We start from the raw sequence: 72,089 nt of genomic DNA on the forward strand, positions 1-72,089 counted from the left end.
ACTCCCTCCCACCAGGGCCGAACAGAGTGTTACCTTCCCACCTATCCCTTCCCTCCCTTCTATCCTTCACTCCCTCCCTTCTATCCTTCACTCCCTCCCACCAGGGCCGAACAGTGTTACCTTCCCACCTATCCCTTCCCTCCCTTCTATCCTTCACTCCCTCCCTTCTATCCTTCACTCCCTCCCACCAGGGCCGAACAGAGTGTTACCTTCCCACCTATCCCTTCCCTCTCTTCTATCCTTCACTCCCTCCCTTCTATCCTTCACTCCCTCCCTTCTATCCTTCACTCCCTCCCACCAGGGCCGAACAGTGTTACCTTCCCACCTATCCCTTCCCTCCCTTCTATCCTACACTCCCTCCCTTCTATCCTACACTCCCTCCCTTCTATCCTACACTCCCTCCCTTCTATCCTACACTCCCTCCCTTCTATCCTTCACTCCCTCCCACCAGGGCCAGAACATAGTGTTACCTTCCCACCTATCCCTTCCCTCCCTTCTATCCTTCACTCCCTCCCTTCTATCCTTCACTCCCTCCCTTCTATCCTTCACTCCCTCCCTTCTATCCTTCACTCCCTCCCACCAGGGCTGGAACAGAGTGTTACCTTCCCACCTATCCCTTCCCTCCCTTCCATCCTTCACTCCCTCCCTTCTATCCTTCACTCCCTCCCTTCTATCCTTCACTCCCTCCCTTCCATCCTTCACTCCCTCCCTTCTATCCTTCACTCCCTCCCACCAGGGCCGGAACAGGGTGTTACCTTCCCACCTATCCCTTCCCTCCCTTCCATCCTTCACTCCCTCCCTTCTATCCTTCACTCCCTCCCTTCTATCCTTCACTCCCTCCCTTCTATCCTTCACTCCCTCCCACCAGGGCCGAACAGAGTGTTACCTTCCCACCTATCCCTTCCCTCCCTTCTATCCTTCACTCCCTCCCTTCTATCCTTCACTCCCTCCCTTCTATCCTTCACTCCCTCCCAGCAGGGCCGAACAGAGTGTTACCTTCCCACCTATCCCTTCCCTCCGTTCTATCCTTCACTCCCTCCCTTCTATCCTTCACTCCCTCCCTTCTATCCTTCACTCCCTCCCACCAGGGCCGAACAGTGTTACCTTCCCACCTATCCCTTCCCTCCCTTCTATCCTTCACTCCCTCCCTTCTATCCTTAACTCCCTCCCACCAGGGCCGAACAGAGTGTTACCTTCCCACCTATCCCTTCCCTCCCTTCTATCCTTCACTCCCTCCCTTCTATCCTTCACTCCCTCCCACCAGGGCTGAACAGAGTGTTACCTTCCCACCTATCCCTCCCTTCTATCCTTCACTCCCTCCCTTCTATCCTTCACTCCCTCCCACCAGGGCCGAACAGTGTTACCTTCCCACCTATCCCTTCCCTCCCTTCTATCCTTCACTCCCTCCCTTCTATCCTTCACTCCCTCCCACCAGGGCCGAACAGTGTTACCTTCCTACCTATCCCTTCCCTCCCTTCTATCCTTCACTCCCTCCCTTCTATCCTTCACTCCCTCCCTTCTATCCTTCACTCCCTCCCTTCTATCCTTCACTCCCTCCCTTCTATCCTTCACTCCCTCCCACCAGGGCCGAACAGAGTGTTACCTTCCCACCTATCCCTTCCCTCCCTTCTATCCTTCACTCCCTCGCACCAGGGCCAGAACAGAGTGTTGCCTTCCCACCTATCCCTTCTATCCTTCACTCCCTTCCTTCCATTCTTCACTCCCTCCCTTCTATCCTTCACTCCCTCCCTTCTATTATTCACTCCCTCCCACCAGGGCCGGAACAGGGTGTTACCTTCCCACCTATCCCTTCCCTCCCTTCCATCCTTCACTCCATCCCTTCCATCCTTCACTCCCTCCCTTCCATCCTTCACTCCCTCCCTTCTATCCTTCACTCCCTCCCACCAGGGCCGGAACAGGGTGTTACCTTCCCACCTATCCCTTCCCTCCCTTCCATCCTTCACTCCCTCCCTTCTATCCTTCACTCCCTCCCTTCTATCCTTCACTCCCTCCCTTCTATCCTTCACTCCCTCCCACCAGGGCCGGAACAGGGTGTTACCTTCCCACCTATCCCTTCCCTCCCTTCCATCCTACACTCCCTCCCTTCCATCCTACACTCCCTCCCTTCCATCCTTCACTCCCTCCCTTCTATCCTTCACTCCCTCCCTTCTATCCTTCACTCCCTCCTATCCTTCACTCCCTCCCACCAGGGCCGGAACAGGGTGTTACCTTCCCACCTATCCCTTCCCTCACTTCCATCCTTCACTCCCTCCCTTCTATCCTTCACTCCCTCCCTTCTATCCTTCACTCCCTCCCTTCTATCCTTCACTCCCTCCCTTCCATCCTTCACTCCCTCCCCTCTATCCTTCACTCCCTCCCACCAGGGCCGGAACAGGGTGTTACCTTCCCACCTATCCCTTCCCTCCCTTCCATCCTTCACTCCCTCCCTTCTATCCTTCACTCCCTCCCACCAGGGCTGGAACAGAGTGTTACCTTCCCACCTATCCCTTCCCTCCCTTCCATCCTTCACTCCCTCCCTTCTATCCTTTACTCCCTCCCTTCTATCCTTCACTCCCTCCCACCAGGGCCGGAACAGAGTGTTACCTTCCCACCTATCCCTTCCCTCCCTTCCATCCTTCACTCCCTCCCTTCTATCCTTCACTCCCTCCCTTCTATCCTTCACTCCCTCCCACCAGGGCCGGAACAGGGTGTTACCTTCCCACCTATCCGTCCCTCCCTTCCATCCTTCACTCCCTCCCTTCGATCCTTCACTCCCTCCCTTCTATCCTTCACTCCCTCCCTTCTATCCTTCACTCCCTCCCTTCCATCCTTCACTCCCTCCCTTCTATCCTTCACTCCCTCCCTTCTATCCTTCACTCCCTCCCACCAGGGCCGGAACAGAGTGTTACCTTCCCACCTATCCCTTCCCTCCCTTCCATCCTTCACTCCCTCCCTTCTGTCCTTCACTCCCTCCCTTCTATCCTTCACTCCCTCCCACCAGGGCCGGAACAGGGTGTGAACTTCCCACCTATCCCTTCCCTCCCTTCCATCCTTCACTCACTCCCTCCCTTCTATCCTTCACTCCCTCCCACCAGGGCCGAACAGAGTGTTACCTTCCCACCTATCCCTTCCCTCCTTCTATCCTTCACTCCCTCCCTTCTATCCTTCACTCCCTCCCTTCTATCCTTCACTCCCTCCCTTCTATCCTTCACTCCCTCCCACCAGGGCCGAACAGAGTGTTACCTTCCCACCTATCCCTTCCCTCCCTTCTATCCTTCACTCCCTCCCTTCTATCCTTCACTCCCTCCCTTCTATCCTTCACTCCCTCCCACCAGGGCCGAACAGAGTGTTACCTTCCCACCTATCCCTTCCCTCCCTTCTATCCTTCACTCCCTCCCACCAGGGCCGAACAGAGTGTTACCTTCCCACCTATCCCTTCCCTCCCTTCTATCCTTCACTCCCTCCCTTCTATCCTTCACTCCCTCCCTTCTATCCTTCACTCCCTCCCTTCCATCCTTCAATCCCTCCCATCTATCCTTCACTCCCTCCCATCTATCCTTCACTCCCTCCCTTCTATCCTTCACTCCCTCCCTTCTATCCTTCACTCCCTCCCACCAGGGCCGGAACAGAGTGTTACCTTCCCACCTATCCCTTCCCTCCCTTCTATCCTTCACTCCCTCCCACCAGGGCCAGAACAGAGTGTTACCTTCCCACCTATCCCTTCCCTCCCTTCTATCCTTCACTCCCTCCCTTCTACCCTTCACTCCCTCCCACCAGGGCCGAACAGAGTGTTACCTTCCCACCTATCCCTTCCCTCCCTTCTATCCTTCACTCCCTCCCTTCTATCCTTCACTCCCTGCCTTCTATTCTTCACTCCCTCCCACCAGGGCCGAACAGTGTTACCTTCCCACCTATCCCTTCCCTCCCTTCTATCCTTCACTCCCTCCCTTCTATCCTTCACTCCCTCCCTTCAATCCTTCACTCCCTCCCTTCTATCCTTCACTCCCTCCCACCAGGGCTGAACAGAGTGTTACCTTCCCACCTATCCCTTCCCTCCCTTCTATCCTTCACTCCCTCCCTTCTATCCTTAACTCCCTCCCACCAGGGCCGGAACAGAGTATTACCTTCCCACCTATCCCTTCCGTCCCTTCTATCCTTCACCTCCTCCCTTCTATCCTTCACTCCCTCCCTTCTATCCTTCACTCCCTCCCACCAGGGCCGAACAGAGTGTTACCTTCCGACCTATCCCTTCCCTCCCTTCTATCCTTCACTCCCTCCCTTCTATCCTTCACTCCCTCCCTTCTATCCTTCACTCCCTCCCTTCTATCCTTCACTCCCTCCCACCAGGGCCAGAACAGGGTGTTACCTTCCCACCTATCCCTTCCCTCCCTTCCATCCTTCACTCCGTCCCTTCCATCCTTCACTCTCTCCCACTAGGGCCAGAACAGAGTGTTACCTTCCCATCTATCCCTTCCCTCCCTTCCATCCTTCACTCCCTCCATTCCATCCTTCACTCCCTCCCTTCTATCCTTCACTCCCTCCCACCAGGGCTGGAACAGAGTGTTACCTTCCCATCTATCCCTTCCCTCCCTTCCATCCTTCACTCCCTCCCTTCTATCCTTCACTCCCTCCCTTCTATCCTTCACTCCCTCCCTTCCATCCTTCAATCCCTCCCATCTATCCTTCACTCCCTCCCTTCTATCCTTCACTCCCTCCCTTCTATCCTTCACTCCCTCCCACCAGGGCCGGAACAGAGTGTTACCTTCCCACCTATCCCTTCCCTCCCTTCTATCCTTCACTCCCTCCCTTCTATCCTTAACTCCCTCCCACCAGGGCCGGAACAGAGTGTTACCTTCCCACCTATCCCTTCCGTCCCTTCTATCCTTCACTCCCTCCCTTCTATCCTTCACTCCCTCCCTTCTATCCTTCACTCCCTCCCTTCTATCCTTCACTCCCTCCCTTCTATCCTTCACTCCCTCCCACCAGGGCCAGAACAGGGTGTTACCTTCCCACCTATCCCTTCCCTCCCTTCCATCCTTCACTCCCTCCCTTCTATCCTTCACTCCCTCCCACCAGGGCCGGAACAGGGTGTTACCTTCCCACCTATCCCTTCCCTCCCTTCCATCCTTCACTCCATCCCTTCCATCCTTCACTCCCTCCCTTCCATCCTTCACTCCCTCCCTTCTATCCTTCACTCCCTCCCACCAGGGCCGGAACAGGGTGTTACCTTCCCACCTATCCCTTCCCTCCCTTCCATCCTTCACTCCCTCCTTTCATTCCCTCCCTTCTATCCTTCACTCCCTCCCTTCTATCCTTCACTCCCTCCCTTCTATCCTTCACTCCCTCCCTTCTATCCTTCACTCCCTCCCTTCTATCCTCCACTCCCTCCCTTCTATCCTCCACTCCCTCCCTTCTATCCTTCACTCCCTCCCACCAGGGTCGAACAGAGTGTTACCTTCCCACCTATCCCTTCCCTCCCTTCTATCCTTCACTCCCTCCCACCAGGGCCGAACAGTGTTACCTTCCCACCTATCCCTTCCATCCCTTCTATCCTTCACTCCCTCCCTTCTATCCTTCACTCCCTCCCTTCTATCCTTCACTCCCTCCCACCAGGGCTGAACAGAGTGTTACCTTCCCACCTATCACTTCCCTCCCTTCTATCCTTCACTCCCTCCCACCAGGGCCGAAACGGAGTGTTACCTTCCCACCTATCCCTTCCCTCCTTCTATCCTTCACTCCCTCCCTTCTATCCTTCAGTCCCTCCCACCAGGGCCGATCAGAGTGTTACCTTCCCACCTATCCCTTCCCTCCCTTCTATCATTCACTCCCTCCCTTCTATCCTTCACTCCCTCCCACCAGGGCTGAACAGAGTGTTACCTTCCCACCTATCCCTTCCCTCCCTTCTATCCTTCACTCCCTCCCTTCTATTCTTCACTTCCTCACTTCTATCCTTCACTCCCTCACTTCTATCCTTCACTCCCTCCCTTCTATCCTTCACTCTCTCCCACCAGGGCCGAACAGGGTGTTACCTTCCCACCTATCCCTTCCCTCCCTTCTATCCTTCACTCCCTCGCACCAGGGCCGGAACAGAGTGTTGCCTTCCCACCTATCCCTTCCCTCCCTTCTATCCTTCACTCCCTCCCTTCTATCCTTCACTCCCTCCCTTCTATCCTTCACTCCCTCCCTTCTATCCTTCACTCCATCCCACCAGGGCCGGAACATAGTGTTACCTTCCCACCTATCCCTTCCCTCCCTTCTATCCTTCACTCCCATCCTTCACTCCCTCCCTTCTATCCTTCACTCCCTCCCACCAGGGCCGGAACAGAGTGTTGCCTTCCCACCTATCCCTTCCCTCCCTTCTATCCTTCACTCCCTCCCTTCTATCCTTCACTCCCTCCCTTCTATCCTTCACTCCCTCCCTTCTGTCTGTCACTCCCTCCCACCAGGCCTGGAACAGAGTGTTACCTACCCACCTATCCCTTCCCTCCCATCTATCCTTCACTCCCTCCCTTCTATCCTTCACTCCCTCCCTTCTATCCTTCACTCCCTCCCTTCTATCCTTCACTCCCTCCCACCAGGGCCGGAAGAGTGTTACCTTCCCCCCTATCCCTACCCTCCCTTCTATCCTTCACTCCCTCCCTTCTATCCTTCACTCCCTCCCTTCTATCCTTCACTCCCTCCCTTCTATCCTTCACTCCCTCCCTTCTATCTGTCACTTCCTCCCACCAGGCCCGGAACAGAGTGTTACCTACCCACCTATCCCTTCCCTCCCTTCTATCCTTCACTCCCTCCCTTCTATCCTTCACTCCCTCCCTTCTATCCTTCACTCCCTCCCTTCTATCTGTCACTTCCTCCCACCAGGCCCGGAACAGAGTGTTACCTACCCACCTATCCCTTCCCTCCCTTCTATCCTTCACTCCCTCCCTTCTATCCTTCACTCCCTCCCTTCTATCCTTCACTCCCTCCCACCAGGGACGGAACAGTGTTACCTTCCCACCTATCCATTCCCTCCCTTCTATCCTTCACTCACTCCCACCAGGGCCGAACAGAGTTACCTTCCCACCTATCCCTTCCCTCCCTTCTATCCTGCACTCCCTCCGACTAGGGCCGGAACAGAGTGTTATTTTCCCACCTATCCCTTCCCTCCCTTCTATCCTTCACTCCCTCCCTTCTATCCTTCACTCCCTCCCTTCTATCCTTCACTCCCTTCTATCCTTCACTCCCACCCACCAGGGCCGAACAGAGTTACCTTCCCACCTATCCCTTCCCTCCCTTCTATCCTTCACTCCCTCCGACTAGGGCCGGAAAAGAGTGTTATTTTCCCACCTATCCCTTCCCTCCCTTCTATCCTTCACTCCCTTGGAGTTCTGGACTTTTTGGTTCCGTCCAGAGGTGTCAGGGTACAACACCCAAAGACCCCGGAGTCCCACCTGCCTTGGTGCACAAATGAACAGAAACACGGGCTTCTCGATGGTGGCGTCAAAGACCAAAGGTTTATTACTGCAGGGACACAGAAGTCACAGAATCTACACACGGGCAGAATCTAGGAGACTGTTCGATTTGTACAAAGTGGGTTGCTCCTTATATACTAAAAATTGTGCTCTAGGCAAATATTTCACATGTCGGTACATTCCCAAACCTTTTGTGTCTCTAAACAATAAATATTTGGCGTTACACAGGAACTGTCGATAATATCTGATACCAAACATCACGAAGAGGGGTTCCCACCAGTCCATCACAATCCCTTGTCAATATTGCATTCAAGACCCGGACCGCCTCATCGTAAAGTTCGTTACCTCCCCCTAATAAAGGCCCAGAAGGAAAAGGAGCAGAGCCAGGTGCAGAAGATAGAAAACGGGATAAGAGATGTTTGTGGGTTGTAAATGGGCAAGGCTACCGGCTTCGGCCGCCTAATCATGATCAGGTACAATGGACAGGAAAACCAGTTCAGGTGGGCTGGCCTCGGGCAGAGGAGGCAGCCTTTGTCGAGTCATGCAGCTTCAGCGTGATCTGGTTTAAGGTGTACGTGTCATGTAAGAGGTGAATCTCCGGCTAAGGCTACGTGTCTTTAATCAAAGTGAAGTGAATGAAATGATCAGAGGCTATTGCATATGTGAGGGCAAGGAACCACAAAATGGCGGCCACGATCTAAGATGGATGCCGTGTGTATATCAGAAATGTGTCAGTGGAAGGAGTGCTCTTGCTCGTAGCGTAGCGAAAACACTAGGATATACTAAATGGATCATTTGCGGTTCGCTGATACTAATTTTATGTATTTCCGACAAACTTGAAAACACGGGTTCAAGTCGTCACGGAACCGTCACGGAACCTCAGACCCTCCTTTTGCCCTTACATAGGCAATTACTCAATCTATGTCTGAATCTAGTTCTATGCTCATCAGGTCAGTGACATGTTGTTGTATCATCATCCTTTCTCGTGTCTTTTCTCCAAATGCAGGTGGTTTCCTAAAACAGGTTGTAGCACAAAGACTACACAGAGCAGGACCACACTGGATAATCAGACAACATGAGAATAGTAATATTAAGATGACACCAATGACCATTAGAACCTTCCATCCCCACGCTGAGATCAGAGTCCAAACCCACTCCATAAAGGACCAGTTTCCCTCATCTACATGTATGGAGTCCGAAATCTTGTGCAACTTAGAGATCGCCTCGTAAACTGTTGGAGCATTATTAGGAATAAAGACACAGCAGCTCGATTGGATCATTCTGCATACCCCACCTCGATCTGCAAGTATAACATCTAGAACCATACGGTTCTGCAATGTCATGAGCCTATCCGCCTGAAGCTCAGCTGTCAGATTGCTAAGGGCACCAGCAGTTTCGGTAATAGTAGATTCAACTACCCGTGTTAGCTGACGTATGTTTCTACTATTGGCCATAGGCCCCCAGAACGGAAGGAAGCCTTTGAAGAAGTCTCCAGCTTCCTGACCAGCGGTATCTTCCTTACTGAAAACACCTCTAGCTACTCTTATTCTGTGGTAATCCGGTGAAGCAGTGTATGTCGGAGGCAACAATCGAGCAATATAACATGAACCTGAAAAGTCAGCAGGCAACCATGTATAAGCTCTGTCTCGACAGATGAAGTAGGTACCCCTGGCAGTAAGGAAGGCAGGGGAAGAGTTAGCCGGAAACACATAAGTCTCTACGCACTCACTCCTCCCTAGCTGAGCTCTCGGATTTCTCCCATTACCTTGCAAACAGACCTGACCTCGGTGAGGTACGACCCAGATTGGAGTTGAGCTTTTACGCTTGCTTTCTCCTAAACTAAGGCGATACTCTGAAGTATTCCAACTTAAATATACTCGCAATTCGTCTCTAGGGTAAGATGGAGTATTATTGACGTCTTTGATCATGTCAATAATTCCCTGGACTAAAGCTTTGTTGGCAGAGTTATATTTAGTGGAGCGTGGTGGACGTGGAGGATAGGTCTCAAGAGCATAAGCAAAGATGGTTTGAAGGGCCTGAAATGATCCATTGTAGCTGAAAGGCAAAACCAGATAGGGAATACCTTTATCCATAGTGTGGGGTATCAAGCCACACACCCAACAGTCTGTCGTGTTAACTACCAGTTGGTGTTGGTGCAAGAGCTGTACAAAAGTGTTGTTGGTGAATTCTGAGCGTCGAGCTTGCTCATGTTCCGGAAACGAGTGAAAAGAGTGTATAGAAGAAACAGTAGAAATGGCAGGATCAAGGGGAGGTACTGTAGATACTGGCACAAAAATCAAATTTATGCTAAAGACAATTCCACCCACCAGTGTTGCTAAAACAATCAAAAATGTAATGGCACATTGCATCAAGAAACATTTGCTATGAAGAATTCTATTTAGTCTGTTTCTGCGAACGTAAATCACATTTTCTCGTTGCAGCGCAGGAAGTTCCATCTTCTACAATCCGCTCGCGACCACTGATGATGTGTACGTAGATGAAAATGCCTCTGTCAGCCCTGGGAGTTCCCAGTACTAACAGAAAGATCGACCTTGTGTCAGACCCCTGCAAATTCAAACTAGGCACACAGCCACGACCCTACGGCTACCCAGACGGCAAGGCAATTTATTAAAAACAATAAACAATAGCAAACTTCCTGGCTGAAAAGCAAAAAAAGTCCAATGTATATAAATATCAAAATCACAATATGCAGTTGCCTGCTTTATTAGTTCGTTTTATGGCTTCTAAGGTTGTATCTTTTCCTTGCTGGTACTGTTTGATCGGAAAATAGTGTATCACTAGCAGCTGTTGCAGAGTTTACGTTCGCAGATGGCAAAGTTTCTTCTGATGCTGGAGACAAATGTTCAATGTTCAAAGTAGTCTTTTCAAGAGGAGAGTCACGTTTCAAAGTGTCAGAAATCAAATCGGCATCGCTGAAAGGGACAAATTTTGGAGTTATTTCAGATTCGGAGGCACCAATTCCCTTCTTCACCCAGTCGTCGTAGGGCAGTGGCAGTGGAACACGCTTTACGTGAGAAGCGTGGATCCAGTTCTTCCGGCCAGCAACACGTACAGCTGTCCTCGTTGCCAGCAGGATTTGGAAGGGGCCGATGTAGCGAGGCTGAAGATTCTTTGTCCTCGCGAAGTTCCGGACCACTATGAAGTCACCCGGTTTCAGTTGATGCCCTGGACTCTCCGGAGGCTTTGGCAAAGCATCAAAAACCTGTTGATGAATAAGACTTAATTTAGCAGTCAAGTCATAAAGATAGTCTATCAACATAGGATATTCAATGGAGCAGAATTGTTTAGGCCTTGGCACACCCCAGACATTTGCCGGGCGGCCAAATACAATCTCATATGGAGAAAGCCCTATTCTAGAATGCACTGTTGCTCTCGTTGATAACAAGGCCAAAGGAAGTGCGTCTGGCCAAGCCAAACCTGTGGATGCTTGAATTTTGGCTATTTTAAGCTTGAGGGTGCCATTGTAACCCTCGACTAAACCAGCAGACTGGGGATGGTTCGCACTATGAAATTTTTGTTTCAATCCTAGACCAGCACACACACTCTGCATAACTTTCCCTATAAACTCACTTCCGTTATCTGACCATACAATCCGTGGCATTCCATACCTAGGGAAAAATTCTTTGAGAAGAATTTTGGCAGTTGATAAAGCAGTGTTGTCCTTTAGTGGGTATGCTTCTATCCACCTGGAAAAAGCACAAACTACCACCAGGACGTATTTTAAATTGTTGCAGCGTTCCATGTGAATGAAGTCTAACTGTATTACTTCAAAGGGACAGGAAGGAGGAGCAAAATGACCAGCTGGAGTTGGAGTTCCCTTGCCAGGATTATGCATCAAGCACACCATACAATTTTTCACCACTCTCTCTGCACACTTACTGATTCCCTCATTCTTCCAAACCGGAGCTAACATCTTACATATCCCTTTAGAACTTATGTGCGCCACTCCATGCGCCATCGTCACTACTGCAAGCACATACGCATCAGGCAACATCCAACGCTGCTGTTCTGTCAAATCGATCCAACATCCATTCGAGTCCAATTTGCCCGTACTTTCTCTCCATACGCGTTTCTCTTCCTCAGTCGCTTCTTTCTGAATCTCTTTCACACTTTCCATTGTGTCCTCACACATTCCAGACTCAGCAATCCATCTTGCAGACGTAGCAACATACATTCTACTCATCATGTCTCTAGCTGTCTGTTTAGCGGTTTCATCAGCAAAGGCATTTCCCCGACCAACATCATCCGTGATTGCTTTATGAGCACTGCACTTCACAATCGCAACTTCAGTCGGTAAGGTTAGAGATTCTAACAAGTCGTTAACTAGCTGACCATGTTGAATCTTAGTCCCATGGGACGTAATGAAACCCCTTTCTCTCCACAACCGGCCAAAACTATGGGCCACGCCAAATGCGTACTGACTATCTGTAAACACATTCACTCTCTTTCCCTCAGCTAAAACACACGCTCTCGTAAGAGCTATTAATTCTGCAGCTTGGGCAGAATTCTGACTCACTCTTGCAGTCTCCACAATCGTCTTCAAAGTCGTTACCGCGTAGGCAGCAGTCACATCACCATTCTCCAATTTAAAACATGACCCGTCCACATACAGCGTACCATCTGAGTCGGATAGAGGAGTATCTCTCAAGTCGATACGACCTTTTGTCTCTTCCTCCGTTTTGAAATAACAGTCATGTGGCTCAGAATCACTCGACTCTTGATCAGTCGGCAACAATGTTGCTGGGTTCAATACATTGCATCTTTTGATCTGAATATGACTCGCTAATAACGTCAGCTCGTAACCAGATAATCTCGCACTAGTAAGGTGTTGTGTCTTCGTTCGGTTCATGAGTGTGTCCACTGCATGAGGAACCATGACCACTAGCATATTGTTCATCACCAAACCAGCAGATTGTCGAATGGAAGCTGCAGCTGCCGCTGTAGCCCTCAAACAACTAGGCAATGCTCTAGCTACCGGATCTAATGTTGATGAGAAATACGCACAAGGGCGTTGTTTATCACCAAACTTCTGTGTCAAGACACTCAACGCGCAACCTTCTCTTTCGTGAACGTAGAGCATGAATGGCTTGCTATAATCAGGTGTACCCAATACAGGAGCTGAACACAGTGCTTTTCGTAACTCAATAAAACTCTCTTGACATTCATCAGACCATGGCACCGGACTCGGAACATTTTTCCCAGTCAAAGCTACCAATGGCTTTGCTAAAAGAGAAAAATTTGGAATCCATTGCCTACAGTAAGAGGTAATACCTAGAAAGGCACGTACTTCCCTCTGTGTGCGTGGAACACTCATCTGCGTAATTGCTTTTATTCTTTCTGGGGTCAACTTCCTTCCCTCCTTTGACAAGAGATGACCTAAGTAGGTTACTTCTTGGCAGCAATATTGCATTTTGGAAGGTGACACCTTATGATTCAAATTAGACAAATGATGCAATAGTGAAATTGTAGCTGCCTTGCAAGTTTCCTTGTCATCGGCAGCCACCAAAAGATCATCTACGTACTGTACTAGGGCAGAACCTGGAGGAAGGACAAAAGAATCTAACTGGCTTTTTAAAGCTTGACTGTAAATAGATGGACTTTCACAGTAGCCTTGTGGAGCGCGTTTAAATCTGAAACTGCGACCTCCTAAACAGAAGCCAAAAATATCTCTGCTTTCCTCGGCTATCGGAATGCTGAAAAAGGCATTCTTCAAGTCGATGACTGAGAACCAATTGGCTGTAGCGGGAATCAATGTTAACAAATCAGTAATGTCTGGCACTACAGGAAACTGCGGAATTACAATCTTATTAACTTCTCTAAGGTCTATGACAAACCTATAGACTGGAGGCTTTGTAGGATCTGTTCGTTTCAAAATCGGCAATACAGGACTATTACAAACATTTCCTCGCGTTTCTTCAACCACACCTTTTTTAATCAAATCTTGCACAATCAATAAGAGTGCACGCTCACCTTCATTCGATATTTTATATTGAGGAATTCTTGGAAATTTCACATTCGCTTTCAAAGTTACTACATACGGTGGAATCTCTAGTAGACCTACATCATTGGGACCAGTCGCCCAAAGAGAATCAGGGAGTGAACGTAGCTCCGGCGGGAGTTTGTCCATTGACAAGTACATCGGAGAGGTGAGTCTTTTACCCAAAGTAAGCTGTACTCCTTCCGGAGAACAGTACAATGTCGCATATAGTCGTTTTAACAAATCTAAACCAAGCAGATTTTCATTACAACCTGTCGTCAAAATTAAGGGTGCTTTCAATTGACACGGTCCAACAGAAATAGACAAAGGACCAGATATCGGGTTGTACACAGGGGCGCCTGAAAAACCTACGGAAACATTTGTTGAGCCAGACAAAGGTGCGCCAGGGAGTTTCGCATGCATGATAGAACTTTTTGCGGCACCAGTATCCAACAGAAACGGTTCGACTACACCTGATGTTGCTACTGCGACATAAGGCCCACTCTGATCCACTGGAACTGATACTACTCCCTCTCTCTGTCCATGGCTGTCCTAGTACCCATTTTGTTGAAATCCCTCTTCAACTTCACAATAATCCTCAACAAGATATTGCTGAGATCTATTCTGTTGAGCTGACTGTACATTTTGTTGATCAAAGTGATTAGAAGGACGATCATTCGTTTGTGGAGGCATAGCACCTCGTCCCCGACCTCTAGAATTCTGTGCAAAACCACCACGACCTCTCTGAGCTGCTGCCGCATTATTTTGCGCTAAAATCTGACAATCATTTTTATAGTGACCCTCTTTCTTACAGTACGCACACTGATTCCACTGGTATTGAGGCCTGGTCGAATTATAATCTGTCTTTTGATACGAATTCTTTTGCATATTAGTCTGATTCGTGCGAGGCGGATACGCCTGCTGTAAAAGAACTTTAGTCTTTAAATCTTTCGTTTTCTTCTCTGATTTCTCCTTTTCCTCTTTATCCCTATTTTCATAGTACTGTGCAGTCGCAAGTATTTGCGCTGTCGTAGATACAGCCCACGCACTTTCTGAGTCTTTCAATTTATTGCATAATTCGGGTAACAAATTATGCACAAATTTATCGACAAACAATCTCTGTCCTCCTTCAGTGCTCATATCCTGACCACTATGGTCTACAAAAGTCTCTTCGAACCTTGTGAAGAAGTCGGAGACACTTTCGTCTTTCTTCTGCTTGCATGCGGATAATTTATCCCAATTAACACGCAATGCTGGCATCAGAGTCTTCATTAAATCAATTATTCTGCCAGGAAGATTAGCAATTAGGGGTTCGGGTTTCGCACCACCTGTTTGTTGAGCATCTGCTGCAGTGATAGCTGCCCAATCACCACCTAAAGCAGCCTGATGATCCTCTCTACGAATTTTAGCCCACACTGGTTGTGGAACTACATTACCAAACAACATATCAATGTCGGCTAAGTTCATTATACAAGCCTCAACTGTCTGTGTCAATTCCTTGTAATATCCGGCTGGATTCTTACGTGGATCTGGCAAGGCCTGTTTCACTGCTAACACTTCTGCTCGCTTCCACGGAATATGTATCCATACTCTTTGGAACTGTGCTGGAGCAGCTGCAATACCCGCATTATCATCACGTTGTACTGCTTCGCGCCAAATTGGAGGAACTTATCTCATAGGATATTGGCGACTTGGCTTCACTTTACCTTTCTCTAAATCTCTCGGGGAACAAAGAGATGGATCAATCCTAAAACTCAAAATGAGTTCCATCGCTTCCTTTATATTATCGCCCACTATCATTCCAGCAGCAAACTCTTTTTGAATTTTAATTAAATCTTCCAAATCTGATTCGACATCGTCTTCTTCTATTTCCTCACGCAACAACGAGCACATCTCGTCGAAGACGTATCGCTGCGTTGGCTCTCCCCATTGCATAAATGTCTCTAACACATCTTTCGTACTATATCTTCTAACTTTTGTAATCCATCTGAGAGCTGTGGAGTCTAAAACTCCCCGTTCCTCAGTACTTGGAAGCTGACTCCGTCTCTGAACAGAGTCAGGAGTAGGAGTCTTAATCAAGGTTTTATATATAGGCGACAGCATATTAGTAACAGAATCAGTGATTCTTCGACGAACAGAAAGTGGAGTTAGTACACTCGCAGACATAGAGAACGCAGTAGAGGTAGGAATAGATGACGAAACAGTAGGAGTATCGAGGAAAATAGTTTGAGGACCAATAGGTACAGTGGTAGGTATAGGAGCGGGCAGTGCGGGAAGAGGAGGAGCTGTAGGAACATTTACATTCACCACAGGAAGTATAGGAACTTGATTCTGAGGAACAAGAACACCAGGTTGTCCAGCAACCGGCAATTGAACATTCGGGATGAGTGGAGCCGTAGCACCTTGTGCGTACGGTGGAGGCGACCGTAACAGATAAGATAGCAGAGGATCGTTTTCGGAATCCTCCAGTATCTTAGCCATTTTCGATGGCAAGGCAGGATAGCACTTGTCAATCGCTAAGTTACGCTCTCTAATGGCTACATCTATGGCTTTCTCACACTCGTCAGCCTGCAACTGCTTAGTCGCTTGCTCTAGAGTTAACTCTTCTAGTTCTTTTTGCTCTTTTTTCAACCTTTTCATTTCTCTCTGTTTGGATTCTTTCCGCCAATAACGAAAAGAGTCAAACATTGCCGGCCGGGCTTTCTTCCTAAACAATTTCGCTTCTAAATTGTCGAGAATCTCTTGTTCAAAACTACCATGCAGTGGCCAACTAAGGACACCATCCTTCTTACAATAACGGACCCATATCTCATTATAAGTTATAGGACCCACACCATACTTACAATATAGGTCATATAGGGGAGTCCCAATCGGAGGAACCAGACAGGAATCCTCTAATTGTGAGTCACTGTTGCAACTAAAACAAGACAACATTTTCCGACTTACCATTCTCAGTCTGGAACACAAAACAAACAAACACGAAACAAATTGTGCACTTGAACCAAGAACTTAGGCCTACCAAAAACGAACTGATGTATCGATACCCAAAACTGAACCAAATAGATTATCGTAACCAGAACAACTAGTGATAATCTTACAAAACCAAACCAAACCAAGAACCGATCAAGGATTTTTAACAATCCTCACAAAAGTAACCAGCTAGCTATCACTAAATACTTAACTGAGGCACTGAAGACGTCACCAAGGAGAAACCCGTCACGTTTCGCTGTACTAAGGACTGCACCACTTCGGGTCCAAGACAGGGCGACGGTCAAGGCAACGGCCCACTGCAGCCGTCCTGAACGGGAACCCTCGTGGAAGAGAACTTCAGGGCCACTTTTGCGATATGCCGGGATCGATGAAGTGGGGCGCCTCCCTCAGGAATCTTCACACGAAGCTTCTCGAACTCTTCAGGCTTTTGGACCGGTACCGAATGACGTCGCCCCACGTTGGGCGCCAATTGGAGTTCTGGACTTTTTGGTTCCGTCCAGAGGTGTCAGGGTACAACACCCAAAGACCCCGGAGTCCCACCTGCCTTGGTGCACAAATGAACAGAAACACGGGCTTCTCGATGGTGGCGTCAAAGACCAAAGGTTTATTACTGCAGGGACACAGAAGTCACAGAATCTACACACGGGCAGAATCTAGGAGACTGTTCGATTTGTACAAAGTGGGTTGCTCCTTATATACTAAAAATTGTGCTCTAGGCAAATATTTCACATGTCGGTACATTCCCAAACCTTTTGTGTCTCTAAACAATAAATATTTGGCGTTACACAGGAACTGTCGATAATATCTGATACCAAACATCACGAAGAGGGGTTCCCACCAGTCCATCACAATCCCTTGTCAATATTGCATTCAAGACCCGGACCGCCTCATCGTAAAGTTCGTTACCTCCCCCTAATAAAGGCCCAGAAGGAAAAGGAGCAGAGCCAGGTGCAGAAGATAGAAAACGGGATAAGAGATGTTTGTGGGTTGTAAATGGGCAAGGCTACCGGCTTCGGCCGCCTAATCATGATCAGGTACAATGGACAGGAAAACCAGTTCAGGTGGGCTGGCCTCGGGCAGAGGAGGCAGCCTTTGTCGAGTCATGCAGCTTCAGCGTGATCTGGTTTAAGGTGTACGTGTCATGTAAGAGGTGAATCTCCGGCTAAGGCTACGTGTCTTTAATCAAAGTGAAGTGAATGAAATGATCAGAGGCTATTGCATATGTGAGGGCAAGGAACCACAAAATGGCGGCCACGATCTAAGATGGATGCCGTGTGTATATCAGAAATGTGTCAGTGGAAGGAGTGCTCTTGCTCGTAGCGTAGCGAAAACACTAGGATATACTAAATGGATCATTTGCGGTTCGCTGATACTAATTTTATGTATTTCCGACAAACTTGAAAACACGGGTTCAAGTCGTCACGGAACCGTCACGGAACCTCACCCTCCCTTCTATCCTTCACTCCCTCCCTTCTATCCTTCACTCCCTCCCTTCTATCCTTCACTCCCTCCCATCCTTCACTCCCGCCCACCAGGGCCGGAACAGAGTGTTACCTTCCCACCTATCCCTTCTATCCTTCACTCCCTCCCTTCTATCCTACACTCCCTCCCTTCTATCCTACACTCCCTCCCTTCTATCCTTCACTCCCTCCCTTCTATCCTTCACTCCCTCCCACCAGGGCCGAACAGAGTGTTACCTTCCCACCTATCCCTTCCCTCCCTTCTATCCTTCACTCCCTCCCTTCTATCCTTCACTCCCTCCCACCAGGGCTGGAACAGAGTGTTACCTTCCCACCTATCCCTTCCCTCCCTTCTATCCTTCACTCCCTCCCTTCTATCCTTCACTCCCTCCCTTCTATCCTTCACTCCCTCCCTTCTATCCTTCACTCCCTCCCACCAGGGCAGAACAGTTTGTTACCTTCCCACCTATCCCTTCCCTCCCTTCTATCCTTCACTCCCTCCCTTATATCCTTCACTCCCTCCCTTCTATCCTTCACTCCCTCCCATCCTTCACTCCCTCCCACCAGGGCCGAACAGTGTTACCTTCCCACCTATCCCTTCCCTCCCTTCTATCATTCACTCCCTCCCACCAGGGCCACAACAGAGTGTTACCTTCCCACCTATCCCTTCCCTCCCTTCTATCCTTCACTCCCTCCCTTCTATCCTTCACTCGATCCCTTCTATCCTTCACTCCCTCCCACCAGGGCCGAACAGAGTGTTACCTTCCCACCTATCCCTTCCCTCCCTTCTATCCTTCACTCCCTCCCTTCTATCCTTCACTCCCTCCCTTCTATCCTTCACTCCCTCGCTTCTATCCTTCACTCCCTCCCACCAGGGCCGAACAGAGAGTTACCTTCCCACCTATTCCTTCCCTCCCTTCTATCCTTCACTCCCTCCCTTCTATCCTTCACTCCCTCCCTTCTATCCTTCACTCCCTCCCTTCTATCCTTCACTCCCTCACTTCTATCCTTCACTCCCTCACTTCTATCCTTCACTCCCCCCCACCAGGGCCGAACAGAGTGTTACCTTCCCACCTATCCCTTCCCTCCCTTCTATCCTTCACCACCTTCCTTCTATCCTTCACTCCCTCCCTTCTATCCTTCACTCCCTCCCACCAGGGCTGAACAGTGTTACCTTCCCACCTATCCCTTCCCTCCCTTCTATCCTTCACTCCCTCCCTTCTATCCTTCACTCCCTCCCTTCTATCCTCCACTCCCTCCCTTCTATCCTTCACTCCCTCCCACCAGGGCCGAACAGAGTGTTACCTTCCCACCTATCCCTTCCCTCCCTTCTATCCTTCACTCCCTCCCACCAGGGTCAAACAGAGTGTTACCTTCCCACCTATCCCTTTCCTCCCTTCTATCCTTCACTCCCTCCCTTCTATCCTTCACTCCCTCCCTTCTATCCTTCACTCCCTCCCACCAGGGCCGAACAGAGTGTTACCTTCCCACATATCCCTTCCCTCCCTTCTATCCTTCACTCCCTCCCTTCTATCCTTCACTCCCTCCCTTCTATCCTTCACTCCCTCCCTTCTATCCTTCACTCCCTCCAACCAGGGCCGAACAGAGTGTTACCTTCCCACCTATCCCTTCCCTCCCTTCTATCCTTCACTCCCTTCCTTCTATCCTTCACTCCCTCCCTTCTATCCTTCACTTCCTCCCACCAGGGCCGAACAGAGTGTTACCTTCCCACCTATCCCTTCCCTCCCTTCTATCCTTCACTCCCTCCCTTCTATCCTTCACTCCCTCCTATCCTTCACTCCCTCCCTTCAATCCTTCACTCCCTCCCTTCTATCCTTCACTCCCTCCCACCAGGGCCGAACAGAGTGTTACCTTCCCACCTATCCCTTCCCTCCCTTCTATCCTTCACTCCCTCCCTTCTATCCTTCACTCCCTCCCTTCTATCCTTCACTCCCTCCCTTCGATCCTTCACTCCCTCCCACCAGGTCCGGAACAGAGTGTTACCTTCCCACCTATCCCTTCCGTCCCTTCTATCCTTCACTCCCTCCCACCAGGGCCGAACAGAGTTACCTTCCCACCTATCCCTTCCCTCCCTTCTATCCTTCACTCCCTCGGACTAGGGCCGGAACAGAGTGTTATTTTCCCACCTATCCCTTCCCTCCCTTCTATCCTTCACTCCCTCCCTTCTATCCTTCACTCCCTCCCACCAGGGCCGGAACAGAGTGTTACCTTCCCACCTATCCCTTCCCTCCCTTCTATCCTTCACTCCCTCCCTTCTATCCTTCACTCCCTCCCTTCTATCCTTCACTCCCTCCCTTCTATCCTTCACTCCCTCTCTTCTATCCTTCACTCCCTCCCACCAGGGCAGAACAGAGTGTTACCTTCCCACCTATCCCTTCCCTCCCTTCTATCCTTCACTCCCTCCCTTATATCCTTCACTCCCTCCCTTCTATCCTTCACTCCCTCCCTTCTATCCTTCACTCCCTCCCACCAGGGCCGAACAGTGTTACCTTCCCACCTATCCCGTCCCTCCCTTCTATCCTTCACTCCCTCCCACCAGGGCCGGAACAGAGTGTTACCTTCCCACCTATCCCTTCCCTCCCTTCTATCCTTCACTCCCTCCCTTCTACCCTTCACTCCCTCCCTTCTATCCTTCACTCCATCCCTTCTATCCTTCACTCCCTCCCACCAGGGCCGAACAAAGTGTTACCTTCCCACCTATCCCTTCCCTCCCTTCTATCCTTCACTCCCTCCCTTCTATCCTTCACTCCCTCCCTTCTATCCTTCACTCCCTCCCTTCTATCCTTCACTCCCTCCCACCAGGGCCGAACAGAGAGTTACCTTCCCACCTATTCCTTCCCTCCCTTCCATCCTTCACTCCCTCCCTTCTATCCTTCACTCCCTCCCTTCTATCCTTCACTCCCTCCCACCAGGGCCGGAACAGACTGTTACCTTCCCACCTATCCCTTCCCTTCCATCCTTCACTCCCTCCCTTCTATCCTTCACTCCCTCCCAGCAGGGCCGGAACAGAGTGTTACCTTCCCACCTATCCCTTCCCTCCCTTCCATCCTTCACTTCCTCCCTTCCATCCTTCACTCACTCCCTCCCTTCTATTCTACACTCCCTCCCACCAGGGCTGAACAGAGTGTTACCTTCCCACCTATCCCTTCCCTCACTTCTATCCTTCACTCCCTCCCACCAGGGCCGAACAGAGTGTTACCTTCCCACCTATCCCTTCCCTCCCTTCTATCCTTCACTCCCTCCCTTCTATCCTTCACTCCCTCCCACCAGGGCTGAACAGAGTGTTACCTTCCCACCTATCCCTTCCCTCACTTCTATCCTTCACTCCCTCCCACCAGGGCTGAACAGAGTGTTACCTTCCCACCTATCCCTTCCCTCCCTTCTATCCTTCACTCCCTCCCTTCTATCCTTAACTCCCTCCCTTCTATCCTTCACTCCCTCCCACCAGGGCCGAACAGAGTGTTACCTTCCCAGCTATCCCTGCCCTCCCTTCTATCCTACACTCCCTCCCTTCTATCCTTCACTCCCTCCCTTCTATCCTTCACTCCCTCCCTTCTATCCTTCACTCCCTCCCACCAGGGCCGAACAGAGTGTTACCTTCCCACCTATCCCTTCCCTCCCTTCTATCCTACACTCCTTCCCTTCTATCCTTCACTCGCTCCCTTCTATCCTTCACTCGCTCCCTTCTATCCTTCACTCCCTCCCTTCTATCCTTCACTCCCTCCCACCAAGGCCGAACAGAGTGTTACCTTCCCACCTATCCCTTCCCCCCCTTCTATCCTTCACTCCCTCCCTTCTATACTTCACTCCCTCCCACCAGGGCTGAACAGAGTGTTACCTTCCCACCTATCCCTTCCCTCCCTTCTATCCTTCACTCCCTCCCTTCTATCCTTCACTCCCTCCCACCAGGGCTGAACAGTGTTACCTTCCCACCTATCCCTTCCCTCCCTTCTATCCTTAACTCCCTCCCTTCTATCCTTCACTCCCTCCCACCAGAGCTGAACAGAGTGTTACCTTCCCACCTATCCCTTCCCTCCCTTTTATCCTTCACTCCCTCCCTTCTATCCTTCACTCCCTCCCACCAGGGCCGAACAGAGTGTTACCTTCCCACCTATCCCTTCCCTCCCTTCTATCCTTCACTCCCTCCCTTCTATCCTTCACTCCCTCCCTTCTATCCTTCACTCCCTCCCTTCAATCCTTCACTCCCTCCCTTCTATCCTTCACTCCCTCCCACCAGGGCAGAACAGTGTTACCTTCCCACCTATCCCTTCCCTCCCTTCTATCCTTCACTCCCTCCCTTCTATCCTTCACTCCCTCCCTTCTATCCTTCACTCCCTCCCACCAGGTCCGGAACAGAGTGTTACCTTCCCACCTATCCCTTCCGTCCCTTCTATCCTTCACTCCGTCCCTTCCATCCTTCACTCCCTCCCTTCTATCCTTCACTCCCTCCCTTCAATCCTTCTCTCCCTCCCTTCTATCCTTCTCTCCCTTCCTTCTATGCTTCACTCCCTCCCACCAGGGCCGGAACAGAGTGTTACCTTCCCACCTATCCCTTCCCTCCCTTCCATCCTTCACTCCCTCCCTTCTATCCTTCCCTCCCTCCCTTCTATCCTTCACTCCCTCCCACCAGGGCCGGAACAGGGTGTGAACTTCCCACCTATCCCTTCCCTCCCTTCCATCCTTCACTCACTCCCTCCCTTCTATCCTTCACTCCCTCCCACCAGGGCCGGAACAGAGTGTTACCTTCCGACCTATCCCTTCCGTCCCTTCTATCCTTCACTCCGTCCCTTCCATCCTTCACTCCCTCCCTTCTATCCTTCACTCCCTCCCACCAGGGTCGGAACAGGGTGTTACCTTCCCACCTATCCCTTCCCTCCCTTCTATCCTTCACTCCCTCCCTTCTATCCTTCACTCCCTCCCACCAGGGCCAAACAGAGTGTTACCGTCCCACCTATCCCTTCCCTCCCTTCTATCCTTCACTCCCTCCCTTTCTATCCTTCACTCCCTCCCTTCTATCCTTCACTCCCTCCCTTCTATCCTTCACTCCCTCCCACCAGCGCCGGAACAGACTGTTACCTTCCGACCTATCCCTTCCCTTCCATCCTTCACTCCCTCCCTTCTATCCTTCACTCCCTCCCAGCAGGGCCGGAACAGAGTGTTACCTTCCCACCTATCCCTTCCCTCCCTTCCATCCTTCACTCCCTCCCTTCTATTCTACACTCCCTCCCACCAGGGCTGAACAGAGTGTTACCTTCCCGCCTATCCCTTCCCTCACTTCTATCCTTCACTCCCTCCCACCAGGGCCGAACAGAGTGTTACCTTCCCACCTATCCCTTCCCTCCCTTCTATCCTTAACTCCCTCCCTTCTATCCTTCACTCCCTCCCACCAGGGCTGAACAGAGTGTTACCTTCCCACCTATCCCTTCCCTCCCTTCTATCCTTCACTCCCTCCCTTCTATCCTTAACTCCCTCCCTTCTATCCTTCACTCCCTCCCACCAGGGCCGAACAGAGTGTTACCTTTCCAGCTATCCCTTCCCTCCCTTCTATCCTACACTCCCTCCCTTCTATCCTTCACTCCCTCCCTTCTATCCTTCGCTCCCTCCCTTCTATCCTTCACTCCCTCCCACCAGGGTCGAACAGAGTGTTACCTTCCCACCTATCCCTTCCCTCCCTTCTATCCTACACTCCTTCCCTTCTATCCTTCACTCGCTCCCTTCTATCCTTCACTCCCTCCCTTCTATCCTTCACTCCCTCCCTTCTATCCTTCACTCCCTCCCACCAAGGCCGAACAGAGTGTTACCTTCCCACCTATCCCTTCCCTCCCTTCTATCCTTCACTCCCTCCCTTCTATACTTCACTCCCTCCCACCAGGGCTGAACAGAGTGTTACCTTCCCACCTATCCCTTCCCTCCCTTCTATCCTTCACTCCCTCCCTTCTATCCTTCACTCCCTCCCACCAGGGCTGAACAGAGTGTTACCTTCCCACCTATCCCTTCCCTCCCTTTTATCCTTCACTCCCTCCCTTCTATCCTTCACTCCCTCCCTTCTATCCTTCACTCCCTCCCACCAGGGCCGAACAGAGTGTTACCTTCCCACCTATCCCTTCCCTCCCTTCTATCCTTCACTCCTTCCCTTCTATCCTTCACTCCCTCCCACCAGGGCCGAACAGAGTGTTACCTTCCCACCTATCCCTTCCCTCCCTTCTATCCTTCACTCCCTCCCTTCTATCCTTCACTCCCTCCCACCAGGGCCGAACAGAGTGTTACCTTCCCACCTATCCCTTCCCTCCCTTCTATCCTTCACTCAATCCCTTCTATCCTTCACTCCCTCCCTTCTATCCTTCACTCCCTCCCACCAGGGCCAAACAGAGTGTTACCTTCCCTCCTATCCCTTCCCTCCCTTCTATCCTTTACTCCCTCCCTTCTATCCTTCACTCCCTCCCTTCTATCCTTCACTCCCTCCTACCAGGGCCGAACAGAGTTTTACCTTCCCACCTATCCCTTCCCTCCCTTCTATCCTTCACTCCCTCCCTTCTATCCTTCACTCCCTCCCACCAGGGCCAAACAGTGTTACCGTCCCACCTATCCCTTCCCTCCCTTCTATCCTTCACTCCCTCCCACCAGGGCGGAACAGAGTGTTACCTTCCCACCTATCCCTTCCCTCCCTTTTATCCTACACTCCCTCCCTTTTATCCTACACTCCCTCCCTTCTATCCTTCACTCCCTCCCTTCTATCCTTCACTCCCTCCCACCAGGGCCGCACAGAGTGTTACCTACCCACCTATCCCTTCCCTCCCTTCTATCCTTCACTCCCTCCCTTCTATCGTTCACTCCCTCCCACCAGGGCCGGAACAGAGTGTTACCTTCCCACCTATCCCTTCCCTCCCTTCCCTCCCTTCTATCCTTCACTCCCTCCCACCAGGGCCGGAACAGAGTTACCTTCCCACCTATCCCTTCCCTCCCTTCTATCCTTCACTCCCTCCCTTCTATCCTTCACTCCCTCCCTTCTATCCTTCACTCCCTCCCTTCTATCCTTCACTCCCTCCCTTCTATCCTTCACTCCCTCCCACCAGGGCTGGAACAGAGTGTTACCTTCCCACCTATCCCTTCCCTCCCTTCTATCCTTCACTCCCTCCCTTCTATCCTTCACTCCCTCCCTTCTATCCTTCACTCCCTCCCTTCTATCCTTCACTCCCTCCCACCAGGGCCGAACAGTGTTACCTTCCCACCTATCCCTTCCCTCCCTTCTATCCTTCACTCCCTCCCTTCTATCCTTCACTCCCTCCCTTCTATCCTTCACTCCCTCCCTTCTATCCTTCACTCCCTCCCACCAGGTCCGAACAGAGTGTTACCTTCCCACCTATCCCTTCCCTCCCTTATATCCTTCACTCCCTCCCTTCTATCCTTCACTCCCTCCCTTCTATCCTTCACTCCCTCCCTTCTATCCTTCACCCCCTCCCTTCTATCCTTCACTCCCTCCCTTCTATCCTTCACTCCCTCCCACCAGGGCCGGAACAGAGTGTTACCTTCCCACCTATCCCTTCCCTCCCTTCTATCCTTCACTCCCTCCCTTCTATCCTTCACTCCCTCCCTTCTATCCTTCACTCCCTCCCACCAGGGCCGCACAGAGTGTTACCTTCCCACCTATCCCTTCCCTCCCTTCCCTCCCTTCTATCCTTCACTCCCTCCCACCAGGGCCGGAACAGAGTTACCTTCCCACCTATCCCTTCCCTCCCTTCTATCCTTCACTCCCTCCCTTCTATCCTTCACTCCCTCCCACCAGGGCCGAACAGAGTGTTACCTTCCCACCTATCCCTTCCCTCTCTTCTATTCTTCACTCCCTCCCTTCTATCCTTAACTCCCTCCCTTCTATCCTTCACTCCCTCCCACCAGGGCCGAACAGTGTTACCTTCCCACCTATCCCTTCCCTCCCTTCTATCCTTCACTCCCTCCCTTCTATCCTTCACTCCCTCCCTTCTATCCTACACTCCCTCCCTTCTATCCTTCACTCCCTCCCTTCTATCCTTCACTCCCTCCCACCAGGGCCAAACAGAGTGTTACCTTCCCACCTATCCCTTCCCTCCCTTCTATCCTTCACTCCCTCCCTTCTATCCTTCACTCCCTCCCTTCTATCATTCACTCCCTCCCACCAGGGCCGAACAGAGTGTTACCTTCCCACCTATCCCTTCCCTCCGTTCTATCCTTCACTCCCTCCCTTCTATCCTTCACTCCCTCCCTTCTATCCTTCACTCCCTCCCACCAGGGCCAAACAGTGTTACCTTCCCACCTATCCCTTCCCTCCCTTCTATCCTTCACTCCCTCCCTTCTATCCTTCACTCCCTCCCACCAGGGCCGAACAGAGTGTTACCTTCCCACCTATCCCTTCCCTCCCTTCTATCCTTCACTCCCTCCCTTCTATCCTTCACTCCCTCCCACCAGGGCTGAACAGAGTGTTACCTTCCCACCTATCCCTTCCCTCCCTTCTATCCTTCACTCCCTCCCTTCTATCCTTCACTCCCTCCCGCCAGGGCCGAACAGAGTATTACCTTCCCACCTATCCCTTCCCTCCCTTCTATCCTTCACTCCCTCCCTTCTATCCTTCACTCCCTCCCACCAGGGCCGAACAGTGTTACCTTCCCACCTATCCCTTCCCTCCCTTCTATCCTTCACTCCCTCCCTTCTATCCTTCACTCCCTCCCACCAGGGCCGAACAGAGTGTTACCTTCCCACCTATCCCTTCCCTCCCTTCTATCCTTCACTCCCTCCCTTCTATCCTTCACTCCCTCCTTCTATCCTTCACTCCCTCCCTTCTATCCTTCACTCCCTCCCACCAGGGCTGAACAGAGTGTTACCTTCCCACCTATCCCTTCCCTCCCTTCTATCCTTCACTCCCTCCCTTCTGTCCTTCACTCCCTCCCTTATATCCTTCACTCCCTCCCACCAGGGCCAAACAGAGTGTTACCTTCCCACCTATCCCTTCCCTCCCTTCTATCCTTCACTCCCTTCCTTCTATCCTTCACTCCCTCCCTTCTATCCTTCACTCCCTCCCACCAGGTCCGAACAGAGTGTTACCTTCCCACCTATCCCTTCCCTCCCTTCTATTTTTCACTCCCTCCCTTCTATCCTTCACTCCCTCCCTTCTATCCTTCACTCCCTCCCACCAGGGCCGAACAGAGTGTTACCTTCCCACCTATCCCTTCCCTCCCTTCTATCCTTCACTCCCTCCCTTCACTCCCTCCCTTCTATCCTTCACTCCCTCCCACCAGGGCCGAACAGAGTGTTACCTTCCCACCTATCCCTTCCCTCCCTTCTATCCTTCACTCCCTCCCTTCTATCCTTTACTCCCTCCCTTCTATCCTTCACTCCCTCCCACCAGGGCCGAACAGAGTGTTACCTTCCCACCTATCCCTTCCCTCACTTCTATCCTTCACTCCCTCCCTTCTATCCTTCACTCCCTCCCACCAGGGCCGTACATAGTCTTACCTTCCCACCTTTCCCTTCCCTCCCTTCTATCCTTCACTCCCTCCCTTCTATCCTTCACTCCCTCCCACCAGGGTCGAACAGAGTGTTACCGTCCCACCTATCCCTTCCCTCCCTTCTATCCTTCACTCCCTCCCTTCTATCCTTCACTCCCTCCCTTCTATCCTTCACTCCCTCCCACCAGGGCCAAACAGAGTGTTACCTTCCCACCTATCCCTTCCCTCCCTTCTATCCTACACTCCCTCCCTTCTATCCTTCACTCCCTCCCTTCTATCCTTCACTCCCTCCCACCAGGGCCGCACAGAGTGTTACCTACCCACCTATCCCTTCCCTCCCTTCTATCCTTCACTCCCTCCCTTCTATCTTTCACTCCCTCCCACCAGGGCCGGAACAGAGTGTTACCTTCCCACCTATCCCTTCCCTCCCTTCTATCCTTCACTCCCTCCCACCAGGGCCGGAACAGAGTTACCTTCCCACCTATCCCTTCCCTCCCTTCTATCCTTCACTCCCTCCCTTCTATCCTTCACTCCCTCCCTTCTATCCTTCACTCCCTCCCTTCTATCCTTCACTCCCTCCCACCAGGGCTGGAACAGAGTGTTACCTTCCCACCTATCCCTTCCCTCCCTTCTATCCTTCACTCCCTCCCTTCTATCCTTCCCTTCTATCCTTCACTCCCTCCCTTCTATCCTTCACTCCCTCCCACCAGGGCCGAACAGAGTGTTACCTTCCCACCTATCCCTTCCCTCCCTTCTATCCTTCACTCTCTCCCTTCTATCCTTCACTCCCTCCCTTCTATCCTTCACTCCCTCCCTTCTATCCATCACTCCCTCCCACCAGGTCCGAACAGAGTGTTACCTTCCCACCTATCCCTTCCCTCCCTTATATCCTTCACTCCCTCCCACCAGGGCCGGAACAGAGTGTTACCTTCCCACCTATTTCGTCCCTCCCTTCTATCCTTCACTCCCTCCCACCAGTGCCGGAACAGAGTGTTACCTTCCCACCTATCCCTTCCCTCCCTTCTATCCTTCACTCCCTCCCACCAGTGCCGGAACAGAGTGTTACCTTCCCACCTATCCCTTCCCTCCCTTCTATCCTTCACTCCCTCCCTTCTATCCTTCACTCCCTCCCTTCTATCCTTCACTCCCTCCCTTCTATCCTTCACTCCTTCCCACCAGGGCCGAACAGAGTGTTATCTTCCCACCTATCCCTTCCCTCCCTTCTATCCTTCACTCCCTCCCTTCTATCCTTCACTCCCTCCCACCAGGGCCGAACAGTGTTACCTTCCCACCTATCCCTTCCCTCCCTTCTATCCTTCACTCCCTCCCTTCTATCCTTCACTCCCTCCCTTCTATCCTTCACTCACTCCCACCAGGGCCGAACAGAGTGTTACCTTCCCACCTATCCCTTCCCTCCCTTCTATCCTTCACTCCCACCGTTCTATCCTTCACTCCCTCCCTTCTATCCTTCACTCCCTCCCACCAGGGCCGAACAGAGTGTTACCTTCCCACCTATCCCTTCCCTCCGTTCTATCCTTCACTCCCTCCCTTCTATCCTTCACTCCCTCCCTTCTATCCTTCACTCCCTCCCTTCTATCCTTCACTCCCTCCTACCAGGGCCGAACAGAGTGTTACCTTCCCACCTATCCCTTCCCTCCGTTCTATCCTTCACTCCCTCCCTTCTATCCTTCACTCCCTCCCTTCTATCCTTCCCTTCTATCCTTCACTCCCTCCCTTCTATCCTTCACTCCCTCCCTTCTATCCTTCACTCCCTCCCACCAGGGCCGAACAGAGTGTTACCTTCCCACCTATCCCTTCCTTCCCTTCTATCCTTCACTCCCTCCCTTCTATCCTTCACTCCCTCCCACCAGGGCCGGAACAGAGTGTTACCTTCCCACCTATCCCTTCCCTCCCTTCTATCCTTCACTTCTACCCCTTCTATCCTTCACTCCCTCCCTTCTATCCTTCACTCCCTCCCTTCTATCCTTCACTCCCTCCCACCAGGGCCGGAACAGAGTGTTACCTTCCCACCTATCCCTTCCCTCCCTTCTATCCTTCACTTCTACCCCTTCTATCCTTCACTCCCTCCCTTCTATCCTACACTCCCTCCCTTCTATCCTTCACTCCCTCCCTTCTATCCTTCACTCCCTCCCTTCTATCCTTCACTCCCTCCCTTCTATTCTTCACTCCCTCCCACCAGGGCCGAACAGAGTGTTACCTTCCCACCTATCCCTTCCCTCCCTTCTATCCTTCACTCCCTCCCTTCTATCCTTCACTCCCTCCCTTCTATCCTTCACTCCCTCCCTTCTATTCTTCACTCCCTCCCACCAGGGCCGAACAGAGTGTTACCTTCCCACCTATCCCTTCCCTCCCTTCTATCCTTCACTCCCTCCCTTCTATCCTTCACTCCCTCCCTTCTATCCTTCACTCCCTCCCTTCTATCCTTCACTCCCTCCCACCAGGGCCGAACAGAGTGTTACCTTCCCACCTATCCCTTCCCTCCCTTCTATCCTTCACTCCCTCCCACCAGGGCCGGAACATAGTGTTACCTTCCCACCTATTTCTTCCCTCCCTTCTATCCTTCACTCCCTTCCTTCTATCCTTCACTCCCTCACTTCTATCCTTCACTCCCTCCCTTCTATCCTTCACTCCCTCCCACCAGTGCCGGAACAGAGTGTTACCTTCCCACCTATCCCTTCCCTCCCTTCTATCCTTCACTCCCTCCCTTCTATCCTTCACTCCCTCCCTTCTATCCTTCACTCCCTCCCACCAGGGCCGAACAGAGTGTTACCTTCCCACCTATCCCTTCCCTCCCTTCTATCCTTCACTCCCTCCCTTCTATCCTTCACTCCCTCCCTTCTATCCTTCACTCCCTCCCATCTATCCTTCACTCCCTCCCACCAGGGCTGAACAGAGTGTTACCTTCCCACCTATCCCTTCCCTCCCTTCTATCCTTCACTCCCTCCCTTCTATCCTTCACTCCCTCCCTTCTATCCTTCACTCCCTCCCTCCTATCCTTCACTCCCTCCCTTCTTTCCTTCACTCCCTCCCTTCTATTCTTCACTCCCTCCCACCAGGGCGGAACAGAGTGTTACCTTCCTACCTATCCCTTCCCTCCCTTCTATCCTTCACTCCCTCCCTTCTATCCTTCACTCCTTCCCTTCTATCCTTCACTCCCTCCCTTCTATCCTTCACTCCCTCCCTTCTATCTTTCACTCCCTCCCACCAGGGCCGAACAGAGTGTTACCTTCCCACCTATCCCTTCCCTCCCTTCTATCCTTCACTCCCTCCCTTCTATCCTTCACTCCCTCCCACCAGGGCCGAACAGAGTGTTACCTTCCCACCTATCCCTTCCCTCCCTTCTATCCTTCACTCCCTCCCTTCTTTCCTTCACTCCCTCCCTTCTATCCTTCACTCCCTCCCTTCTATCCTTCACTCCCTCCCACTAGGGCCGGAACAGAGTGTTACCTTCCCACCTATCCCTTCCCTCCCTTCTATCCTTCACTCCCTCCCTTCTATCCTTCACTCCCTCCCTTCTATCCTTCACTCCCTCCCTTCTCTCGTTCACTCCCTCTCTTCTCTCGTTCACTCCCTCCCTTATATCCTTCACTCCCTCCCACCAGGGCCGAACAGAGTGTTACCTTCAAACCAATCCCTTCCCTCCCTTCTATCCTTCACTCCCTCCCTTCTATCCTTTTCCCTCCCTTCTATCCTTCACTCCCTCCCTTCTATCCTTCACTCCCTCCCACCAGGGCCGAACAGTGTTACCTTCCACCTATCCCTTCCCTCCTATCCTTTACTCCCTCCCTTCTATCCTTCACTCTCTCCCTTCTATCCTTCACTCCCTCCCTTCTATCCTTCACTCCCTCCCTTCTATCCTTCACTCCCTCCCACCAGGTCCGAACAGAGTGTTACCTTCCCACCTATCCCTTCCCTCCCTTATATCCTTCAATCCCTCCCACCAGGGCCGGAACAGAGTGTTACCTTCCCACCTATTTCTTCCCTCCCTTCTATCCTTCACTCCCTCCCTTCTATCCTTCACTCCCTCCCACCATGGCCGAACAGAGTGTTACCTTCCCACCTATCCCTTCCCTCCCTTCTATCCTTCACTCCCTCCCTTCTATCCTTCACTCCCTCCCTTCTATCCTTCACTCCCTCCCTTCTATCCTTCATTCCCTCCCACCAGGGCCGAACAGAGTGTTACCTTCTCACCTATCCCTTCCCTCCCTTCTATCCTTCACTCCCTCCCTTCTATCCTTCACTCCCTCCCTTCTATCCTTCACTCCCTCCCACCAGGGCCGGACAAGAGTGTTACCTTCCTACCTATCCCTTCCCTCCCTCCCTTCTATCCTTCACTCCCTGCCTTCTATCCTTTACTCCCTCCCACCAGGGCCGAACAGTGTTACCTTCCCACCTATCCCTTCCCTCCCTTCTATCCTTCACTCCCTCCCTTCTATCCTTCACTCCCTCCCTCCCTTCTATCCTTCACTCCCTCCCTTCTATCCTTCACTCCCTCCCACCAGGGCCGAACAGAGTGTTACCTTCCCACCTATCCCTTCCCTCCCTTCTATCCTTCACTTCTACCCCTTCTATCCTTCACTCCCTCCCTTCTATCCTTCACTCCCTCCCTTCTATCCTTCACTCCCTCCCTTCTATCCTTCACTCCCTCCCACCAGGGCCAAACAGAGTGTTACCTTCCCAGCTATCCCTTCCCTCCCTTCTATCCTACACTCCCTCCCTTCTATCCTACACTCCCTCCCTTCTATCATTCACTCCCTCCGTCCTATCCTTCACTCCCTCCCTTCTATCCTTCCCTCCCTCCCACCAGGGCCGAACAGAGTGTTACCTTCCCACCTATCCCTTCCCTCCCTTCTATCCTACACTCCTTCCCTTCTATCCTTCACTCCCTCCCTTCTATCCTTCACTCCCTCCCTTCTATCCTTCACTCCCTCCCACCAGGGCCGAACAGAGTGTTACCTTCCCACCTATCCCTTCCCTCCCTTCTATCCTTCACTCCCTACCTTCTATACTTCACTCCCTCCCACCAGGGCCGAACAGAGTGTTACCTTCCCACCTATCCCTTCCCTCCCTTCTATCCTTCACTCCCTCCCTTCTATCCTTCACTCCCTCCCACCAGGGCTGAACAGAGTGTTACCTTCCAACCTGTCCCTTCCCTCCCTTTTATCCTTCACTCCCTCCCTTCTATCCTTCACTCCCTCCCTTCTATCCTTCACTCCCTCCCACCAGGGCCGAACAGAGTGTTACCTTCCCACCTATCCCTTCCCTCCCTTCTATCCTTCACTCCCTCCCTTCTATCCTTCACTCCCTCCCACCAGGGCCGAACAGTGTTACCTATCCCTTCCCTCCCTTCTATCCTTCACTCCCTCCCTTCTATCCTTCACTCCCTCCCACCAGGGCCAAACAGAGTGTTACCTTCCCACCTATCCCTTCCCTCCCATCTATCCTTCACTCAATCCCTTCTATCCTTCACTCCCTCCCTTCTATCCTTCACTCCCTCCCACCAGGGCCGAACAGAGTGTTACCTTCCCTCCTATCCCTTCCCTCCCTTATATCCTTCACTCCCTCCCTTCTATCCTTCACTCCCTCCCTTCTATCCTTCACTCCCTCCCTTCTATCCTTCACTCCCTCCTACCAGGGCCGAACAGAGTGTTACCTTCCCACCTATCCCTTCCCTCCCTTCTATCCTTTACTCCCTCCCTTCTATCCTTCACTCCCTCCCTTTTATCCTTAACTCCCTCCCACCAGGGCCGAACAGAGTGTTACCGTCCCACCTATCCCTTCCCTCCCTTCTATCCTTCACTCCCTCCCTTCTATCCTTCACTCCCTCCCTTCTATCCTTCACTCCCTCCCTTCTATCCTTCACTCCCTCCCACCAGGGCCGGAACAGAGTGTTACCTTCCCACCTATCCCTTCCCTCCCTTCTATCCTTCACTCCCTCCCTTCTATCTTTCACTCCCTCCCACCAGGGCCGGAACAGAGTGTTACCTTCCCACCTATCCCTTCCCTCCCTTCTATCCTACACTCCCTCCCTTCTATCCTTCACTCCCTCCCTTCTATCCTTCACTCCCTCCCACCAGGGCCGCACAGAGTGTTACCTTCCCACCTATCCCTTCCCTCCCTTCCCTCCCTTCTATCCTTCACTCCCTCCCACCAGGGCCGGAACAGAGTTACCTTCCCACCTATCCCTTCCCTCCCTTCTATCCTTCACTCCCTCCCTTCTATCCTTCACTCCCTCCCTTCTATCCTTCACTCCCTCCCTTCTATCCTTCACTCCCTCCCACCAGGGCTGGAACAGAGTGTTACTTTCCCACCTATCCCTTCCCTCCCTTCTATCCTTCACTCCCTCCCTTCTATCCTTAACTCCCTCCCTTCTATCCTTCACTCCCTCCCACCAGGGCCGAACAGAGTGTTACCTTCCCACCTATCCCTTCCCTCCCTTCTATCCTTCACTCCCTCCCTTCTATCCTTCACTCCCTCCCACCAGGGCTGAACAGAGTGTTACCTTCCCACCTATCCCTTCCCTCCCTTCTATCCTTCACTCCCTCCCTTCTATCCTTCACTCCCTCCCACCAGGGCCGAACAGTGTTACCTTCCCACCTATCCCTTCCCTCCCTTCTATCCTTCACTCCCTCCCTTCTATCCTTCACTCCCTCCCACCAGGGCCGAACAGAGTGTTACCTTCCCACCTATCCCTTCCCTCCCTTCTATCCTTCACTCCCTCCCTTCTATCCTTCACTCCCTCCCGCCAGGGCCGAACAGAGTATTACCTTCCCACCTATCCCTTCCCTCCCTTCTATCCTTCACTCCCTCCCTTCTATCCTTCACTCCCTCCCACCAGGGCCGAACAGTGTTACCTTCCCACCTATCCCTTCCCTCCCTTCTATCCTTCACTCCCTCCCTTCTATCCTTCACTCCCTCCCACCAGGGCCGAACAGAGTGTTACCTTCCCACCTATCCCTTCCCTCCCTTCTATCCTTCACTCCCTCCCTTCTGTCCTTCACTCCCTCCCTTATATCCTTCACTCCCTCCCACCAGGGCCAAACAGAGTGTTACCTTCCCACCTATCCCTTCCCTCCCTTCTATCCTTCACTCCCTCCCTTCTATCCTTCACTCCCTCCCACCAGGTCCGAACAGAGTGTTACCTTCCCACCTATCCATTCCCTCCCTTCTATTTTTCACTCCCTCCCTTCTATCCTTCACTCCCTCCCTTCTATCCTTCACTCCCTCCCACCAGGGCCGAACAGAGTGTTACCTTCCCACCTATCCCTTCCCTCCCTTCTATCCTTCACTCCCTCCCTTCTATCCTTCACTCCCTCCCTTCTATCCTTCACTCCCTCCCACCAGGGCCGTACAGAGTCTTACCTTCCCACCTTTCCCTTCCCTCCCTTCTATCCTTCACTCCCTCCCTTCTATCCTTCACTCCCTCCCACCAGGGCCGAACAGAGTGTTACCTTCCCACCTATCCCTTCTATCCTTCACTCCCTCCCTTCTATCCTTCACTCCCTCCCACCCGGGCCGAACAGAGTGTTACCGTCCCACCTATCCCTTCCCTCCCTTCTATCCTTCACTCCCTCCCTTCTATCCTTCACTCCCTCCCTTCTATCCTTCACTCCCTCCCTTCTATCCTTCACTCCCGCCCACCAGGGCCGAACAGAGTGTTACCTTCCCACCTATCCCTTCCCTCCCTTCTATCCTACACTCCCTCCCTTCTATCCTTCACTCCCTCCCTTCTATCCTTCACTCCCTCCCTTCTATCCTTCACTCCCTCCCACCAGGGCCGCACAGAGTGTTACCTACCCACCTATCCCTTCCCTCCCTTCTATCCTTCACTCCCTCCCTTCTATCTTTCACTCCCTCCCACCAGGGCCGGAACAGAGTGTTACCTTCCCACCTATCCCTTCCCTCCCTTCCCTCCCTTCTATCCTTCACTCCCTCCCACCAGGGCCGGAACAGAGTTACCTTCCCACCTATCCCTTCCCTCCCTTCTATCCTTCACTCCCTCCCTTCTATCCTTCACTCCCTCCCTTCTATCCTTCACTCCCTCCCTTCTATCCTTCACTCCCTCCCACCAGGGCTGGAACAGAGTGTTACCTTCCCACCTATCCCTTCCCTCCCTTCTATCCTTCACTCCCTCCCTTCTATCCTTCCCTTCTATCCTTCACTCCCTCCCTTCTATCCTTCACTCCCTCCCACCAGGGCCGAACAGAGTCTTACCTTCCCACCTTTCCCTTCCCTCCCTTCTATCCTTCACTCCCTCCCTTCTATCCTTCACTCCCTCCCACCAGGGCCGAACAGAGTGTTACCTTCCCACCTATCCCTTCTATCCTTCACTCCCTCCCTTCTATCCTTCACTCCCTCCCACCCGGGCCGAACAGAGTGTTACCGTCCCACCTATCCCTTCCCTCCCTTCTATCCTTCACTCCCTCCCTTCTATCCTTCACTCCCTCCCTTCTATCCTTCACTCCCTCCCTTCTATCCTTCACTCCCTCCCACCAGGGCCGAACAGAGTGTTACCTTCCCACCTATCCCTTCCCTCCCTTCTATCCTACACTCCCTCCCTTCTATCCTTCACTCCCTCCCTTCTATCCTTCACTCCCTCCCTTCTATCCTTCACTCCCTCCCACCAGGGCCGCACAGTGTTACCTACCCACCTATCCCTTCCCTCCCTTCTATCCTTCACTCCCTCCCTTCTATCTTTCACTCCCTCCCACCAGGGCCGGAACAGAGTGTTACCTTCCCACCTATCCCTTCCCTCCCTTCCCTCCCTTCTATCCTTCACTCCCTCCCACCAGGGCCGGAACAGAGTTACCTTCCCACCTATCCCTTCCCTCCCTTCTATCCTTCACTCCCTCCCTTCTATCCTTCACTCCCTCCCTTCTATCCTTCACTCCCTCCCTTCTATCCTTCACTCCCTCCCACCAGGGCTGGAACAGAGTGTTACCTTCCCACCTATCCCTTCCCTCCCTTCTATCCTTCACTCCCTCCCTTCTATCCTTCCCTTCTATCCTTCACTCCCTCCCTTCTATCCTTCACTCCCTCCCACCAGGGCCGAACAGAGTGTTACCTTCCCACCTATCCCTTCCCTCCCTTCTATCCTTCACTCTCTCCCTTCCATCCTTCACTCCCTCCCTTCTATCCTTCACTCCCTCCCTTCTATCCATCACTCCCTCCCACCAGGTCCGAACAGAGTGTTACCTTCCCACCTATCCCTTCCCTCCCTTATATCCTTCACTCCCTCCCACCAGGGCCGGAACAGAGTGTTACCTTCCCACCTATTTCTTCCCTCCCTTCTATCCTTCACTCCCTCCCTTCTATCCTTCACTCCCTCCCTTCTATCCTTCACTCCCTCCCACCAGTGCCGGAACAGAGTGTTACCTTCCCACCTATCCCTTCCCTCCCTTCTATCCTTCACTCCCTCCCTTCTATCCTTCACTCCCTCCCTTCTATCCTTCACTCCCTCCCTTCTATCCTTCACTCCTTCCCACCAGGGCCGAACAGAGTGTTATCTTCCCACCTATCCCTTCCCTCCCTTCTATCCTTCACTCCCTCCCTTCTATCCTTCACTCCCTCCCACCAGGGCCGAACAGTGTTACCTTCCCACCTATCCCTTCCCTCCCTTCTATCCTTCACTCCCTCCCTTCTATCCTTCACTCCCTCCCTTCTATCCTTCACTCCCTCCCACCAGGGCCGAACAGTGTTACCTTCCCACCTATCCCTTCCCTCCCTTCTATCCTTCACTCCCACCCTTCTATCCTTCACTCCCTCCCTTCTATCCTTCACTCCCTCCCACCAGGGCCGAACAGAGTGTTACCTTCCCACCTATCCCTTCCCTCCGTTCTATCCTTCACTCCCTCCCTTCTATCCTTCACTCCCTCCCTTCTATCCTTCACTCCCTCCCACCAGGGCTGAACAGAGTGTTACCTTCCAACCTGTCCCTTCCCTCCCTTTTATCCTTCACTCCCTCCCTTGTATCCTTCACTCCCTCCCTTCTATCCTTCACTCCCTCCCACCAGGGCCGAACAGAGTGTTACCTATCCCTTCCCTCCCTTCTATCCTTCACTCCCTCCCTTCTATCCTTCACTCCCTCCCACCAGGGCCGAACAGAGTGTTACCTTCCCACCTATCCCTTCCCTCCCATCTATCCTTCACTCAATCCCTTCTATCCTTCACTCCCTCCCTTCTATCCTTCACTCCCTCCCACCAGGGCCGAACAGAGTGTTACCTTCCCTCCTATCCCTTCCCTCCCTTATATCCTTCACTCCCTCCCTTCTATCCTTCACTCCCTCCCTTCTATCCTTCACTCCCTCCCTTCTATCCTTCACTCCCTCCCTTCTATCCTTCACTCCCTCCTACCAGGGCCGAACAGAGTGTTACCTTCCCACCTATCCCTTCCCTCCCTTCTATCCTTCACTCCCTCCCTTCTATCCTTCACTCCCTCCCTTTTATCCTTAACTCCCTCCCACCAGGGCTGAACAGAGTGTTACCGTCCCACCTATCCCTTCCCTCCCTTCTATCCTTCACTCCCTCCCTTCTATCCTTCACTCCCTCCCTTCTATCCTTCACTCCCTCCCTTCTATCCTTCACTCCCTCCCACCAGGGCCGGAACAGAGTGTTACCTTCCCACCTATCCCTTCCCTCCCTTCTATCCTTCACTCCCTCCCTTCTATCTTTCACTCCCTCCCACCAGGGCCGGAACAGAGTGTTACCTTCCCACCTATCCCTTCCCTCCCTTCTATCCTACACTCCCTCCCTTCTATCCTTCACTCCCTCCCTTCTATCCTTCACTCCCTCCCACCAGGGCCGCACAGAGTGTTACCTTCCCACCTATCCCTTCCCTCCCTTCCCTCCCTTCTATCCTTCACTCCCTCCCACCAGGGCCGGAACAGAGTTACCTTCCCACCTATCCCTTCCCTCCCTTCTATCCTTCACTCCCTCCCTTCTATCCTTCACTCCCTCCCTTCTATCCTTCACTCCCTCCCTTCTATCCTTCACTCCCTCCCACCAGGGCTGGAACAGAGTGTTACCTTCCCACCTATCCCTTCCCTCCCTTCTATCCTTCACTCCCTCCCTTCTATCCTTAACTCCCTCCCTTCTATCCTTCACTCCCTCCCACCAGGGCCGAACAGAGTGTTACCTTCCCACCTATCCCTTCCCTCCCTTCTATCCTTCACTCCCTCCCTTCTATCCTTCACTCCCTCCCACCAGGGCTGAACAGAGTGTTACCTTCCCACCTATCCCTTCCCTCCCTTCTATCCTTCACTCCCTCCCTTCTATCCTTCACTCCCTCCCGCCAGGGCCGAACAGAGTATTACCTTCCCACCTATCCCTTCCCTCCCTTCTATCCTTCACTCCCTCCCTTCTATCCTTCACTCCCTCCCACCAGGGCCGAACAGTGTTACCTTCCCACCTATCCCTTCCCTCCCTTCTATCCTTCACTCCCTCCCTTCTATCCTTCACTCCCTCCCACCAGGGCCGAACAGAGTGTTACCTTCCCACCTATCCCTTCCCTCCCTTCTATCCTTCACTCCCTCCCTTCTGTCCTTCACTCCCTCCCTTATATCCTTCACTCCCTCCCACCAGGGCCAAACAGAGTGTTACCTTCCCACCTATCCCTTCCCTCCCTTCTATCCTTCACTCCCTCCCTTCTATCCTTCACTCCCTCCCTTCTATCCTTCACTCCCTCCCACCAGGTCCGAACAGAGTGTTACCTTCCCACCTATCCCTTCCCTCCCTTCTATTTTTCACTCCCTCCCTTCTATCCTTCACTCCCTCCCTTCTATCCTTCACTCCCTCCCACCAGGGCCGAACAGAGTGTTACCTTCCCACCTATCCCTTCCCTCCCTTCTATCCTTCACTCCCTCCCTTCTATCCTTCACTCCCTCCCTTCTATCCTTCACTCCCTCCCACCAGGGCCGAACAGAGTGTTACCTTCCCACCTATCCCTTCCCTCCCTTCTATCCTTCACTCCCTCCCTTCTATCCTTTACTCCCTCCCTTCTATCCTTCACTCCCTCCCACCAGGGCCGAACAGAGTGTTACCTTCCCACCTATCCCTTCCCTCACTTCTATCCTTCACTCCCTCCCTTCTATCCTTCACTCCCTCCCTTCTATCCTTCACTCCCTCCCACCAGGGCCGTACAGAGTCTTACCTTCCCACCTTTCCCTTCCCTCCCTTCTATCCTTCACTCCCTCCCTTCTATCCTTCACTCCCTCCCACCAGGGCCGAACAGAGTGTTACCTTCCCACCTATCCCTTCTATCCTTCACTCCCTCCCTTCTATCCTTCACTCCCTCCCACCCGGGCCGAACAGAGTGTTACCGTCCCACCTATCCCTTCCCTCCCTTCTATCCTTCACTCCCTCCCTTCTATCCTTCACTCCCTCCCTTCTATCCTTCACTCCCTCCCTTCTATCCTTCACTCCCTCCCACCAGGGCCGAAAAGAGTGTTACCTTCCCACCTATTCCTTCCCTCCCTTCTATCCTACACTCCCTCCCTTCTATCCTTCACTCCCTCCCTTCTATCCTTCACTCCCTCCCACCAGGGCCGCACAGAGTGTTACCTACCCACCTATCCCTTCCCTCCCTTCTATCCTTCACTCCCTCCCTTCTATCTTTCACTCCCTCCCACCAGGGCCGGAACAGAGTGTTACCTTCCCACCTATCCCTTCCCTCCCTTCCCTCCCTTCTATCCTTCACTCCCTCCCACCAGGGCCGGAACAGAGTTACCTTCCCACCTATCCCTTCCCTCCCTTCTATCCTTCACTCCCTCCCTTCTATCCTTCACTCCCTCCCTTCTATCCTTCACTCCCTCCCTTCTATCCTTCACTCCCTCCCTTCTATCCTTCACTCCCTCCCACCAGGGCTGGAACAGAGTGTTACCTTCCCACCTATCCCTTCCCTCCCTTCTATCCTTCACTCCCTCCCTTCTATCCTTCCCTTCTATCCTTCACTCCCTCCCTTCTATCCTTCACTCCCTCCCACCAGGGCCGAACAGAGTGTTACCTTCCCACCTATCCCTTCCCTCCCTTCTATCCTTCACTCTCTCCCTTCCATCCTTCACTCCCTCCCTTCTATCCTTCACTCCCTCCCTTCTATCCATCACTCCCTCCCACCAGGTCCGAACAGAGTGTTACCTTCCCACCTATCCCTTCCCTCCCTTATATCCTTCACTCCCTCCCACCAGGGCCGGAACAGAGTGTTACCTTCCCACCTATCCCTTCCCTCCCTTCTATCCTTCACTCCCTCCCTTCTATCCTTCACTCCCTCCCTTCTATCCTTCACTCCTTCCCACCAGGGCCGAACAGAGTGTTATCTTCCCACCTATCCCTTCCCTCCCTTCTATCCTTCACTCCCTCCCTTCTATCCTTCACTCCCTCCCACCAGGGCCGAACAGTGTTACCTTCCCACCTATCCCTTCCCTCCCTTCTATCCTTCACTCCCTCCCTTCTATCCTTCACTCCCTCCCTTCTAGCCTTCACTCCCTCCCACCAGGGCCGAACAGTGTTACCTTCCCACCTATCCCTTCCCTCCCTTCTATCCTTCACTCCCACCCTTCTATCCTTCACTCCCTCCCTTCTATCCTTCACTCCCTCCCACCAGGGCCGAACAGAGTGTTACCTTCCCACCTATCCCTTCCCTCCGTTCTATCCTTCACTCCCTCCCTTCTATCCTTCACTCCCTCCCTTCTATCCTTCACTCCCTCCCTTCTATCCTTCACTCCCTCCTACCAGGGCCGAACAGAGTGTTACCTTCCCACCTATCCCTTCCCTCCGTTCTATCCTTCACTCCCTCCCTTCTATCCTTCACTCCCTCCCTTCTATCCTTCACTCCCTCCCTTCTATCCTTCACTCCCTCCCTTCTATCCTTCACTCCCTCCCACCAGGGCCGAACAGTGTTACCTTCCCACCTATCCCTTCCTTCCCTTCTATCCTTCACTCCCTCCCTTCTATCCTTCACTCCCTCCCACCAGGGCCGGAACAGAGTGTTACCTTCCCACCTATCCCTTCCCTCCCTTCTATCCTTCACTTCTACCCCTTCTATCCTTCACTCCCTCCCTTCTATCCTTCACTCCCTCCCTTCTATCCTTCACTCCCTCCCTTCTATCCTTCACTCCCTCCCATCAGGGCCGAACAGAGTGTTACCTTCCCAGCTATCCCTTCCCTCCCTTCTATCCTACACTCCCTCCCTTCTATCCTTCACTCCCTCCCTTCTATCCTTCACTCCCTCCCTTCTATCCTTCACTCCCTCCCACCAGGGCCGAACAGAGTGTTACCTTCCCACCTATCCCTTCCCTCCCTTCTATCCTTCACTCCCTCCCTTCTATCCTTCACTCCCTCCCTTCTATCCTTCACTCCCTCCCTTCTATCCTTCACTCCCTCCCACCAGAGCCGAACAGAGTGTTACCTTCCCACCTATCCCTTCCCTCCCTTCTATCCTTCACTCCCTCCCACCAGGGCCGGAACATAGTGTTACCTTCCCACATATTTCATCCCTCCCTTCTATCCTTCACTCCCTTCCTTCTATCCTTCACTCCCTCACTTCTATCCTTCACTCCCTCCCTTCTATCCTTCACTCCCTCCCACCAGTGCCGGAACAGAGTGTTACCTTCCCACCTATCCCTTCCCTCCCTTCTATCCTTCACTCCCTCCCTTCTATCCTTCACTCCCTCCCTTCTATCCTTCACTCCCTCCCACCAGGGCCGAACAGAGTGTTACCTTCCCACCTATCCCTTCCCTCCCTTCTATCCTTCACTCCCTCCCTTCTATCCTTCACTCCCTCCCTCCCTTCTATCCTTCACTCCCTCCCTTCTATCCTTCACTCCCTCCCATCTATCCTTCACTCCCTCCCACCAGGGCTGAACAGAGTGTTACCTTCCCACCTATCCCTTCCCTCCCTTCTATCCTTCACTCCCTCCCTTCTATCCTTCACTCCCTCCCTTCTATCCTTCACTCCCTCCCTCCTATCCTTCACTCCCTCCCTTCTTTCCTTCACTCCCTCCCTTCTATTCTTCACTCCCTCCCATCAGGGCGGAACAGAGTGTTACCTTCCTACCTATCCCTTCCCTCCCTTCTATCCTTCACTCCCTCCCTTCTATCCTTCACTCCTTCCCTTCTATCCTTCCCTCCCTCCCTTCTATCCTTCACTCCCTCCCACCAGGGCCGAACAGAGTGTTACCTTCCCACCTATCCCTTCCCTCCCTTCTATCCTTCACTCCCTCCCTTCTATCCTTCACTCCCTCCCACCAGGGCCGAACAGAGTGTTACCTTCCCACCTATCCCTTCCCTCCCTTCTATCCTTCACTCCCTCCCTTCTTTCCTTCACTCCCTCCCTTCTATCCTTCACTCCCTCCCTTCTATCCTTCACTCCCTCCCACTAGGGCCGGAACAGAGTGTTACCTTCCCACCTATCCCTTCCCTCCCTTCTATCCTTCACTCCCTCCCTTCTATCCTTCACTCCCTCCCTTCTATCCTTCACTCCCTCCCACTAGGGCCGGAACAGAGTGTTACCTTCCCACCTATCCCTTCCCTCCCTTCTATCCTTCACTCCCTCCCTTCTATCCTTCACTCCCTCCCTTCACTTCCTCCCTTCTATCCTTCACTCCCTCCCACCAGGGCTGGAACAGAGTGTTACCTTCCCACCTATCCCTTCCCTCCCTTCTATCCTTAACTCCCTCCCTTCTATCCTTCACTCCCTCCTATCCTTCACTTCCTCCCTTCTATCCTTCACTCCCTCCCTTCTATCCTTCACTCCCTCCCACCAGGGCCGAACAGTGTTACCTTCCCACCTATCCCTTCCCTCCTTTCTATCCTTCACTCCCTCCCTTCTATCCTTCACTCCCTCCCACCAGGGCCGAACAGAGTGTTACCTTCCCACCTATCCCTTCCCTCCCTCCTATACTTCACTCCCTCCCTTCTATCCTGCACTCCCTCCCTTCTATCCTTCACTCTCTCCCACCAGGGCTGAACAGAGTGTTACCTTCCCACCTATCCCTTCCCTCCCTTCTATCCTTCACTCCCTCCCTTCTATCCTTCACTCCCTCCCTTCTATCCTTCACTCCCTCCCTTCTATCCTTCACTTCCTCCCACCAGGGCCGAACAGAGCACCGAAAGCAATCCCAAACTTTGCCTAACTTTATTGATTTCCAGACAAGGAAACTGGAACCAAGCTGGAACAGTGCACTCCTGTCTAGAGATCTCCCATAAACCTGTGGGACTGAGAGGTGGGCTTTCTATGGCCCCGATTACACTCAAACCCTTGATAGTTGCACTATCTGTGATGGCAACTCATTTGTGCAATAAAACATGCGCTCCTGCATGTTTCCCAAGTGGATTTCAGCAGAGTTTACAGGATGAAAAATGACAGATAAGTAATTTGATCAGTGGTGTTGCTAAAGGAGGCAGTTGAGGCCCATGCCCAGCTCTGTCAAGACAATAACTGGGTTCCACCACCACACCCATTGAATATATCAAGGGCAACAACACTGAAAAGACAAGCAATGGTAAATGCATTAGGTTTTGCCTGGGGGGGATTGATAGTAAGTACAGAGGTGGTGGAGCAGAGTAATGAGTAAGAATGAAGGTTGATAAGTGTTCAGTGCAGAGAATGGTGTGAGTTCTCTCTGTGCAAGAATGAAGGTTGATACGTGTGAGTGCAGAGGGAATGGTGTGAGTAATATATGTGCACAAATGAAGGTTGATAAGTGAGTGCACAGAGAATGGTGTGAGTCCTCTGTGCAAGAATGAATGTTAAGTGTCTGAGTGCGGAGTGAAAGTGCTTCAATACATGGGGATTTATGTGAGTTTGGTGCTGAATGAAAACTGTGAGAGTACAGGATGAGATGTTGCTTTGTCTAAGGTAAGATATTTGCATGTTACTTCCTGGCTGCTTTCAAAGACAAGGGTAGGGACATACATGAGTTTGCGGACAGTTGAAATGAAGCAGATGGAACTTTACCCCTTCCAAGATTAGCGTATCGACCATCGCTGCGATCATGCAGAAACTATTTGATAGATTGAAAAATGGAGTTGAAGTGTGTTGCGGTGTTCACCGAGGGTAAAAGCCTGTCTCCCAGAGAGAAGAGTCTTTATGTGCTTTGTTTCCATGAGGGAACCTACCAGGGTCTGATTAAAAGGGTCCCCCGTGTGAACATTTGTAGAGATTGAACCTGTATGAAATCTTCCAAGTAGACTACACAAGATACCCAAAGATTTACGAAAACAGAGGGGTTGATATAGGAACCGCATCCTTCACTCCTAGTGATTTCAATGCACAATGCGTGACTATCCTGGAGGAATGCAATTACAATTCAAAGTAACTAATGTGCATTCTATTAACTAATCCGTATCGGATACTGTTGGTAGAACTATTAACCTTTCTCTTCTTTTTAATGCAGGTGGAATCAACGAACCTTTACACTCAACTGAAGCAACAACACAGGTCAGTTTTCACTTAGGTTTAATTAATTAGTACAGTAAGACTCTTTGAAAAATTTCCTTTTCTAAAAGAACCCTTGAATACCAAAGGTGAGTGCTATTTGGGGTCTGAGCAACGGAAACAGTTTCGAACTACTGAGTAGAGTCTATATATATTTTGAAGTTGTTTCCCAGAGCTGTACTTGCGTCCCTGGAACTGTCTTGACTAATCTTTCAACTCTGGCAAGAAGCTGCTGGTGCAATGACAGCTCATGAATCTTCTGCCTCAGAACTCCTTTGAAAGGAGCTGAATGAAGACTGCGGATGGTTTAACAAAACAAATTCACTAAACTACGCTTTCTCTGGAGGAAAAGCAGACTGAGCACCAAACACTGCTACAACAGTAACGGTCAGACTGTGTCTGGGCCTGGTGTTGTCTGGGCCTGGTGTTGTCTGGGCCAGCCTGGTGGTGTCTGGGCCAGCCTGGTGGTGTCTGGGCCGGCCTGGTGGTGTCTGGGCCGGCCTGGTGGTGTCTGGGGCTGGCCTGGTGGCGCCTGGGCCTTGCGGCGCCTGGGCCCTGGGCCTGGCAGCGTCTGGGCCCCGGGCCTGGCGGTGTCTGGGCTCCGGGCCTGGCGGCGTCTGGGCCCCGGGCCTGGCGGCGTCTGGCGGCGTCTGGGCCCGGGGGGGGGGGGCTGGCAGCATCTGGGCCCCGGGTGGGGCTGGCGGCGTCTGGGCCCCAGGCGGGGCTGGCGGCGTCTGGGCCCCAGGCGGGACTGGCGGCGTCTGGGCCCCGGGCGGGGCTGGTGGCATCTGGGCCCCGGGCAGAGCTGGCCGGAGCTGGCATTGTCCGGGACTGGCCGGAGCTGGCGGGGTCCGGGGCCGGAGCTGTCCGGGGCTGGCGTGGCTGTAAATGTGCAGGGGTCGCAGTGCACAGGGCTGGCGGTGTCAAGTTCTCCAGTTCAAACTAGTACATCTCTCTTGGGAAGTGCAGGTGTCCTCCAATTCAAACTAGTACATCTTTCTTCAGAAGTGTCGGCGCTCTCCAATTCAAGCTAGTACATCTCTCGAAGTGCCGGCATGTTCCAATTCAAACTAGTACATCTCTCTTGAGAAGTGCAGGTGCTCTCGCTCTCAAAATAAAAAGTGCCGGTTCTCAGTACTGGACAGTACCGGCCCATTTAAAGTAGGGGTGGGTGTAGTTCACGAAGTAGCGATACGCGAAGTGCACTTCGCACTGTGCGAGCTACGTCATTTTCAATGATTGCACAGTGCGGACAAGCATCTTGCACTGTGCAATCATTGAGAACGGCATCTTGCACAGTGCGAGATGTACTATTCTACTGCTTGAGAAACCTGACCTCCCCGCTTTGAGAATCTCGCCGGGAGGTTTATTTTCCATGCTCGCGATCAGCAACTTGATGTTGCTGATCGCGAACAAGGAAAAAGTCTCGCAATGTCATTTTGCTTGCTCGCGGTCGCCAACTTGTGCAGGACCGCGAGCAGGCAAAAAATGACCACTGCACTACGCTACACATATTCGCACTGTGCTACGTGCAGCTCGCGTAGTGCGAAGTTGCGCAAACTATGCGAGCGTAGTACTTGGCACAGGCCTAATTTAAAGCACTGGTTCTGGGTCGGTTACAAGTTTGTGTTGACCTCTGGCTAAACTGGACCGTTTAGCACGTTGGCCCCTTGGGTCATGTGAGGGGTAAGCACCTTGAAGATGGGCTCAGAATTCCTAGCGCCTTGGAGGAGTTTGCTCAAGGTTCTGGCGCATGATTAGTGTCACAGCGAGGTGGACTGTCTGTGACCAAAGGAAGCCACTGAGTCCGGACCAGGGCTGGCTTTAGGGCAGTGCGACTGGTGCGGTCACACCGGGCGCTGATCTGGAGGGAGGCACTGACCCCAAGGGGGGGCTGTGTTGAGCAATAACTTACCATTTGAAGCACCTGCTGCAGAGTTCCTTGTGCTTCCAGCTTTCAGGCAGTAATACATCTGTCAAGATGACGCAGTGGTTAATGTTCCTGCTAGAGAGAGAAATGGAGTTTCGTCTAGTGGCAGTTTTGACTCGCCATAAAGTAGAGCAGTGGGATAATATCCCTGCTGCGAAGAACAGATCTGCATTTTTGCATTCATGTTAGGAGTTGGTGCTTACCTAATGTTTTTATACATGTCAAGCCTGCCATTGCGCGCCTGTGGGTTGCCTCACTGTATTCTTGCCTCACAGCATGCTTGCCTCAATAACCCCAGTGGCAGTGGGTTCGTGGAAGCTGTTGGCTGTGTGGTGGCAATCCTCAGTTCTTTATTTTTTTTTAAACGGTAGTTAATTTAAGACTCCTGTTTGTTTGTTTCTCCTCTTACCTGGTGGCCTGCCTCCTGTGTCACCTCCCCGCTCCCCTGGTCCCAATCCGGCACGGCTGAGTGCTGCTTGTACCGGCTGGCTGACGGGGCTGCGGGCGCCAATTTAGGTAGGGGAGTCCAGCTTTGGCCTCATTGGGTAGCGCTAGTGACATTGCGCTCCCAAGCACTCTTGAAGCCATCCCCATGCGCACGCGCGGCGGACGCGCGCAGCCGGCACCCCCAGGACCAAATCGCCAAACTCGGCCTTGTCCGGCCCACCTCGCCCCCCTCCCAGCCACCTTGCCTCCACCACAACCCCAATCATCACGCCCTGTCTTTGGCCCGATCATTTTTTGATCTCGTTTTTCCTTGACCTTATCCTCGCCAAACGCCCTTCCTTTCCCAAGAAGACCTGGGCCCGTAATTGGAATATGCTTGACATGCCCTCCCTTTGCTCCTCCCTTCAAGGTTCCTGTCCCGCCCTAGAGGAGCTTGTCCCCTCATCTCAGGTAGCTGCCATCAATGAATGGCTCTCTAGGGCGTGTGACCAAGTGGTTCCCTTGAGACGCGTCACAGTCAGACGCACCCACAATGCCAACAGATGGTTCACTGATGACGTTAAGGAGAAAAAACTGGTCGTGCGCCAGGCCGAGCGCGCCTGGAGGCGCGCTTACTGCCCGACTTTAAAAGCACATTATTCCCTCACACTTAACACATACAAAAAGGCTATCCCCCTTGCCAAGACGGACTACTTTTCGGGAAAAATTCTCTCGGCTGAAAATCAGCCCAGGGAAATTTTCTTCACAGTCTATGAGCTAGCCTCGTCAGATAGAGCCTCACTCAAACCTTCCCCCTCCCAATCTCTTTGTGTTTCCCTTAATTTTTTCATTGATAAAATCGCAGTCATCAAGGCCAACATACCACCGCCTTCCTCCTCCTTAGTTGCGCCTCCGCCCAACAGATCCCATTTGGATCATATATCTCCTTTGACCAGGGAAACCCTTTCCCCCCTGCTGGCCTGGGTCAAATCTGGTTCCCCCTGCGATGTCTGCCCTGCTTTTGTATTGAGGGAGATCTTCCTAGCTTGCCCTTTGCCCCCCTTGATTTTCCTCAACGACTCCCTCAAAAAAGGCATTGTCCCTGACCACCACAAATCGGCAACAATAATTCCTATTTTGAAAAAACCCGGTGCGGATCCCTCTGACCTCTCCAACTTCTGTCCCATTTCCCTCCTCCCCTACCTGGGAAAAATCCTGGAGTGCCACATTACAACAACCCTCAGCTCTTTTGTCGAGGAAAATGGCTGTTTAGCCCCCTGTCAGGCTGGCTTTCGTCCGCTCCACTCCACCGAGAAAGTTGTGGTCTCAGTCAAACTCAGGGAGGGGATGGATGTCAACCAGCCCCAGGCTCTGGTCCTCCTTGATTTGTCCGCTGCCTTCAACACGGTTGACCATTCCATTCTTCTTACCCATGTCGAGGCGGCGGGCGTCAGGGGGCCCGTCCTGGCTTGGCTCACTTCTTTTCTGAGAGACCGCACTCAGGCCGTCCACTTTGCAGACTTTTCTGCCTCCCCACGCAAGGTGCAGTGCGGTGTCCCTCAGGGTTCCTCCTCCCCCCCCCCCCCTTCTGTTTAATTTGTACATCTTTCCCCTCATTTTCGCTTTACAGCACCTGGAGGTTACGGTTTTCAATTATGCTGATGACCTCCAGCTCATCTTCAACCTCTCTCACTCCCCTCAGTCCATTCACAGTTTTCAATCAGTTATGATTTTCATCAGGGACTGGATGAACCTTAACCATCTTAAACTCAACCCAGATAAAACCGAGTTAGTTCTCACCGGCGGTACATCCAGTCCCTGGACCCCCACGTTTTGGCCCCCGTCCCTTGGTTCCCCCCCTTCACCCTCCCACTCAGTCAAAACTCTTGGGATCACGCTGAACCAACATCTCACTCAGCACTCCCAGATCAGCATGGTGGTCTCATCTTGTTTTTTTACCCTTCGCACCATTAGAAAGATCTCCAGATTTTTTTCTTTTTCTGCCTTAAAACTCATCTTGATGGCGATGGTTCTATCGCGCCTAGACTACGGCAACATCTTGTACAATGGCGACCTCGCCTATGCCTTCCGACCTCTCCAATTGGTCCAGAACCAAGCTGCCCGCCTCATCCATTGTCTTTCCAAATCGCACAATGTCACTCCCCTATTAAAGGCCTTGCACTGGCTCCCCATCAGAGAGCGGGCCCTATTTAAGCTGGGATGCACAACGTTTTAGGCCGGTGCCGGAACTGCTCCAGCTTTTATGAACTCATTAAAAACTATAGTCCTGCTAGAGAACTGCACTCTTGCACCCAGTCATTCCTTTTTGTACTGCGGTTCAGGAAGAATAAATTGGGGGTCATGAAATTCTCTGTTCTTGGCCCCGCTTTCTGGAACTCCCTCCCTCCCACGATCAGATCTACACCCTCGAATACTGAGTTCCGCAAAACTTTTCTTTTTCTGCAAGCTTTCTCGCCCTAGCCCCCGCACCTCTGCCTCCCAGGTTTTGCATCCCTCAGCGCCAAGAAACCACCTGGTATACGTGCGCTTAACAAATACTTTTAAATTCAATTCACTGCATGCTTGCCTCACTGCATGCTTGCCTCACTGCATGCTTGCCTCACTGCATGCTTGCCTCACTGCATCTTTGCCACACTGCACCCACACATTGAGTGTGGCTCAATGGTTAGAGCGGCAGACCCTGATGCAGAGTTCTGGCCACGGACCAGGGTTCAATTCCCGCCTCGGCGGGGTCTCTGGCTCAATTTCCTCGGACCTGTTAATTCTCGCCTCAGTGCCTATTCTAATCACGGGCCCCACGCTGCAACTCTGGGCAATAGCTTGCTTAGCCTCCACACCGACCCCAACAGCGCCAAGGATGCCTGGCTTCACCCTGGGGGTGCCCAAGAGTGGACACTTCACAGGGAAAGCCAGGAGGGGTTCCACAGCGGTATGAGTATCAGCGCCAGGAAGCCGTATAGGGGACACCGCAAGGTGACCGTCTGGTGACAGTGCGCTCTATAAGTACCATGACATTTACATTTACCCACGCCACACTGCAGTCTTGCATAATGTTTTTCGTGCAGATTGAAATTTCACCTTGAGACCACTAAGACAGGTGTCCCTTGTGTTTTACTTGAGTCCTCGTCAGGGTTTTTGCGTCTGTCGAGGGCATATGCACCTACACCAGTGATTGGTTACGGCCTTCATCTCAGCAGGCAGTGACAATGCTGTTGGTTGGTGCAGCTGTTAGTTTGGTTTTTTATTCAGCTTATAAACTTTATTCATTTGTTTGATAAACCATATGTCACATACACACAAAGATGCAAAGTAATTAAACAAGCATTTGCAATGCAATAGGTCTCGCATTAGGAAAGTTTGAGCTATTATTGTAAATGACAATTTTTTTATTTATGTGTTGGTTTTGAAAATAGCAAAATGAATAGCTTTGTCATTTACAATGCCAATAGGTATAACTTTCGCAAATGTGCCACTTATAGCATTTGTAATGCAATATGTGTTGTATTTACGTGACTTAGATGTATTGATATTCCAAATAATGGCTTTTATTTTTTTAAATAATTGATACTTAAAAGTTATTGTAATTTATAATGGCAATAGCTTAAACTTTTGTAAATAACTTTTGTGAAGAGTATGTTCAGTTTATTTTATTGTGACGAAAATACAAGAACAGAAGTGCAATATTAACATCTTTTTGTGACATTTGGCGAGGGGGCGGGGGTGAGAGGGGGGTGGGGAGAGGGCGAAGGGGGAGAGAGGGCGAAGGGGGAGAGAGGGCGAAGGGGGAGAGAGGGCGAAGGGGGAGAGAGGGCGAAGGGGGAGTGGGTGAGGGGGGAGAGAGGGCAAGGGGGGGCAGAGGAGAGAGGGCAAGGGGGGCAGGGGAGAGGGCAAGGGGGGAGGGGGGCGCGGGGCAGATGGAGGTAATAAGGAGAGAAGGTGGCGCGAGTTATTCACATCAGCTGTTTGCAATGAAACACAACACAAAGGCAGCGCTGGGAACTATACTAGACCCTGGGATATTCCGATATGAAAGGTAGCCTCTGGAAGATGGTGGGCAATGCGCTCGCTAGTGACGGAGACTAAAAAGGTAACACACTTATTTTATCTACAATGCGATGTATTTCTAAGCGCTCAGCAGGATAGTTAGGTGTAATTATTTGCCGTACACGTGGTGCCATGTCTGTAAACACGCTTTGACCTTCCGGGTTGCCTAGAGATCGCATCTCTACACAGCTTAGAGTGGAACCTTTGTATGACGGTTAAATAAGGAGAGGAATACTAACAGCAGGGACGGATACGTGTGGCTGGCAAAGCCTCCAGTCTCTAAGTGCAATACCATTTGTTTACCCGGCATGTGCGATAAGCAGTAGTCTTCTAACATTCCCTGCAAACATTTCCATAAGAGGTCGGTGTCTCCAAGATTTCCTGAGGGTTACCCAACAATAACTAAAGTGCTTCACTGTGCCTGTTTGACGCGGAAACCGCTCAGTAGAAAACAAACTGTTGCGGGTGACATGCTGGGTTGTATAAACAAGCATGGCCAGGCATGGGAAAATCATTTTGGTTAACAAAACTCATCCAGCAGCAACAATTAATAAACATAGGGAGTGTACACGGCATAACAAAGTGCATCGTGCCATAAATAAAATGTAAAAAGCACACCGATTACTCACAGCTGTTGTTTAGCCTGACTGCAGAATTAAACAAGCCGTGAGCGTGCACATCCCGAAACCGGAAGTTCGGGAGCGTCACGCCTGTCGTGGGGCGGGACTTCCATCTTCTGCTAAAAGCCTGCACCCACGGAGTGGCTGGCCCAAAAGGGCAGAGGTGACTCGGGGCTCCCATATGTGAACGAGAGCCCGGCGGAGGCTGCAGAAGTCAGGAGTGGCGCCGATGCGGTGAGTGGGGATTAGTTGTACTGGGGGTAGTGGCGGTGGTGGGGGGAGGCAGGAGTGTGCGTGCATCTCTGTATGTGTGTGTGCGCTTGTGTGTGTGCGCTTGTGTGTGTGCGCTCGTGTGTGTGTGCGCTCGCGTGTGTGTGTGCGCGCGCTCGTGTGTGTGCGGTTGTGTGTGTAACACGAAGCAAAAGCAGTGGGGGGTGTGGCTGTGTTGGCGTTTACTGCATGTGAGAAGTGCATGAGGATTGCAAGGGAGACAGTAGATGGGCACAGCGCGTAACTGTACGTGTGAACGCACACGTGCCCCTGTCCGGCCTGCGCATGCCCATCTCCTGTCTCCTTGAAAGCAGAGTCGACAGCTATAGGTCTCGCTGGCGACAGGTGCGAGACCTAAAAACGAGTGAAAGACCTCAAACCAACAATGAGCAGCTATCCGAGGTAAAACGCATAGATAAAAGGTTATCAATTATCAAGACACCGTATCTCAGCAATGAAAACAGTTGTTTTTCAAAGTGCATAGTGCCCTTTTTTAGTGCAAACTGCGAGGAATCCACAATGCAAAGGGAAGGGTGCATGAAGTTCAGGCCAAGTCGTTCTGGGTGCAGACCAGGTTCTGGTCTGCACCCAGAACCACGGCAGGAAGACTCGTCCTGCTGGTCGTCTTCCTTATTTCGGGAACGACTTGGCCTGAACTTCATGCACCCTGCCCTTTGCGTTGTGGATTCCTCTTTGTTATATTTACCTCGCTACTGAACTCGATTGTGCTCACCTAAGCACACACTCCTAAGGTTCGTTGTCTCTCTTATTGATTAGTGACGTCGGACTTCACCACCTGTCCTGACAATCACTTCTAGCATACCCGGTCTAGAGCTGGCCGGGTTGGAATTATCACCGGCACAGTGACCTGTGGCCATATACTTACCGACTACAGCCCTGAGGAGTCGATATACTTGTGTATCCCTTTGGCGACGAAACACGTGTCGGCTGGTCTACCATACATTAAAGAGGAACCTTACTACCAATCGTCCTCTTTTTTCTACGAATGTGGACTCCAAATCTTGCAAATGTCCATTGAGACATCATTTCTGTACTTGTGATTGGGTGTGCAACAGATCTTTTCATTAAAATAAACTTTACTAAAAGATTTATTTTATTTAGAGTTCAGGCATACTAAACTCGAATTTCTACCATGTTCTTTGAGCCTGTTCAGATTATAAAATGTAACAATTCTACGGCCCATTCTGGCCTATGGAGAACAGGTAGCCTTGCAATAGTGAAAAGCAAAAATGGCTGTAATTCAGCATTAGGACATGCCACACACAACAGGGCTTGTCCTGACATGTACTTACAATGCACCCTGCCCGTGGGCCTACCATAGGGGTGACTGATATGAAGAAAATGGAAGGTTTAGGGACTGGGAAGTGGGTGCCCTTGCCCAGTCAGCATGACAGTACCAGACTGCACGCAGGCTCTGCAATGGAAGACCTTAGTCACATTTTACAAGGCTGCCTCTGTGGGTGGCACAACCAGTGCACACTCGGTGCACTAGACTAGGGTCTGACAAGTAAACCAAATAGCCAAACATGTAACCACTGATTAGTACATCAATTTACAGTAGGGAGCACTTGAACTGTGGCACTGAATAGGAGTGGCACGGTGCCCAAAGCATACAACACCAGAAAAAATACATGAGGCAACAGCAAAAATGTAAGGGAGACCCACGCCAATGGTGCCAGGTCTAACAGTGTTCCTCAGTTTTCCCTCACACTGGTGTCCCGGTGCCACTCCAGTTGTTGAAGAGCACACTGCACTCTGAGCAGCTGCTTCCAGTGGCACCAATGTGTGTGCAATGACCATGTATTCAGTCCTTGTTTTGGGTACCTTTTGACATGTCTCTCCCGTTATCTTTTTGTTTACATTTGTAAAGCATTGAGTGCACCTCTTTTGGCCAGCTTGATCCTCTGTTAATGTTGTCTTAGGCTGCGTTGATTTGCTTGTTTGTTTTATCTGTCACTCTTCTGGAATCTTTTCCTGTGTTTGCCCATGGCGTGTAGTTGCTGTACATGCCAAGTTTCTCTAAACTTTCTTGCGTCTGCGTCATGTGTTCGTTCCAGTATTTGTAAGTCGCCCGACGCTTCCTTGTGTAAAACTAAAACACTCAACAAGATTGGCTGCTGGTTTTTCCAATGCTGTTTCAAGGTTTAGGTGGTTAGAGGAGGGAGGCACATGAGTAAGAGAGCAACACGGAGCAGGGGAGGTGTTTTCCAGGTTTTGGGGGAGCAAAGAAGGAAGTGACAAGGACTGTGGGCAGGAGTGTTTTCAGGGTGGAGAAGCACACAGAGGGGGAGAGTAACACAAAGCATGGAGGGAGTTTGGAAGGGGAAGTACATGAGGAAGAGAGAAACACAGAGCAGACGGAGCATCCTCCAGTGGGAGAAGCTCACAAGGGATGGGGGAGGAACAGATCATGGGGCAAGGGAGGCTTGAAGGGGAAAGAAGCGCACGAGAGGGAGAGAAATAGAGCAAAAAGGCAGGGGAGAAATTATTAAGGCAGGGATTTGCAAGGCGAGACACTCGGGAGAGAGTGCAGAGCGCCGGGGTGTTTAGAAGGTGAACAAAGCACACAATGGAGAAAGCAACATAAATCTGAAGATGTGTGGTCAGTACTCGTCTGGACTTGCCACTCTGTTCAACCCTCCCATGAAGCATAGGTACTTTACAGTCGCTTTTAATTGGCTGGATTTTAGAAAGTTACATTTTCCTTGCTCGAAGCCCAAAAACTGTCCCCCGCACTGACCTGTCCCCAGCCCTCTGGCACTGCCTGGTCGCACTGACCTGTCCCCAGCCTTCCGGCCCTGCCTGGTCGCACTGACCTGTCCCCAGCCCTCCGGACCTGCCTTGTAGCCCTGTGGGCCAGTCCGACCCCGACAGACACATAAGAAACAAGCCAGGTCCTTTCTTAAATGGCCATTTGCCATCCAAGCTTCTAACATTTGTAACAGAGCGAGATGACAGCAATCCCAAACTTTGCCTAACTTTATTGATTTCCAGACAAGGAAACTGGACCCCAGCTGGAACAGTGCACTCCTGTCTAGAGAGCGCCCATAAACCTGTGGGTCGGGGAGGGGGCTTTCTATGGCCCCAATTACACTCAAACCCTTGATAGTTGCACTATCTGTGATACCAAAATATTGATGGCAACTCTCATTTGTGCAATAAAACATGCGCCCCTGCATGTTTCCCAAGTGGATTTAAGCAGAGTTTACAGGATGAAAAATGGCAGATAAATCATTTGATCAGTGGCGTTGCTAAAAGAGGCAGTTGAGACCCATGCCCAGTTCTGTCAAGACTCTAACTGGGCTCCACCCCCGCACCCATTGAATATATCAAGAAGCAACGACACTGAAAAAACAAGCAATGGTAAATGCATTAGGTTTTGCCTGGGGGGGATTAATAATAAGTACAGAGGTGGTGGAGCAGAGTAATGAGTGCAAAGAGACTGGTGTGAGTCCTCTCTGTGCAAAAATGACTGTTAAGTGTGAGGGCAGGGTTAAAGTGCTTCAATGCATGGGGATTGATGTGAGTTCCGTGCAGAATGACAACTGTGTGAGAGTACAGGGTAAGAGATGTTGTTCTGTCTAAGGTAAGATGTGTGCATGTTACTTCCTGGCTGCTTTCAAAGACCGGGGTAGAGACATACCTGAGTTTGTGGACAGTTGAAAGGACGCAAATAGAACTTTACCCCTTCCAAGATTAGCGTCTCGACCATAGCTGCGATCATGCAGAAACTATTTCATAGATTGAAATATTGAGTGGAAGTGTGTTGCAGTGTTCCCCGAGGGTAAAAGCCTGTCCTCCAGAGAGAAGAGGCATTATGTGCTCTGTTTCCATGAGGGAGCCCACCAGGGTCTGCTTGAAAGGGTCCCCCGTGTGAACATATGTAGAGATTGAACCTGTATAAAATCTTCAAGTAGACTACACAAGATACCAAAAGATTTACGAAAACAGAAGGGTTGAGATATAGGAACCGCATCCTTCACTCCTAGTGATTTCACAACAGGGCACAATGCGTGACTATCCTGGAGGAATGCAATTACAGTTCAAAGTAACTAATGTGCAGTCTATTAACTAATCCGTATCGGCTACTGTTAGTAGAACTATTAACCTTTCTCTTTTTAATGCAGATGGAATCAACAAAGCCTTTACACTCAACTGGAGCAACACAGGCCAGTTTTCGCTTACTATATTTATTTATTTATTTTATTTTATTTAGATAGTTTTGTATAGCGCGAACGTGACCCTTGGGTATCAGAGTGCTTCACAGAACAAAATGCAATAGGTAGGTTAGGGATACATCTTGCATAGAATAAACATTCAGAGAATGAGGTAGGAAGGTATAAAGTTATGTAGCGAACCGTATCATTCTGATAAAAGGTAGGTTAGGTATACGATTATAAAGCATTATAGCATAAAAATGTACAATGGCTAGGTATATTAAGCTACTACTTTACATCGGCATGTGCACCGTGCATCCATATTCCAATATAATTTCAGCCAGTGTCTGTCTTCAGGGTTAACATACATGTTGTTCTTTTTGCCTACTGTACTGTAAAATGTAGTATAATCACAATAGATCCGAATTGTCTTTATCTGTGAGTTTTTCATTCAGATTCTGGGTAAGCATAGCGCCTCTAGGTTATCCCTTGTACAATTAGTGTTTTTCTATTTACTTCCATTTGTTGTTCTGCTTTGCCACAACTATGTCGCGGTGGCGGTGATGTCCATTCTTTCCTAAGTGAGGAATTTACTCATTAGGAAAATCTTAGCTTCTCTCTTGAATGTTGCCATGTTAGTAATTTTCCTAACATTTGGAGGGAGTGAGTTCCAGATTCTAGGGGCTGCTCCTGAGAAAGCTCTGTCGTATGTTTTCTTCTTCCGGAAGATGGGAGGTCTCAGCAGCAGTTCCTTGACACTCCTGGCCCGTCTGTCTCCTCCAGATAGCTCTATCTTCTGAGCCAGGTATCTTGGTGTTTTGTAGTGAAGCGCTTTGTGGGTGATACATGCCATTTTAAGTTGGATTCTTGCTTCTTATGGAACCAGTTTAGTGATTTCAGGTGTGGCGTGATATGATCGTATTTCCTCGATCCGGTGATGAGCCTTACAGCTGAATTGAGACATGCTTTTTGTGGTGCTGTGGAAATTTTTGGCAGCCCTGCTACGGTTATACATCCATATTCAATCATTGAGATAACTAAGGATTGTACTGCCTTTTTGAGAACTGCCGCAGAAATGAATGGTTTCACTTTCCTAATATAGTTCAAGTGAAAGCGTGCATTTTTTGCCATTGATTTGATATGGGCTCTCATGTCAAGGTTTTTATCTAACGTGATTCCTAACAATTTCGCAGAGTCCACTAGAGTAGGGGTGCAGTTTAGTGCTCTGATCAATTTAGACCATTCTTTCACTTACGTGTCGTTCTTTGGTGGAGAAATTAAAAGGAACTCCGTTTTTTGTGCATTTAGCTTCACATTGCTGGTCAACCAGTTTAAAGACATTTTTAAGGCCTCACTCATTGACATGATATCTTCCAGACATGCAATCTTGATGTATATCTGCGTGCCGTCTGCGTACATATGATAAGATATGTTTGTGTCTTTGAGAATTTCTGTCAGAGGTTCGACATATAGGTTGAAGAGTGAAGGAGATCGCGTACATCCTTGAGGGACTCAGATCAAATTAAGAAGGGTTCAAACCATTTCAGCACATTTCCCGATATTCCCATCCTGTTATGAAGCCTGCTTAGTAATTTTTCATGATTTACCGTGTGGAATGCAGAGGACAGGTCCAGAAGGACTAGTAGACCTGTTTTCTTCTGATCTAGGGCCTGTAATGCATCGTCGACAATATGTAGGATTGCTGTTTCTGTGCTGTGGCCTGTTCTAAACCCGGATTGGCAGTAGTCTAGCAGTGTGAAATTATCGATGTGGTGGGTCAGTTGGTTTTGTACACATTTCTCGATTAATTAAACCTAAGACTCTTTGAAAAATTTCCTTTTCTAAAAGAACCCTCTGAATACCAAAGGTGAGTTCTATTTGGGGTCTGAGCAACCAAAACAGATTCGAACTACTGAGTAGAGTCTTCACATATTTTGAAGTTTGCTCCCAGAGCTGTACTTGTGTCACTGGAACTGTTTTGACTAATCTTTCAACTCTGGCAAGAAGCTGCTGGTGCAATGACAGCTCGTGAATCTTCTGCCTCAGAACTCCTTTGAAAGGAGCTGAAAGAGGACTGCCGACGGTTTAACAAAACAAATTCACTAAACTACACTTTCTCTGGAGAAATCGTGGACTGAGCACCAAGCACTGCTACAACAGTAACGGGCTGGCGGGGTCCGGGGCTGGCGGGGTCCGGGGCTGGCGGAGTCCGGGGCTGGCGGGGTCCGGGGCTGGCGGTGTCTGGGGCTGGCTCGGTCTGGGGCTGGCGGGGTCTGGCGGGGTCTGGGGCTGGCGGGGTCTGGGGCTGGCGGGGTCTGGGGCTGGCGTGGTCCGGGGTGGTCGGAATTGTTTTCCTTTTTAGCCCTGACGTGCACTTTTGAGACGTTCCCTGACATGCATTGAAAAGGACGTCTCTTACGTAAACCCATGCTTGGCTTACTGACTTTGACGTGACCACGCCCCCTTTACCTAGTGATTGCTCTTCATGCTTCGTGAAGCTACGGGAGCCTTGCGTCCCGAATTTCTTTCCTGCTCCTGTTCCTGATTCCTGTTTGTCGTTCTACAGAGAACTTCCTGCCTTGTTTCCTATTCCCAATTTCTCCTGTTTCCCTGTTCCCTGCCTCTCTTCTGCCTGGATTGTTTCTTCATTTCTCGCGCCCTCTCCCTCTCGTGAGGGGTGGTGGTTTTCCGTGCCTCGACCTATACCTTACACTCCCGGGTGACGCCTCATCCTGACTTTACCCGATATTTCATGGTGATTGGGTGCAAGTCGTCCCATCGTGTGTTTGTTCTGTTGGGGGAGCCTGTTCCGCTCCGTCTTCTGGGTAAGAGCCGGACAGCGCTTTCATTTCCCATTCTGTCTTGTGTGAGTACGTACCCTTTGTCTCTTGTGAGCCCGTACCAATTCGTATTTAGTTTAGATTTGGACGGAGATTGTTTTATTGTTTGTTAGGTGGAAGCCCGTACCGCTCTGTCTTAAGCTTATGAGCCGGACGAGGTTTTCTCCTCCTGTGTGTAGTGTGTTTTTCCCGCTCTGTCTTAAGTTTGAGCCGGTAGGAATACCACTGATAGTGAGTGTTTGCTCCGCTTCAGTTCTCCTTGAGGCCGGGTGAAACTCCTATCCTACCCACGTTTTTTTTTGTTACCGCTTGTCTTTGTTGGTCCTTTGCTGCTGTCGGGCTATCTATCCTCCCTGGCGTTTCTCCTCATTGGAGTTTCCTGGTACTACTTCATTCAAGGTCTGACTCTCACAATTGTGGGGTAAGTGGAACTTCATGCTGAACACATGTATATAGTCTTTTTGTTTTGCTTTATGGTACTTTAAAAGCACTGTGTATTTCTTGCAGCCTTACCCCTGTCTCTGAGTCTGCAGCAGCTTCATCCAGCTGGGGGAGAATGGTGGTACACTCCTTGGATTGTTCCCCCCACACTTTTTGGGAGCAGCTGGCTTTGAGTGTGTATATTACCCCACTCTTGTCACTGCTTTTAGGACATGTGGAGGATTTTCATCTTCGCTTCTGTGGAAAATTAGCCCCCCTACTAGGGGATCCACAACAGGAAAGCCAAGCCCCCAAATGTAATCCACCCGAGCGAAGATGAATTTCGATCAGACACAGTCCCTCCGAACAGGCATCCCCCTTAACTAGTCAAACACTTACAGTAGAAGAACTCTCTATAGTACTGGTTGAGAAGTGAAGTAGCACAGTTGCGTACAGAAAACCTGAAATTACAGGCAGAAGTAGCACAGTTAAAAGTTCAGGACAGTAGTGTGGCTGGAGGGTTGGGTGCAATTCCCAAGGGAAGGAGAAACTATATTCAGCCAGCACATTTTTCCGTCCCGTCCTCTTCTGAGAGTGCCACCACTAGTGACACAGGTACCATATCTCCCGTTCAGGTAACTGTCCACACCCCTAGCCATGTCCCATTGGCTATGCCAGAAAGGATCACAGGGGACAGCGCTAAATTTAATAGTTTTATGACTCAATGCCATCTCCAGTTTATGTGCAAGGCGGCTGCTCTTCCTGACGATGCTGCCAAGGTAGCATTTGTTATCTCCTATCTAGTTGGGAATGCAGCCGAATGGGCGGTCCCCCTTGTAGAAACTAATGATCCTCTGTTATATGATTACAACATTTTTCAAGACAAGATGAGAAGCCTTTTTTCTAAACATACATACATGCAGGCTAGTGACAATGCTCTTCTTAATTTAAAGCAGGGGTTTAAAGATCTTCTTACATATATTACTCAATTTAATAGATTACTTGAAGAAACATACTGGCCTGAAGATAAGGACATCACTGTTTTACAGAGGCTTGTCAGATGAGTTAAAAGATATATTATCACAAATGGTAAATCCACCTGAGGATTGTCCTTCCTTCATTGAACTCACTCTGAAGCTAAATCATAGACTACAAAAAACAAAAGTAGAAAAATCCTGATTGGGTTCTCCACTGTGTCATACAGAGAGCCGACAAAAGAGTCTAAAGATATGCCTGAACCTTTGCTAATTGGTGGGTTGAGAGGACCTATATAAGATGAAGAAAAATCCAAAAGACTTAAAAATAATGTGTCTGTATTGTGGAAAAGGACATTTCGCAAGAGAATGTCCCATTAGACCTCCAGTTCCTCCAAAAAAGATTGCTAGCACTCAGGAAAACTAGAAAACTTGAAGAATAATGAGATTGATTTTTCAAGTTAATCATTTCATCAGATCTCAAAACCAACCAAGACCTTATTAAGACCACTGAAACATTTCCTTCTAAATGTTACACTAATAATCTCTCATCAAGAAAGGTATAACATGTCTATTTTACTAGATTCAGGAGCCACAGGAAATTTTCTTGATATACGGTTAGCAACCAAGATTGGCATCCCATTCATTCCCAAGAGTTGCCCTGAACCAGTTAAGGCAGTGGATGGTTTGGAATTATTGTCAGGTTTGATTGTTCACCAAACTGCGCCTTTTATATTCGTATGTGGTAATTGCCATTCTGTACCAATAACTTTTGATTTGATTGACACCCCTAATTCTGGAGCTATATTATGTGTCCCATGGGTACAAACTCACAATCCCCAAATTGATTGGATAGAACGTATGGGGATGCTGAAATCTCACTTCTGTATTCTGCATTGTTATCAAGAAGCTAGTCAGTCTGCATCCTTTATGCTGCACCGTTCATTCAGTGGCAACCACTTCCTCTGTACCAGAGATGTATTCAGAATTTGAATCTGTATTTAATGAAGAACAAGCAACCAAACTACCCCCACATCGTAGTTACGATTGTCGTATTCATCTTGTACCAGGGGCAGAACTTCCTAATATTAGAATATATGCCCTTACCCCGGCCGAAACTGAATACCTGAAGAATTATTTGCAAGAAATGATGCATAAAGGCTTTATTAGGCATTCAACATCCCCTGTGTCCTCGCCTCTGTTTTTTATTCCCAAACGGGAGGGAGGCTTGAGAGCCTACCGTGCCATGAACAAGATCACTATTAAGAATAAGTATCCTCTGCCACTCATCCCTGTCCTCCTTGATCAAGTGCGAGGTGCAAAGATCTACACCAAGATTGACTTGAGAGGAGCATACCATCTTATCCGGGTAAAAGAGGGTGATGAGTGGGAGACTGCATTTCGCACCAGGTTTGGATTATATGAATACTGCGTCATGCTGTTTGGTTTATGTAACGCCCCAGCGGCGTTTCAATATTTCATCAACGAGATCATGCGGGAATTTCTGGATGTGTTTGTCATCGTATACATCGATGATATTTTGATTTACTGAGACTGACGAAGAGCATGTGATTAATGTAAAAAGAGTTTTGAAGAAATTACAAGAAAATGGTTTGTTAGCCAAATTGGACAAAAGTACTGATACCATTGATTTCTTGGGATTCGTGATTTCACCACATGGTATTCAAATGGATCCAAAAAAGACACAAGCTCTAGTGCAGTGGCCAAGTCCAGGCTCAGTCAAAGAGGTACACTCCTTCCTAGGGTTTGCCAATTTCTATAGGCGATTTATTGATCATTTTTCTGATACAATCACCCCTGTTACCAGATTACTCAAGAAGGGTACAACGTTTTCTTGGACTGAGGAAGCAGAAAAAACTTTATTTATCCTAAAGAACAAATTTACATCTGCCTCCATAATCCATCATGCAGATAATACTCAACCTTTTTTCTTGGAAGCTGATGCTTCACAACAAGCAGTTGGAGCAGTGTTATCTCAGAGAGGTAAAAGTACAGGGCAATTGCATCCAGTTGCATAATTTTCAAAGATCTTACTTCCTGCAGAACAAAATTACACAATAGGAGAAAGAGAATTACTAGCCATCAAGTTGTCTTTCCAAGAGTGGAGACACTACTTTTTGGGTTCTCCACATGTCATTACGATTTTTTCTGATCACAGAAACCTTCAGTTCTATAAGTCTGTCAAAGCTCTTACATCTAGACAGATGTGATGGGTGTCATTCTTCAGTGAATATGACTTTGTAATAACATATAGGCCAGCGGCTCAGCATGGCAAAGCAGACGGGCTATCTAGTATTGGTGGTTCCAAAGGCGGAATTACGGATGATGTACCTCCTATCATTCCAGATTATAAGATCATTGGAGCAGAAGAACACACTTCCAAGACTTTTCTAGAGTTATTAAAATACCAATATGCCCTCATCCCCGCTGAAGAATGGAAAAAGAATCCTTTGCATTCTATCAAAGAAGGATTATATTATCATGATGACAAATTGTACATACCCATTTCATCTTTACAAAGACAGATACTAGAGTGGTGTCATGACAGTGCTTTAGCAGGACATCCAGGGGATGTCAAGCCTGCTAGAACCTGTAAAATGGTTTTGGTGGGACAACATAACTAAAGAGAACTGCCTTTGTGAAAGCTTGTTCTATCTGTGGGAGACAAAAGACATCCCATTGTGCTCCCACAGGATTACTAAGGGTTATACCTGCTCCTCCCAGGCCTTGGCATACGATGAGCATGGATTTTTATAACTGAGCTCCCAAATAGTCAAGGGTATAACACAATATACATAGTAGTGGATATGTTGTCTAAGATGGCCCATTTTGTCCCTTTAAAGAGAATACCATGTTCTCAAGAGCTAGTACAGATCTTTTTAACTCATGTCATTCGGTTACATGGCGTCCCATCTGTTATTATATCTGACAGAGGTCCTCAATTCATCTCCAAGTTCTGGCAAGGGGTGTGTTCATTGTTACAAATGGATCACAGACTTTCTACGGTCTATCACCCACAGACAGATGGGCAGACTGACAGAACAAATCAGACTTTAGAGCAATATTTACGTTGTCTTCTAACCAGTCTTTCTACTACCCGGGTGGAGACTATCCCATTGGCAGAATTCGCATATAATAATGCAACTCACACTTCCAACGGGGTCTCCCCCTTTCTTCTTTAATTATGCTCAACATCCAGTGTTTCTACCCATTCCCTTTCCGACTGAACTTGATAACATCCCAGCATTAAAAGAACATCATCAACTGTTGAAATCAGTTTAGGAAAGCGCCATTCAAGAATTTAAAAAAGACAAAGAAGATATGAAACATCAAGCGGATAAACCCCGCAGAGTAGAACCACCCTATGAGATAGGTGAAAAGGTTTGGTTATCCACCAAAAATCTCAAATTCCCAGGGTCTAGAAAACTACAACCCAGTTTCATAGGTCCGTACTCAATCACCTCAGAGGGTCAGTGTTCATGCCACAGGGACACAGCGACCAGAAGTCCGTCAGTAGCACCTCAGGGGGTCTGTTTTCATGCCACAGGGACACAGTGCCCAGAAGTCCGTCAGTAGCACCTCTGAGTCAGTGCTGATGCCTCAGGGACGAAGCGCTCTGAAGTCCGCCAGTGGCGCCTCTGAGGGTGTCATGTTCATATCTCAGGGACATAGCGCCTGGAAGTCCGTCAGTAGCGCCTCTAAGGGTCAGTGTTTGTGCCTCAGGGACACAGCACCCAGAAGTCCATCAGTAGCGCCTCGGAGGGTCAGTGTTCATGCCACAGGGACACAGCACCCAGAAGTCCGTCAGTAGCGCCTCTGAGGGAGTCATGTTCATGCATCAGGGACACAGCACCCAGAAGTCCTGCACGGAGTTTTCATCCATATTTAGCGCCTCTGAGGGTCAGTGTTTATGCCACAGGAACACAGCGCCCAGAAGTCCGTCAGTAGCGCCTCTGAGGGTGTCATGTTCATGCCTCAGGGACACAGCGCCCAGAAGTCTGTCATTAGCGCCTCTGAGGGGGTCATGTTCATGCCTCAGAGACAGCGCCCAGAAGTCTGTCAGTAGCACCTCTAAGGTTGTTTTCATGCCTCAGGGACACAGCACCCAGAAGTCCATCAGTAGCGCCTCTGAGGGGGTCATGTTCATGCCTCAGGGACACAGCACCCAGAAGTCCGTCAGTAGCGCCTCTAAGGGTCAGTGTTCATGCCTCAGGCACACAGCGCCCAGAAGTCCTGCATGGACTTTTCATCCATCAGTAGCACCTCTAAGGGTCAGTGTTCATGCCTCAGGGACACAGCGCCCAGAAGTCTGCTCTCCCAAGGGGTCGGTGGGACCTCATAGAACTCCTGGGTCTCGATGCGCAATATGTCCGGTCCGAGGGTAGTGTACAACGGCGTATGGTGGTCGGGCCGCTTGGTCAGGCTGGTTCCCCCGTCCCAGATCCAGTGGTAGCAGGTGCTCTCCCAACTCAGCCTCCAAAGGAACCACCTCGGGCTTCCCCCTGGGCCAGTGCCAGTCGCAGCTCGATCACCCGATCAGGGCCTTTCTTTCCATGTTCCAGGTACGCAAGGCCCACCAGTCAGTTCGAGACAGGGAGGGGGGCAGTTAGGAACCCCCCCACACGCAGTTGGTCTCAGAATCACCTCTCAAATGTCCCTGGGGTGGTGCCGAGCGCCGCCCCCGCAACCTTTTGCGGCTGTAGCTCACTGTCCGTCCTCAGTACCTCCTCTCCCGGATCGTGGGTGTTAGGCAGGTGGAGGGGGGAGGCGGCAGTCTCGCCGTGCAGCACACCCGGTCTCAGTCTGCCCCCCGGTGCGTCGCTACAGTCCTGGGTGGCTGAAAGGGGGAGAGGAGGTCACTCAACTTCTCAGATGCTGTAAGTGGGGTCACCGGTCCTCCGCACGCTCTCGTCCGGGGACCCCCGTTCAGGGCGTGGGTCTCAGGCCCCCAGTGTCCTCCAGCGGATCACGCTCCCTGTCCGATGGCCCGGCCAGGCTCCCCGGGGCTCACCTGCTGTCTTGGAGCCACCAGATACTGCAGTGCTCGTACCCTTGCCTCCCTGGGCGATCACCTGGCATGATCTCCGGCTCTGCTCTCACTTTGCTGCGGGTCCCGCCATCATGGGTCCGGGCCTGGGCGCCAAAACTTTTCCCGGTATTTCTCTGCCTCTCCCCGGCCTCCGGGAGACCTCCAAGGCAGCCACCGAGGTCTGCTACCTTTCCTCCACACCTCCGGGGGACTGTTCGGGTGGCTGGATGGGTGAAAGAGCGACGGATCAATTCGGCTCATCTGAGCTGCAGCGCCGTGCGACTCACTCGCCCATGTAGTTGGCCACCGGCAGGGGCATTCTTCATCCTAAATGGCATAACCCAGAACTGGAAATGCCCATCTGGTGTGTAGAATGCTGACCTCTTTGGCCCCATCAGTAAAGGCGATCTGCCAGTACCTAGACGTCAAGTCAAATGTGCTGAGGTACCGGGCAGCCCTTAACCGATCAATGAGCTCATCAGCTTTGGGGGATGGGGTGCACGTCAGTCTTGGTGACTGATTTGAGTCCTCTGTAGTCCACACAGAACCGGAGTTTGGGTGTGGCACCCGGCGCTGCAGCCTTTGGGACCAAGACCACTGGGCTGGCCCAAAGACTGCTGGAGGACTCAATCACCCCAAGAGCAAGCATCTTTGAGACCTCCTCTTTGATGCAGGCCCTGACCCTATCTTTTCAGGAGTGCCATGTGTTAGAAGTATGGAACAGGGCTCAGGTAATTCCTTTGAAAAAGAAGTCCAATTTGCACATCTCCCAGTTGCAGAACCTACGCCCCATCTCTCTTCTTCCATTTTGTATGAAAGTGGTAGAGAAATTAGTTAATGTGCAGCTCATGGAATATCTTGAAGAAGGGCATCTTACACCCCACTCAGTCGGGGTTTAGGGCTAGCCATTCCACTGAATCAGCTGTCCTTTTCTCCACTGAACTTTTGAGACAGAAAGTAGATGACGGGCAGACAGCAGCATTGGTATTATTAGATCTAAGTGCGGCATTTGACACCGTATTGCACACCTTACTGCTGTCTCGCCTCTCAGAAATGGGAGTGGAAGGTTCGGCCCTCGAGTGGATAAGATCTTTTCTCGAAAATAGAAGTTTCCAAGTGCACTGTCCCCCATTCAAATCCTCCCCCCGGGGGGTGAGGCACAGGGTTCCACAGGGCTCAAGTCTGAGCCCAACATTATTTAATCTTTATATGGAACCCCGAGCTCACATTGTGGAATCATTTGGAGTAGACATTGTCACAAATGCCGATGATACTCAATTAATGATCACACTTACCCAGGGACAGAATGATGAAGCTGCAATTAATTTTTCCACCTGCCTCATGGCATTAGCAAGCTGGATGAATGATAACTGTCTACGTCTAAATGGTGACAAGACAGAGCTGTTGGTAATTGGAAAAACTCCAACCATTTGGTCGCCCGCGTGGTGGCCGTCTGAACTAGGTCCGACACCTTCTCTTCCGGAGACTGTGAAGAATTTGGGTGTCCTATTGGATGCTAATCTATCCTTTAAACAACATGTTGGAAAAGTGATAGGAAGATGCTATGGCATCCTAAAAACACTATGCAAAGTGTTAGATCTTCTGCCTATCAGTGTCAGGAAAACTCGAATTCATGCTTTAGTCACGCCCCATCTTGACTATGGCAACTCCCTGCTCATAGGCCTAAGTAAGAAAGGGCTTCAGCAACTGCAGCGTGTTCAAAATGCTGCTGCACGTCTGGTGCTGAACCTGCCTCTTAGAGCATCAGGGAAACAGGCCCTGTCAACACTTCATTGGCTTCCTATCAAGGAACGCATTAGGTTTAAAGTGTTGTGCATTGCGCATCGCCCAAGGGAAAGGCCCAGCGTATTTATAAAAGCTACTAACCATTCACTGTCCCAGACGCAATTTGAGATCACTGGGTACTATGTTGTTCATGGTACCTCGCATCCGAAAGGCCAGAATGGGAGGCTGCTCATTCAGTACTTAGCGGGTGAATACTGGAATGAGCTTCCCATTGAACTCCGTATGGAGCCATCAGAAGCAAGATTTCGCCTTAAACTTACAACCTACCTTTTTCCACATACTTAAACTTCTGCTAAAATTTGCCAAGTCTCTTGGCCTGGTGGTAACAACTACTTAGGGGGTTGACAGCAATCATAGCGCGGGGACACACCGTGTTGAGTGTAACCAGGCGCTTTAGAAATGGTTTTATTATTATCCTTCACTCCTAGTAATTTCAATGCACAATGCGTGACTATCCTGTAGGAATGCAATTACAATTCAAAGTAACTAATGTGCAGTCTATTAACTAATCCGTATCGGATACTGTTGGTAGAACTATTAACCTTTCTCTTCTTTTTAATGCAGGTGGAATCAACGAACCTTTACACTCAACTGAAGCAACAACACAGGTCAGTTTTCACTTACTGTTCTAAATAATTAAACCTAAGACTCTTTGAAAAATTTCCTGTTCTAAAAGAACCCTCTGAATACCAAAGGTGAGTGCTATTTGGGGTCTGAGCAACGGAAACAGTTTCGAACTACTGAGTAGAGTCTTTATATATTTTGAAGTTGTTTCCCAGAGCTGTATTTGCATCCCTGGAACTGGCTTGACTAATCTTTCAACTCTGGAAAGAAGCTGCCGGTGCAAGGACAGCTCAGAACTCTTTTGAAAGGATCTGAAAGAGGACGACCGACTGTTTAAAAAAACAAATTCACTAAACTACACTTTCTCCAGAGGAAACGCGGACTGAGCACCAATCAATGCTACAACAGTAACGGGCTGGCGGTGTCAGGGCATTGGCGGGGTCCGTGGAGTCCATGGTTGGCGGGGTCCGGGGCGCTGGCGGTGTCTGGGGCTGGCGGTGTCTGGGGCTGGCGGTGTCTGGGGCTGGCGGTGTCTGGGGCTGGCGGTGTCTGGGTCTTGGCGGGGGTGTGTCTGGGTCTTGGCGGGGGTGTGTCTGGGTCTTGGCGGGGGTGTGTCTGGGTCTTGGCGGGGGTGTGTCTGGGTCTTGGCGGGGGTGTGTCTGGGTCTTGGCGAGGGTGTGTCTGGGTCTTGGTGGGGGTGTGTCTGGGGCTGGCGGTGTCTGGGTCTTGGCGGGGGTGTGTCTGGGTCTTGGCGGGGGTGTGTCCGGGGCTGGCTGTGTCTGGGTCTTGGCGGGGGTGTGTCCGGGGCTGGCCGTGTCTGGGTCTTGGCGGGGGTGTGTCCGGGGCTGGCGGTGTCTGGGTCTTGGCGGGGGGTGTCTGGGGCTGGCGGCGTCTGGGTCTTGGCGGGGGTGTGTCCGGGGCTGGCGGCGTCTGGGTCTTGGCGGGGGTGTGTCCGGGGCTGGCGGCATCTGGGTCTTGGCGGGGGTGTGTCCAGGGCTGGCAGCGTCAGGCGTGGCTGGCGGCGGGCAAGGCTGTAAATGTGCAAGGGTCGCAGTGCACAGGGCTGGCTGTGTCCATGGCTGGCAGTGTGCAGAGTTGGCAGAGTACATGGTTGGAAATGCATACAGCTGGAGGTGCACAGGGCTGACAATGCCGAAGTCTGGCAGCGTTCAGGGCTGGCAGCGTGCACAGGGTAAATGAGCAGGGCTGGCAACGTTATGGGCTGATGGTGCACATGGGTGGCAGTGCACTCAGGTGGAAATGCACAGGGCTGGCACTGTGCAGGACTGCATGTGCTCTCAGCAGGCTGGGCTTACATTTCTATGGCTGTTTCTGTTTAAGGCTACCTGTCAGCACAGGGTCCCTCGCACCCTCCAAATCATTTGAGCTTCCAGTGCACAGACCGACTAGTGCAAAAGTGGAACAGTCTGGTGGGCTGCAGGGCACAGTGCAGCTTCTTCTCAGGGCTGCCTGCACAGTGTTCTTGCACAGGCAGACTTCAGTGCAGCGCTACCTGTACACATAGCTAGCATAGTGGAAAGCTGCATGTAAGGCTCAGTGCCCAGAACTAGCGGTCCATAACACCTGCTGTACATAGATCTGCCTCTGTAACAATGCTTGAGGGCATACCTGCTTCCTGGGCTACCGTGCAGAGCGACCACTGAATGCACAAACTCACAAAAGCACAGAAGAGCAGCCGTGCACAGGATTGCGAGGGTGCAGGAATGCGAGTGTGCACGTCACCCCGCAGGACTGCTCACATGCACAGGAGCTGTCCCTGCTCAGACAGTACATCTCTTCTAGCAATAAGGCTGCCTTTGCACAAGGTTGTTAGTGTGCAGTGTTGCCAGGGAACTGTGCTGCCTGCAGTACTGGGCAGTGCGTGAAATGGGAAAATAGAAGTGCAGTTACCTTGTACCAGAGTATCTGCTTGTTTCTGAGAAGTGCCAGTGCTCTCCAATTCAAACTAGTACATCTCTCTTGAGAAGTGCCGGCACTCTCCAACTCAAACTAGTACATCTCTCTTGAGAAGTGCCCGCACTCTCCAATTCAAACTAGTACATCTCTCTTGAGAAGTGCCGTGCTCTCCAATTCAAACTAGTACATCTCTCTGGAGAAGTGCCGTGCTCTCCAGTTCAAACTAGTACATCTCTCTTGAGAAGTGTCGTGCTCTCCAATTCAAACTAGTACATCTCTCTTGAGAAGTTTCGGTGCTCTCCAATTCAAACTAGTACATCTCTCTTGAGAAGAGCAGGTGTTCAATTCAAACTAGTACATCTCTCTTGAGAAGTGTCGGTGCTCTCCAATTCAAACGAGTACATCTCTCTTGAGAAGAGCAGGTGTTCAATTCAAACTAGTACATCCCTCTTGAAGTGCCGGTGTTCAATTCAAACTAGTACATCTCTTGAGAAGTGCCGTGCTCTCCAGTTCAAACTAGTACATCTCTCTTGAGAAGTGCCAGCGCTCTCAAAATAAAAAGTGCCGGTTCTCATTACTGGACAGTACCGGCCCATTCAAAGCTCTGGTTCTGGGTCGGTTACAAGTTTGTGTTCACCCCTCGCTAAACTGGAGTGTTTTGCACGTTGGCCCCTTGGGTCCTGTGAGGGGTAAGAACCTTAAAGATAGGCTTGAATCATAGCACCTTTGAGGAGTTTGTTAAGGTTCACCACCCTTGTGCTGGCACTTGAAGTGTCACAGCGAGGTGGACTGTCTGCAGCCAAGGGAAGCCACTGAGACCGGACCAGGGCTGGCTTTAGGTGCGGTGCGACTGGTTCGGCCGCACCGGGCGCTGACCTGGAGGGACGCACTGACTGCAAAGGGGGGGGGGCTGTGTTGAGCAATAAGTTACAATGAGAAGCACCTGCTGCAGAGTTCCTTGTGCTTCCAGCTTTCAGGCAGTAATAAATCTGTCAGGATGACGCAGTGGTTAATGTTCCTGCTAGAGAGAGAGAAAAATGGAGTTCTGTCTACGGGCAATTTTGACTCGCCATAAAGTAGAGCAGTGGGATAATATACCTGCTGCGAAGAACAGATCTGCTTTTTTGCAGATAGCTGAGTGGATTTATAAAATCAGCCGTAATCAGCGCTTTAAAACAAATGAAATGTATGTGAGAGAGGAGCTATGGAGAGATGAGGGACACTTTTGCTGGATGTTTCTAAAGGATTCCGAGGTGGTCATTTTGCCAAAACCTTGCTGCACCGGACACCAGCGCTAAAGCCAGCTCTTGACCAGACAGTAAAAACGCCCTGTCGCGATTACCAAACCAGCAGTGCAAGGAACTGATCACATACTACTTGGAGAAAGCATGTGCGCTCTCCCGGTCCTGGTCTTTGACCCTGGTGATGACCATGGATGGGCCCTTGAAGAGTCCCTGCAGTGCAACCTGTAAGATAGAGGCTGCTCCGTGTGGGGTGGACGCAGCCTGGGCCCTGTAGAGTCTGTTCGCAGTGCACTAGCCCATTTTATAAGTGTGCATTAAACGATGCATCACACCCTTCCGTTACCTCTCATAATGAATGAATGAATGATTGCCACTATGAAGCTTCAAATGGCTCCATCAATTCTTTTTAAGAATTGCTTTGATCATGTATTGTCAGAGGTTGGAATTGCACATGGCGGTCTGGCCGTAACCAGATAGTCAGCCAAACCGACATGCGCACTTCAAACTGAAGTGGCCACTCGTTGCCAATCAGCAGCAATGACGCACTGGCCCTGTCCTGCCCTAACGCTCCCTTCGGAAGAGAGTAAAATAATGAACTGGTGTTACACCTGATACTCTTCAGGTACTCTTTACCTAAATGTTAGACCTGGCACCTTGGCGTGAGTCTCCCTTCCACTTTTTGTTGCTTGCCTCATGTGTTTTGCTGGTGTTACCTGCTCAGAGCACTGTGCCACTGCCAATCAGTGCCACAGTGCAAGTGCTCTCTATGAAAAGTGTATACATTGATTGGATTCCATGATTGGCTTATTTGGTTTACTGACAGACCCCTGTAAAGTGCACCAGGAGTGCCAGGGCTTGTAAATATAAATGCTGCTAGTGGGCCTGCAGCACTGGTTGTGCCACCCACAGAAGCAGCCTGGTAAACTGTGTCTAAGG

Source organism: Lissotriton vulgaris, chromosome 10 (assembly GCF_964263255.1).
Source record: "Lissotriton vulgaris chromosome 10, aLisVul1.2, whole genome shotgun sequence".
Taxonomy (NCBI): Eukaryota; Metazoa; Chordata; class Amphibia; order Caudata; family Salamandridae; genus Lissotriton; species Lissotriton vulgaris.